The sequence below is a fragment of the Tursiops truncatus genome, chromosome 9, assembly GCF_011762595.2.
Source record: "Tursiops truncatus isolate mTurTru1 chromosome 9, mTurTru1.mat.Y, whole genome shotgun sequence".
Taxonomy (NCBI): domain Eukaryota; kingdom Metazoa; phylum Chordata; class Mammalia; order Artiodactyla; family Delphinidae; genus Tursiops; species Tursiops truncatus.
This window is the reverse complement of record NC_047042.1, coordinates 40,516,822-40,588,910: the sequence shown is the minus strand read 5'-3', so window position 1 is coordinate 40,588,910 and position 72,089 is coordinate 40,516,822. Positions and strand designations below refer to the sequence as shown.

Here is a 72,089-nt window from a genome sequence, read left to right as displayed (position 1 = left end):
TATTAAGAAATGGTATTAGAAATCAACGTCTGGGTACTAGGTATGCTCATTGCTACTCCCCAGCAGCATGTCATTGCTTCCATGCCCTCACAACTGACAGAGAAAGGAAATCTATGTGTGTACGCTAACATGTGCATATACAAAAATCTATAGGTATTTTTGTAAGTTACTATCTGTATCTCTATTAAGCTAAACATGAGTTCAGTTGGACTCAGTTCCAACTGTAATTCATTGCTGCATTGATTACTATAGCCTCTTACCTTGCATATCTGTAACCTCCCACTCCAACAATGAAAAACTTGGATCTACCTGTCTGCCATACATTCACTTAATTGTTCAGTTCCCACATATATGTATATGGTGGTATCAGGATTGGTCATCTGTAGCTCCACATGAAACAACTTTATGAACTATATTATGGTGCTTATGTACATTTTATTTTGCCTTTAGACTTAAAGACTTCATTCATTTCCAAAATTACTTAGGTCAGTATCTTTTTCTCCCAGTACCTTCAGCAAGGTTGTTTCATACGTTTATAATAAAGTTAGATTATTTCGTCTTATTTTGTCTGTGTCAATGCTTGGATCCCACAACCTGCTAAATTATTTTTTAATTTACATACATTTAGGCTCAGACTTTATATTGTAGAGTTCTGTGGGTTTTCACAATGCATAGTGTCATGTGTTCACTATTATAGAATTATACAGAATAGTTTTAACATTCTAAAAATATCCCCTGTGCTTTACCTCTTCAACCCTCTTTTTCTCCCCCTGAAACCCTGACAACCACTGATCTTTATACTTCATATAAAACCTACCTCACTACTATCCATTTAATTTTGCCTTTTTCCAGAATGTCATGAAATTGGAATCATACAGTACGTAGCCTTTTCAGACTGGCTTATTATTATTTTTCCTATATAAACATCCAGCTGTTCCAGAACCATATATTTAAAATGGTATTTATTTAAAAGACTGTTTCTTTCACTATTGAGTTGACTTCATGGTAAATTAATTGACCATATATGAATGAATCTACTTACAAACTTTCTTTTAGGTCTTATTGATCTTACTTGTATATTCTTACGGCAATGATGCACCATCTTAATCACATCAGCTTTACAACTTGAAATCCAAAATTATAAGTCATCCAACTCTGTTGTTCTTTGGCAAGATTATTTTGGTTCTTCTCAGTCCTTCCATTTTTATAAAAATTATAGAATCTGATTGTTGACTTTATCATAAAAGACCTCTGAGCCTTTAATTTGGATTGAATTGAATCTATAGATCAATTTGAAGAGAAAACAATATCTTAAAAATATTGAGCCTTCTAATTTGTGAAAATAGTATCTCTCTGTTTGTCTTCTTTAATTTCGCTCTTAAATATTTTGTAGTTTTTAGTATAGATATCTTCCATGAATTTTACTAGATTTATTCCTAAGTAGTTAATGCTTTTAGATGCAATTGTAAACAGTATTTTAAATTTTTTATTTTCCAATAGTCATTACTAGCCTATATCATTACAACTGATTTTTGTGTCCTGTGAACCTGCTATCTGGTATCTTTTTTTAGATCCATAAGATACTCAACATACAAAAACTTGTTTCTTTACAGTTTTGTTTAAAAGGCAATCTTTTCCATGCCTTATTGCACTGGCTAAGATTTATAGTAAAATGATGATGGAAGTTGATGTGAGCAGACATCCTTGCCTTGTTCCTGATCTTAGTGGAAAGTCATTTATTAACTTATTATGTATGATTCTATAGCAGTTTGCTGAAAATTTTTATAATAAATGGATATTTAATATTGTCAACTAGTTTTTCTACATTTATTTAGATGATCACATGATTTTTTTCTTCTTTACTGTTATGAATTACATTAATTTTCAACATTAACCACTGGCATTATTCTTTTATGTATTCCTATATTGAATTTGCTAATATTTTATAAATTTTACATCTATTATCATGAGGAATATTGGTCTGTAGTTTTCTTTTCTGGTACTGTATTTACCAGGTGTTGATATCAGGGTTATGCAGCTTCATAAAATAAGTTGGGATGTGTTCCCCCCTCTGTTTTTGAAAGCACTTATTTAAGGTTGGTTTCCTCATTTAATGTTTGATATAATTCCCTGGCAAAGCCATTTGAGGTTTCTCTGTGAGAAGGTTTTGATAACAATTTCAATTTCCTTAATACATATGAGACTATATATGAAATGGAGAAGGACGCTGTGGGGTCCTCCTGGAAACAAATCCTTTCCATGCACCCCATTTCTTGTTTGTAGGAAATAGGAGTTCCAAAGGGCAGATTCAAACAGTTGCTTATCAGGGAAGAGAGGGAATGCAGAAACAAAGGACGAGCAGTCAAGAAACAATAGTGAAGGAATATACATAGCAATACCTTTGAGTTCTTCTGTAGGAACTAAGGCCCCCACAGAGGTGGAGAATGGTACCTTCAGGCTGAGCACAAGATGCATGGAGTACTGCCCTATTACCTCACTGCCAACCAACTAGAAGAAAATCTGCATACAGTGAAAGATAACAAAGACTCTGACCCCCTCCCCAAATGATTCTCCATTAAAAACTTTCAAGGTTGGTCAGAATCTTCAGAGTTGGTTTTTGGACATGAGTCCACCTTCTTCCCAGCTTGCCAGCCTCCTGAATAAAGCAAACTTTCCTTTTCCAACCAACACTTGTCTCTCGAGTATTGGCTTTCAAGTGGTGAGCAGCACAACCTGAGTTTAGTAACACACAGATTTCTCTACTCCTTTATGCGTCAATTTGGTTAGTTGAATTTTTCAAGAAATTAATTCCTTTGTTTAAGCTATTGAATTTATTAACATTAAGCAGAGCTTCTCAATTTTAACATTATGGGTATTTTGGGGTGGACAGGTAATAGGAGGATGTTCTGTGTCTTGTAGGATATTTAGTAGTATCCTTAGCCTATATCCGTAAGATGCCAATAATACTTCTCGCCCCAGGCTGTGATAACCAAACTATCTCCAGATATTGCCAAATTTCTCCTCTGGGGAAAAAAAATGTCCCCAGTTGAGAACCACTGGCACAAAGTTATTCATAATATCCCTTTATTATGTCTTGAATGTTTGTAAGATCTGTAATGATGTCACTTGTTTTTTAATGATACTGGTAATTATATAACTATATAAATTATATAAATAAAAAGTCCTAACTACTGGACCACAAGGGAATTCCCTTATCTTCTGTTTCATTAATTTCTGCTTTTCTATGTATTATTTCCTTTCTTCTTCCTAAATTGGGTTTAATTTTGTATTTTATTTCTTAATGTGGAAGCTTAGCTAATTCACTGTATATCTTTCTTCTTTTCTAATATAGACAATTAATGTTATAAATTTCCACTTTATTCGTGTTTTGGATGCATCCCACAAATTTTGATATATTGTGTTCTCACTATAAAGTTCAAAATATTTCTCATTTTTCCTTGTGATTTCTCCTGTGATTCATGGGTGATTTAGAAATGAGTCACTTAATTTCTAAATATTTTGGCATTTTCAAGATATTTTTCAGTTACTGATTTCTAATTTGTGATCATAGAACATATACTCTATGTTTCTGATCTTGTGAAATTTATTGAGACTGTTTAAGATGCTAGCATAGGATTGGTCAATGATTGGTCTTGCTGAATATTCTTTGTGAAATTGAAAGGAATTTGTATTTTTAGTTGATGGGTATTACATTCTATTAACTCCATTAGGTCAAGTTAGTACATAATGTTATTCAAATCTTCCATATTTTTCCTGATTTTCTGTGTATATTCTATTCATTATTTATTGTACATTTATCTATTTCTCCATCTAATTCTGTCAAATATTGCTTTGTGGCTTTAAGGCTCTATTAGTACCTGCATGCATATTTAGAACCATTATATCTTCTTAAACAATGAAGACTTTTACCACTATGAATATGCTTCTGTATCTCTGGAAATACTCTTTGCCTTGAAGTTTTATTTTTCTGATATTATTATGGCGATACTATCATTCTTATGCTTATTGTTTTCATGGTATATTTTCCAATTTACTTTATGTATCTTCAATTTGTAAAGTTTACCTTCAAATGATAAATTACTACTTAAAGAAAAATACAAGAACACTGCAACACTATAATCCTATTTATATTCCCTCCTGTACTTTGTGCCCTTGTTGACATATATTTTACTTCCACATACATTATAACCCAAAATATATTGCTACCATATTCATTTTAGTCAATAATCTTTTAAAGCTATGTATAGCTATAGATAAATGATATATGGGATACATATAAAATAAGTAAAATAGAAAATATTTCTATATGTTTATTCATATATCAGGGCTTCCATCTTATATCATTTCACATTAGCCTGAAGAACTTCTAGAATTTCTGCTAGAGATGTCTGGAGCTGAAGTTGCTCAGCTTTTGTCTGTCTGAAAATAGCTTTATTTTGGCTGAAATATTTGGGGGTTTTTTGCTAGATACAGAATTTAAATTGATATATGTTGTTTATATTTAGACCACTTCAAAAATCCCATTCCATTTTCTATGGCTTCTGTTGTTTTTGAAATAAAAAAAATCACTAGTGATTAATCTTTTTTAATCATTATTCCTCTACATGTAATGTGTATCTTTTCTCTGTGACTGGTTTTAAGATTTTTTTGCTATGATTCTCTAGGTTTGTTTTTCTTTCAATTTTATGCTCTTTAGGATTCACTGAGCTTGCTGAATACATGGATTGATATCATCAGTTGTTTTGGAGATTTCTCAATTTATCTCTCTTCAACTACTTCTTCTGTACCCTCCTTTGTGCTCTTTACTTCCCCAGTCTTGCCTGTCTTTTTGTGCTTCACTAGAACTCTCTCCATCCTGCTGCCCTGCCCCCAGCCTTCAGAGCATTGTTGGGATGCAACTGAAGAAGGCCTGGCATCCTTAAAGGGATTTTTTTCCAGTAATCCTGCCTTACTCCCTGCCTTTCACATACTTTTGATTACTTAGTTCAGGCCTTGGGAAAGAGTTAGAGGGTGGGCTGCAGACTCCCTCTATGATTGGAGTGCCATGAGATTATAATCTATCATTCCAGCCTACACACAGCCATTAAACATTTGGCTGGTCTCCCTTTACCCCTGTTTGTGGTGCCTTCATGTAAGAAAAAAGCTACTTGATGTACCATAAATACCATAAACTGTTCTGTAAGAAATGAAAGCAGCTGTCATTCTCTTCTCTCCTAGGAAGTTCTTATTACCTTTTGGATTTAAGTTTGTTAAAGTTTACTTGTGTCTTCAGATAAGTATTTTTCAACTTTTTTTTCCCCTAGGGGAGGAAAAAGTGTAAGTTTATTCTACATAACCGAATTTTTGTGAAGTGGAGTAAGTCTCTTACTGCTTTGTAAATCTTGATTAGATTCTGTATTTTTACTTTACAACAGTTTCAAAACACCTCCTCAAGAGTTCTCTTTTCAGCAGTAGTGATGATCACTACTAAAGGAGTGAAATACTTCCTTCTTTCTCACCTAACCAGTTAACTATGCTTGTTCTCCCTTGCATTCATGTAGTAAAAAGTACTTCATGCCCTTGTGACTGTTATTATCTCGCCTTGTTTCTCATTCCCCGAGTCTCTGACTCTGGTCATGTTTTCCTTCTTCTCTGCCTGTGCTAGTTGGGCCTCCCGATACTTTGAGAACAGTTCTGACCTTGGTTTATTATTAAGCTCCATTCTTGGAGTGGTACCCGCCACAGATGCATCATTGCTCTGACATTTTGCCTGGATCCTTAACTTGCATTATGTTGGCTCTTTGTTCAGGGTTTCTCACACTGTTTTAAGGATAGCCTCTTTCAGAAACCTTTTGTTTCTTTAATACTAACCATCTCGTCTTAGCCTGAAACTGGAAAGTACTACTTCCAAGCTGGGCTGACCTTTTGGATTTGACCAATTGCCCAGCTAAACACAAAAAACTTGCCTTTCATTCTCTGACTTCACTGATCTCTACAGTTATGACCTCTGAAGAAAAAGAAATCTGTCAGTTCCCCTTCCCTCCAATCACTAGAACTCCAACTTGAATAGTCTCATTGTCTCCCAGGTCACTTAGGAGATTTGTTGTCTCACCTGAGATTGCTCCTCTGATTATTTAATAATTATACTCACGTTATGAAAACAGGAGATAGTAATTGCGATACTAATACCAGGAGAATATATTATTCACCTAGAAAGATTTGAATATTATTCTTCTAGAAAGATTTGAATCCCAAATAATCTTCAATTTGCGAAACATATGGGGATATATTTTGAGTAGAGTGGGTTTCATCTATTCCTTGACTAACAGTGTCTATTACTAATCTAATGACTATGTTGATCTACCAGCCATCTCATCAATCATCACAAAACAAAACATATAATACAAATAATGAAATTTCAAATTATGCATCCCTACTCCTTGACTACACCATTTATATTGTTTAAGCTTAAAAATGCCTTTTTCCAAATTCCACATTTAACTCCTTCCATAGTCTCTTGGGAAACACTGATAACCAAATCTTTCTGATTCTATTTTCCAATTATTTATAGTTATTCAACTTCTCTGTCCCCCAGGCATCAATACTTTTGTCCTGGGTCCTTCTCACACTTCTTATCTGGTCTCTCAGCCTCTAATAACTCTCCCATCCATTCCCCATGCATTTTCAGCAACAATTTCAAAATGATCTTTTAAAAATGCATATATAACCACAATTATTAGCAGTAAGGCACAACCCCTTAATGCACAGGATCTTTCATGACTAATTTTTCTCAGTTTTCATCCTAATTTTATTTTCTATTTTGTCTTCATATGCACACTATGCTCCAGTCATACAGATATTCATAGTTAAATATACCATACTCTTTCATAGCCTGTGCACATGTTCTTTTCTTGCCTGCAACTCCATTTCCAGTCTTACTCAGTTAGCTCCTCCTCAAGTATCTCCTCCTTCAGAAAGTCTTTGTTACTCCCTAAGTCTGAGTAAATCCAGGGCAAATCCTTATCATAGGACTTATCGTATTATATTGTAATTGTACTTAACTCTCTTATCCACTTAGCTTCCGGTAATGTTCATGAATTTGATTCTATCAAAATTAAGAACTTCTGCTCTTTGAAAGACACAGTTAAGAGAACGAGAGAGAGGACAGCCACAGACTGGGGAGAAAAACTCTGCACATCACATATTGGATAAATGCTTGTATCCAGAATGTATTTCTTAAAACCCTCATAACTCGGTAAAAAGGAAACAAAATAATAACAAAAACTGGGCAAGATTTTGAACAGACACTTCACCAAATATGCTATGAGAGTGGCAAAGAAGGACTTGAAAAGATGTTCAACATCAGTAACTATTAGGGAAATGCAAATTAAAACCACAATAAGAGGCAGTGCAGTGGTTAAGAAGCCGCCTACCAATGCAGGGGACATGGGATCGAGCCCTGGTCTGGAAAGATCCCACATGCTGTGGAGCAACTAAGCCCGTGCGCCACAACTACTAAGCCTGCGCTGTAGAGCCTGCGAGCTACAACTACTGAGCCCGTGTGCCACAACTACTGAGCCTGCGTGCCTAGAGCCCATGCTCCACAACAAGAGAAGCCACCACAATGAGAAGCCCTCGCACCACAACGAAGAGTAGCTCCCACTCGCCACAACTAGAGAAAGCCTGTGCGCAGCAATGAAGACCCAATGCAGCCAAAAGTAAAATAAATAAATAAATATATTAAGAAACAAACAAACAAAAAACCCACTACTCATCTATTCGAGAGGCTAAAATTAAAAAGAATGACCATACCAAGTGTTGGCAAAGGTGTGGCTCAATGGAAACTCTCTCTCTTTTTTTTTTGCAGTGTGATTCCATTTATATGAAATGTTCAGAATAGGCAGAACCATAGAGACAAAGTAGCTTGGACTACAGGGCCATGACACACACCCACTGACCAGATACTCCAGAAGCAATTCCAGGCATCCCACCATCCAGCCAGAGCGCAAGCACTGGTCTGAGTGAAGGGTTTGGGGCTGCGAGTCCCAAGACCTGAGGATAGTTCCTTTCTTCACTAGCATTGTGACTCCAGGCAACTCAGCTAGTGGGAATATAAAATGACACAGCCACTTTGGAAAATAGTTTGGCAGCTTCTTAAAACTTTAAATGTAACACCTACCATAGTTATTCTACTTCTAGGTATATACTCCAAAGAAATGCAAGCAACATGTCTTGGAAAAGCCTGTACATAAATTCTCACAGCAGCTTTGCTTGTAACAGCCAGAAAATTTAAACTTAAGCCCAAATATCCATCAACAGGTGAACAGACAAATAAATTATGACATATCCTTATACGGGAAAACTGCTCAGCAATAAAAAGGGATGGACTATGAGTACTTAAAGACATGATGGATGAATCTCAAAATAAGTAGACTGAATGAAAAAAGCCAGATGAAGAAGAGTACATAATGTTTGATTTCATTAATGTAAAATTCTAGAAGACGCAAGCTAATCTATAATGACAGAAAGTATATCAGCGGAAGAGTAGCAAGAATGAGGTTACAAAGGGACACAAAGAAATTTTTCTGGGTGTGAATATGTTCATTATTTTGATCATGGTTTAGGTTTTACAAGTATATTCACATGTCCAAACTTGTAAAATTGTATACTTTAAACATGTACAGTAAATGGTATGCCAGTTATACCCAATAAAACTTTAACAAAAAATTTTTTAAAATCTCCTACACATTCCTTACTTCCCCAAGGAATCTTCATCAATCTTTTAGTCCCAGATAGATAGCATTGTTTATACATACTATCATTCATACACCTTATCATATTTCATTGTTTTTGTTGATTTACCTATCTACCTCACTAGATTTTAAGCAGTGTAAACGGTGATATTATTTTTGAGACTGATTTCTTAAAGATAAGACACACCCTCTCCGAAAACACACATTGGTTCTGTTCAAGGTAGAGCAGTGCCTTGAATGGACATTGTCCTGTACTGATGCCTGTTGACTGAAGAAAAATGCACAACCTAAAAGCTGCAAGTTATGTTTTATTCGGGGACTTTACTGAGGACTATAGCCTGGGAGATAGCCATAGCTCTGAGCAATAGCTCTGAGGAACTGCTCAAAGAGGTAAAGGGGGAGCCAGGATATATAGGAGTTTTTGCTGAAAACAAACAAACAAACAAAAACACCCATGTAGTCACACATCAAAAGATTAATGCTAATCACAAAAAACAGACATCTCAAGTTAATGATTTTAGTGCTTTTCTATGTATGGGAAGATGCAAGAGTCTGGGCTTATTGAATTTATTTCTTAGATATGCATCTGAACTATCTAGGGCCAATACCCTGTTTTTCTCCATCCTGAATTCCCCTCAGGCTGCACCCTCAGGGACAACTGCAGTGGCCGATGGCTTGATGGTGGGGCAACATTCTGTGTTTACCAAAATGGCAGGCAACATTTTTTGTCCACAAGCTTATGTCTATATACTATTTGTTGTTAAGGCTATCATTATTAATTACTAATGACTGAAATTTGAAGACTAATGTGAAAAGAATTTAACATCTTCACAGTGATATTTAAGAATTTTGAAAAGTTGAAATCAGAAGGTTAAACACATATCCTTTGACACACATCTTGTAGATATGCCAGCTCCTATTTGACTCCTCTGTCTTCAATCTAAAACTAACCTGGTCCTCCTATGCGTATCTGTGGAAAATTCATGGAAATTCTCAAGAAACTTTGTTAGGAGTTTCACTCCGGGAAACATAAAAGATAATAATGATAACTGGCCAGGCTGTATCCAGCTGTCGTAATTTAGGAGTCATAGTGGGGAAGAGCTTTAGAAAGCAGTGTTTAGGAATGAGAAAAGGAATATTTCCTGCCATATCAGTAAACAGAGGATGTCACAGTCATCAGCAATTGCAGCCACAGCCTATGGTGAGCTCTCAGGGAACTCAGAAGGAAAGAATACCTGCCATCTAGCAGCCATCAAATTACTGCCACTCCCCACGGTGAGCCCTGAGGAAACTCAGGATATGAAAACCCAGGATACTGGCCTCATATAGCTGAGGTCCATATCAAAGGAATGATTTCAGTGAGCCCAGACTCTTACATCTTCCCATATATAGAAAAGTGCTAAATTCCTTAACTTGACATATCTGGTTTTCTTTAACTAACAATAATCTTTTGAAGTTCAGACTACCTGCCCTTTGTTGCAAAACTCCTATGTATACTGGCTGCCCACGCCTGCCCCTGCCCCACCCTTCCAACCTCCTTGGAGCAGTTCTCTCAGGGTTACTGAGGCGCTGCCTCCCCGGCTTGAAGTCCTAAAAATTCCTGCCGAATAAAACATAACTCTCAACTTTTAGGTTGTGAATGTATTTTTTAGTCGACAGGGAGAGAAAACAAGTATAGTGAAAATTAAAGGAAAGTTTGGGGTTAGCACAAAAGTCTCAAAAGACATTAAGTTGAGAGGTAAATTGTATTCTTTTCTCCCTTATTCTAAAATTTTCTAGCTATATGTAATCCAAAAATCCTAAGAACTCTATTTGTGTTTTATGTTATTGTATGGAACTCTGTTATCTAAAAGAATACATCCTAACCACATATGGCTATTGAGCACCTGAAATGTGGCTACTCACAACTGAATTGTACAAATTTTTAACTTCATATGAAAAACAGAATTTAAAATACCTCATTTTTTATCTTTATATTTATGTTGAGATAATAATGTCTAAGATATACTGGATTATTAAAATTAATTTCACCCATTTCTTTTTACTTCATCTAATATGGCTACTAGAACTTTTTTTTCTCCCATTGTGGAGCACAGGCTCCGGACACACAGGCTCAGCCGCCATGACTCACGGGGCTAGCCGCTCCGCAGCATACGGGATCTTCCCGGACCAGGGCACAAACCTGTCCCCTGCATCGGCAGGCAGACTCTCAACCACTGTGCCACCAGGGGAGCCCTGCTAGAACATTTTAAATTACATATATGGCTTGCATTTGTTGCTCAATTATATTTTTGCTGAACAGCACTGTTTATAGAGAATAAACACTTTCATCCAATGGCTGAACTGATAACTGGCATTTCAGAGGAAGAATTTTCATACCTACAGGTTAGTCCTTTACACTGTAGTCATTCTATTTGAATAAAGGAACAAAAGAAGATTTTAATAGCAAATGTCACTGCGTTCTAAAACAGTTGGGAGGATACTGCTGTGTTTGGGAACACACATAAGTGGGCATTTTGGTTATAAAAAAAAGTCGTCTCAAGGTTAGTCTTGTAACAGAGACGCTGAGATAAAGGTAGAGCCACATGGGCCTGTATAAGTGGAATTTTCCATTTTCATTGCAGCAGCTTGAGAAAAGGGGAGTCTGGGCCCCTGGACTTATAGGAAAGCATTTGGGAAAAATCTCATTGGAGAATCAGAGTGGGCTCCTGGGGAACTGATGGCTGACTGGGCTCAGGAAGAAGGGGGATCACTACAACATGACTCTTGGCAGAAAATGAACTTTGAACTCTAATAAAAATCAGTGTTGTTGCTGTACACCTGAAAGTGACACAACATTGTAAATCAACTATACTCCAATAAAAAAAAATTTTTTTAATGCAAAAAACAAAAATCAATGTTGGATATTCAGTTTTAGGTTGTCCGGGGTTTTTTTGTACTTAAACCATTTTATCTGTTATACATACAGCTTTCTGTTTATGCTGACTTATGGTATGATAGAAAGGAACCATGTTTAAATGTGTGACAAAGGGATGCAGAGAGAGCAACAAAGAATCCATAAGTAGTGATAAGACAGCACAAAGTGATCAAGACTTGAGCCAGGAGCAGAGCACAGAAAATAATGACAGTCAACTACCAGCAAAAAGTTGTAAGCCTTCCTTCTCAAAAATCTTTAGAAAAACTGGGGAGTACATGCCCCTGGAAAAGAGGGTTCATGTTATTTTATTTGCCTACTAATGGAAAGGGTGACTCTGGAAGATGGGAGAACTATGGAGACCCATTGGGTAATTTATATACATGGAATCTCTACTCAGATATTTTCAGGTTTCTCATCTACTTTCAATTCCTATTTCCGATTTAATATTTAATGAGAAAGAACAAATTCATTTAATTACAAACTCTAACTAGATTTTTAAAACATCATTTTGAGCCTGGGGGATACTAGGTGTCAAATTGATAAGATCTCAGTATTTAGGAGCTCTCATAAGACTTTAAATTTTTTTTTTTTTTTTTTTTGCCGTACGCAGGCCTCTCACTGCTGTGGCCTCTCCCATTGCGGAGCACAGGTTCCGGACGCGCAGGCTCAGCGGCCATGGCTCACGGGCCCAGCCGCTCCGCGGCATGTGGGATCTTCCCGGACCGGGGCACGAACCCGCGTCCCCTGCATTGGCAGGCGGATCCCCAACCACTGCACCACCGGGGAAGCCCCAAGACTTTAAATTTTTAATTAATTTGATTTTTATTAATTCACTCTTTAAATTTACTGTATTATATTTTGAATATCACTCATATGATTAGGGCATTGATATTTTTTAAATGACAATCCATAAAACAATGAATCTACTTAGACATCTTCCCACCACTCTGCACCTTGTTGATCACTAAGGCAAATATGAAGAACACTTAAAAAAGCCTGAATCCAGGGTGCCAAAGCTATGCCCCACTTCACAAATAAAAATTAAAAACTCACCCCTTTAAATGTTAAACTGCAATTTAAACAATGCTAATACTTTTTAAAGAGAGGAAATAGAAAAACTGTAAAAAAAAAAAAAAAGATGACTCTTCAGGGTTTTCTGAAATGTGGAGTCACCTAGTATTGATATGCCACAATTGAATACTGCCTCTATATCTAAATCATAATTACTATTTCCCAAAGCCACTTTTCAAAATGAGAAGAAATTATGGCTAGCAAATATAACACCATTGCTGTAATGACCGAGGTCTAAATACAGCCATTTTTGTCTAATTGGTTTTTTTTTTAATACATTTATTTATTTATTTTTGGCTGCATTGGGTCTTCGTTGCTGCACACGGGCTTTCTCTAGTTGCGGTGAGTGGGGGGGTACTGTTCGTTGCGGTGCGTGGGCTTCTCATTGCGGTGGCTTCACTTGTGGACCACGGGATCTAGACGCGCGGGCTTCAGTAGTTGTAGCACGCGAGCTCAGTAGTTGCAGTGCACGGGCTTAGTTGTTCATGGTATGCGAAGTCTTTAAACAGTTTTTAATCTGGTCCTCATAGACAGACTTCCAGGAAATCTGTGACCCCTTTGAAAATGTATACAAAATGTTTTTGTGTCTCCTTTTCTTTCCCCTTGGGAGAGGAAGGTTCATATCATATTTCAGATTATTAAAGAGACCTGTGACCTAAAAATAATTTAACAATCACTGCTTTGGAATGTATTTTAAATGAATGCTAATTTGATGAATCCTGTTACCTCTTAATGAATCCTGTTATCTCTTAAAGAAAACCTATCATGGGGATTCCCTGGCAGTCCAGTGGTTAGAACTCAGTATTTTCATTGCTGGGAGCCCAGGTTTGATCCCTGGTCAGGGAACTAAGATCCTGCAAGCCCTGCAAGCAATGTGCTATGGCAAAAAACAAAACAAAACAAAACAGAACACCTATCATCTCATAAGTGAAGTATTAGACTAAGATTTGAAAACACAAAGAGTAGTAAAATTCTTGATCTATTAGGGAAGAATATCTAGAAAAAACATTAGAAAAGCCTATGAGCCTATTTAAGATCCTATCTCTCTAAGAAACCTAAAAAAAAAAAAAATTATTCTTGCTGCTTTTAGCATTCTCTTCTGTGAAAGCCCATAGCAGTTTTATTCCCATCACAGTCTCTGATATGAAGTTTAAGAATTATTTTTTATATTAGCATATATCTTTCAGTGTTCATGTATTTTAACCTTTTTTTCAGACAAAAATCCATCTTTCTAGTTAAACACATACACTTCCGCCATGGTGGTTAATAGTTTAGGCTTTGAAATCAGAATATCTGAGTTCCAGTTCTGCTATTTACTACCTCTGTGGCCATAAATAAGTCATAGTACCTTGAATCCTCTATTTCCTCTATTTAAAAATGAAGATGTGGGATAATAGTAGAACCTAATACAAAGTGTTTCTATAGAAGTTAAATGAGGTGGGAATTCCCTGGTGATCCAATGGTTAGGACTTGGCACTTTCACTGCTGAGGGCACGGATTCAATCCCTGGTCAGGGAACTAAGATACCACAAGCCGAGTGGCACGGCCAAAAAGAAAAAGGTAAACGAGGTGATGTAAAGAATGCCTGGTACAATAAATTCATTCATCCAGCATAGTTTTCTCAAACTCCTAAAATTATTCTCATTAGAAATTATGATTAAGACAAAGATCCTACAGAAGATTCAGATGAATTAAAGTCACTAACTAGTTTTAATTATTTTTACTTTTTTCCATGTTTGAGATATAATTGACGTATAACATTGTGTAAGTTTAAGGTGTACAACACGTTGATTTGATACTCATTTATTGCAAAAGGATACCAACCACAGCATTCATTAGCTAACACCTGCATCATGTCACATAATTACCATTCCTTTTTTGTGGTGAGAACATTTAAGATCTACTCTTTCAAGTATATGATACTGTATTGTTAATTATAGTCACTATGCTGTACATTAGGTCCCCAGAACTTACTCATCTTGTAACTGGAAGTTTGTACTACATCTCGGTTTTCTCCCACTCCCCAACCCCTGGTAACCACAATCCTAGTCTCTGTTTCTATGAGTCTGCTTTGTAAAATTCCATGTATAACGTGATATAATACAGTATTTTTCTTTCTCTGTCTGACTTCACTTAGCATAACGCCCTCAAATTCCATCCATGTTGCCACAAACAGCAGGACGTCCATCCTTCTCTTTGGCAAATAATATTCCTGTGTGTTTGTGTGTGTGTGTATACATATGTATATACACACATATATATGTATACATACATATGTATACATATACATGTATATATACATATGTGTCTATATATGCCATATATATATGCACCACATCTTGTTTATTGATTCATCCATTGACACTTACGTTGTTTAAATATTTTGGCTATTGTGAGCAATGCTACAACGAACATGGAAGTGCAGATATCTCAAGACCCTGTTTTCCCTTCCTTCATATATATACTGAAGAAGTGGGATTGCTGGATCATATGGTAGTTCTGGTTTTAAGGAAACTCCATAATGTTTTCCAGAGTGGCTGAACGAATTTACATTCCCACGACCAGCATAAAAGGATACCCTTTTCTCCACATCCTTGCCAACAGTTCGCTGTTGAAGAGGTAGGATGATGAAGAGAGCCCAACCAGGCCTTCTGACCTGCTATGCAGTGCCAAGCACCAGATTCCCTTCTGGTGTTTGCATAGGTGGGAGCTTCCCTAGCTGACCCTGGTGAAAAGAGTAGCCTTGAATGATCTTAATTCCAATGGCAAATCTGCTTATATCTTCTAGCTTCCCCTGGTCCCTCTCTAAGCTCATTCTTTGGCTTATCTCTCTCACTTTTTTTCCCCATTCTTTCCCAACCCAAACATTCTATACGCTCTAGATTGACCTGCTGATCATCTCATCAACAAAGAATGTGGATTCTGAGGTTGACACACTTTGACTCAAATTCTAGCTGTGTTGCTCATTATCTGCGTGATGTGGGACACAAGTTGCTTCACCTCACTAAGCCTCAGTTTTCTCATCTGTAAAAAGGGGGGAGATTGTACATATCTCAAAGGGTTGTGGAGCTTCAGTGGGCTCATGTTATGGTTATTTATTGCTGAATAAAAAACCATCCTGGATCTTAGTGGGTTAAAACTGTGAGTTACATTTATTTTGGTCATAAATCTGCAACTTAGGTAAGACTCAACAGGGACATCCTCTGTGTTCCACTTGGTGACAGTTGTGGTAGTCACCCAGCTGGAAAGCTGGGTGCTGTCATCATCTGAAGGCCTGCCCACTCGTGTGTCTAGAGATCAGTGAGGCCTCAGTTGGGTCAGATAGCCAGAACACCTACATGAGGCATCTCCCTGTGGCTACTTGGCTGCCTTACAAGATGGTGGCTAGGTTCCAAGGATGAGCATCCCAAGAGAGAGAAAGCCAGGTGGAAACACTGCCTTTTATGACCTCACAGGAGGTCTAAGAGGGTGACTTCTGCTGTTTTCTGCTCATCAGGAAGGTCACAAAAATCCACTCAGTTTCAAGGGGAGTAAAAACAGATTCCACTGTTTGAGAGGTCTCAAACTCAAAGCAAACTTCTTCTTCTTTTTTAAGCAAACTTCTTTTGAAGTAAATTTTGCAATATGGTTGAGAGCTATTAGGATTTGGGTGATTTACCTTTACAGTAGATTAAAGAGAAAACTGGAATATGTGGCAAGGCTAAGTTTTCAAAAGTTAATTAAACATAGAAAAATCAGTTAGCTTCAGCATCAATGGTGAATATAACCAGAAATCATTACAGAAGAATTATCACCTATTCAACGTTATCCTGGGGGCTTCCCTGGTGGCGCAGTGGTTAAGAATCCACCTGCCAATGCAGGGGACACGGATTTGAGCCCTGGCCGGGGAAGATCCCACATGCCGTGGAGAAATGAAGCCCATGCGCCACAACTACTGAGCCCGCGTGCCTAGAGCCTGTGCTCCGCAACAAGAGAAACCACCACAATGAGAAGCCCGCACACCACACCAAAGAGTAGACCCTGCTCGCTGCAACTAGAGAAAGCCGTGCACAGCAACGAAGAACCAAAGCAGCCAAAAATAAATAAATAAAATAAATAAATTTATTTAAGAAAAAAACAAAGTTATCCTGGACTCTTCAATAAAGCGTATGGCCTTCATATCTTATAGCACAGAGACTGAAACAGAACTCAGGAAATCATTGTTAACCAACCAACTGCAAGCTTTTCAGAAAATTTTCCTTCCAAAATGTGCTTTAGGGCTTCCCTGGTGGTGCAGTGGTTGGGAGTCCGCCTGCCGGTGCGGGGGACGCAGGTTCGTGCCCCGGTCCGGGGGGATCCACCATGCCGTGGAGCGGCTGGGCCCCTGAGCCATGGCCGCTGGGCCTGCGCGTCCGGGGGCCTGTGCTCCGCGGGGGGAGAGGCCACAGCGGTGAGAGGCCCGCGTACCGCAAAAAAAAAAAAAAAAAAAAAAAATGTGCTTTAATGGTGAAAATCAGAGTACAGGGGCAAAAGCATCAAGCATTTAATATCTATTTTTAAAAATACTTCATTGTTACATGGGCAATAAGTTTGTCATTAATATTTACTAGGTAACATAAGGTGTCAGCTCCTGGCTACAACCCATTGAGACTGGCATTATTACCATCTCTGTTTTACAGATAATACAAGTTAGGAATAAAGAAGGTTAAGTATCTTGTCCACTGTTACACACACTCTATATATCCCAGTCAGGCTGGGCTCATCCTCAGGCAATCTGGCTCTAAAGGCTATATTCCTAACCATGCCACTAAACTGCTTCTTACAGGGATCTTTTTGTAGAAAGACTCACTCCTACGTGAATTCCAGTTATTTGGATGAGGACATGCTGCTCAGGCAGAATTTTTAAAGCTAAGTGATAAAGTTAGTTGAGAGAATAATGACTAAGTATTCCCTTGAGAAATTAAAAAAAAATACCTTTTTAAACTGAAAAATAGTACATGTTAAATTATAGAAACATTTGCTAATTAAAAAATGTGTATAGTAGAGAAAATAAAAACAGCCTCAAACTACAAATGACTGTTTATATTTTGTATAGTTCCTTCCATTTATATCTATATGTTCTAAATGTGAATATACTTTACAGCCTTAATAATACTTCATATACTATCTATTGCCTACTGCTTCTATTTAGTGGTATATTATTATCATCACTTCTCATGTAACAAAACATCTTTACAACATAACTTTTACAGGCTTTATAAGATCTCATTGCATGGCTATTCCATATTTAAGTAACCTTGTAATTCTATGAAAGGTAGGGTCATACACGTAGACCGTCAGAATAGATTTGGAAGCTGCTTTTCTTTTTTTTCCCCATGATTCTGATTTGTTTTAGCCATACTATTTATTTTGAAATTTCAAACAGTGTTAGTGAAAGATGCCCACCCCTCTCCTCAACTTTGGAAGGCCTGGGCTAATTATGAGGGGTTAAATGATTTAATTAACGTCCCAACAGAAGACATGGGCTAAAAGAAGAGGTCAGGGAATGATTTAACCAACGTTGCATTGTTGGACATTTAAGTTATTTAAATGAATGCACTTTGTACTGAAATCTTATTAGAGTTCCCATTAGGTTTAGGATAAATTCCAAAAGGTGGGATTGTGGGGCTAAAGGATGTGAAAACTTGAAGTTTTAATACTCTTGCTACATATTGCCTAACTGCTTGCCAGGAAATTTATGAGTTTACATCGTCACCAACATAGTGTGAGAAGGCTCATTGTCTTACACATGTATGTAATAATTTTAGATATTAAATTGTATGTTTTTGACTTGCATTTCTTATTTTTACATATCTTCATATTCTATTGGCCAAACACACCTATCCTGTCAGAACACAGAAATAAATTACTATCACTTTCTTCCTTGGTTACTATGTACCTTGTGGCCGTGATTGTAACAATAGCTTTCATTCATTAAACGTTAAGTTCTCTGCAGGCAGTGAGTCTAGTCCATGTTTGACAATTATTCCCAATATCTCATTTAACCCTCAAAACAACTCTGTATTGTTATTTTCATTTTCTCCATGAGATTATCCACCCTTTGAAATGTTAGGGAGAGTAGCCCCAAGTCTACAGCGATGAGCTGAAACACTGGGATTTGAGCGAGGATCTCCCTAAGCACTGGGGGGAGGAGGGTGACACCACGTGCAAAAACAAAAACAATCAAAACAAAACCGCGGCTGTTTCCTTCTAGTAATAAAGAGGTTCTAAGTTAAAATATATGTGACTTTTCGGCTACCAGACATGTGTCTACCAACCAGTTTATCTCACTTCCCAGCGTCGCGAGTGTCAGGACCACTTGAAGGGCGTGGACGAAGAGGCTGCTCAGCTCAGGGCTGAGGCAGGCAGTACACGTCTTTCCCCTCTGCAAAGGGAAATAGCCGGACAGGGAAAAACGGAGGTGGGACTAGTATTTTCAAATCTTCCAGTGATAGGGCAGCCAAATTTCACCTCTAAGTCTTGGGAGACCAAGGTAACAAAACGGAGAGCGCACAAGCACAGACGCACCTTAGGTAGCTCCCTTCAGAGCTCTAGGAAGACGAAGAAAGAACGCATGCGTGGTGCACGCTTCCGGGCCACACCTCCTCCTCTCCGGGAGTGCTCTGCGCAGGCTCGGGCGCAGGTTGCAGCAGAGAGGGGCCTCAGCTGTTGTGGTTATTGTGCCGCCCCTCCCCCACCCGGACCCAGCGGCGACTCGTCGCTGCAGGCCCGTTGCTCTAGCCCCAGCACCCGGGACTAAGGACTCCGTGACCCTGTCTTCGGGCCTGTCCGCGCCGGAGCAACTCGGGACTGCGTAGCACCCCGCATGCCGGTGAGCGACCCGGGACGCGCAGCCTCCAGGTCCCCTTAGGGAGCGGGGCCGAGCGGGCACCCTGGGAAGAGCCGAGCCGGACGAGGAGGTGGAGGAGGGGAGGCTACGGGGCCGCTGGACACGCGCGGAGACCGGGGAGGCGCTCTGGGCTGGGTTATGGAGGTGTGTCATCACCTCTTATCCGGGCCCAGCTTCCTGCCTAGGGGCTCCGGACTTCGGCTCTAGCCGGGCGCACGGGAGAGATTACAGGTCCCCACACCTTGAGTGGCCAGGTGGCCCCTGGTTTTCCTCTTTTTGAGTTTTCTTGCCCGACTGCCTGTATTTTATCTTTAACCTTTCCAAAGTAGGCAGGCTGTATCCTGGGTTTCGTTGATGTAGCTTATGAAAGGCGCCGACTTCCTTCGTTCGGAAGATCACGACCCATTTAAATTGGGTGGAGTCATGTACTTTTTTTTCCTTTTTTCGTAAGGAGTCTAAAGTTCGGGTTGGTTTTAAGTACATTAAGGGATTTTGATAAAAATATTGAGCACAGGGGCCTAGCACCTCTTTATTATAAACTAAGGAGTCTCCAAGAATAAAAGTTGTTAAACTTAGCAGTGCTCTGGGGAAAATCCAGTAGGGAGGGCAGGGATGCCCAGTACCTGACGAAGTCTGGCACTTGTCCATTAGCCTTGATAAAACAAACACCAGTCCAAGGCCGACTGTATCAAGGCAACTGTTACGTAAGTATAGAAAGCAGGCCCAGACTGAGAGCCACTTGTTCTTGCCTTCTGTGTCTTTTCCCCTCTTAAGGCATTCCAGTGGGAGGCACCCTATACCTCTGTTAACTGAGATCGTAAAAGGGTGCCACTGAGGCCCATTGATCCCAGCTCATCTAATATTTCACATAGGCCCCAAGGTCAAAGTGTGTGGGGACAGTGATGTTAATTCACCCCTGAACCACCTGTGACTGGCAAGTATTGGTTTGGCTTGCATATGATGTCTTCGAGCAAAATCAAGAGAAAACAATGCATTTTTAGGAGTCATAAATCATTCACGTTTTTTAACTTAATGGGCAATGTGTATATAAATTTTTTAAAAATAGTAAAAATCAGCATCTTTATTCATCATTCTGAAGTTTTAAGTTTGTCTACGAGTCGTATAATTTTTTATCCTGCTGTTTACAGTGTGTTTGGGTGACCCTAACACATGGATGGCATGCCACTTTTAAAAAGCAAACTTTTCTTCATAGCATAAGATAAATTGAATTATTTTGAGTGTCAGTTTTCCTCATTCATATCAGTTCGAATTTTTTAAAGAAATATGTCTCTTTATATGAATGTCTTTAACAATCTATTTTTAGGAACTGATAAAAAATATATGGTCAAATTTAGAAAGAGAAGGAATGTATTATTTTTAAATTCAGCTTTCCCGCTTTGTTAATTTGTCCTCAGAATGTCAACTGATTAGAATATATGACTTTTTAAGTCTTTTTAATACTTAAAATTGTGGCTTAAACTGCAGTGTTACTGCATTACCTATCTACAGAGGTTATTTTGATATAGGTACTAGCACTAATTATTTATTTTTATTTGTCTTTAAATTTATATTTAATTTCCCTTCTGTATTTTTGATACTGTCATCCTAAAATTTTGAAATTAATGTTCTAAATTTTGCTGCTTTGTATTGGTGAATTATAGTCAATATTTTAGAATATTAATTTCATAATTTTAACTCCACCAACTGTTGAATGAAAGAAAAATCTGGAGGTTTTTTGAGCTGTTTTTTGTTGCAAGTATTTAAATGTTTAAAGCAAGAAATGTGAGGATGAGAAAGATTGGGGATTTTATTTATCACATAGGGGCATGAATTTTAAAAGGCTGAAAAATACTACTTTGATATTTCCTGGTGATACCTAGTTGTAATCTGCCCAAAGCCACTTTTGCCTTCAGTGCTAATTGATTTAAAGGTAGAATGTGTTTTTGTTTTATTCTAAGAAAAGTGAAGTCCATGTGTTTCTTTTCAGAGAACTCTAAGAAAGTGGAGACTTTTGTCAAATTTTAATGTTGTTTGAAAGCCCATTCTTATCATAACTCTGATATATCATTTCATAATATTTTGTTAGAAAAACACTTTTGGACTCTAGTAAATGGCTCCCTTGTTTCAGACATTATTTTGATTGAGTATAATTCTAATCCAGATAGTGATTTCAACGCTCCCTTGAAGGTTGCTCTAAATTAATTTGATCAGTATAAATATCCTATAATGTTCTTGAGTATACATCTTGACTGAAGTTTACTGTAAAATGTTTTTTTTTCTTAGACATGGGAAAGTCTTTTTCTCATTTGCCTTTACATTCAAATAAAGAAGATGCTTATGATGGAGTCACATCCACTGAAAATATAAGGACTGGATTGGTTAATAGTGAAATACATAATGAAGATGGAAGAAGTGGAGATGTCTCTCAGTTTCCATATGTGGAATTTACAGGAAGAGACAGTGTCACTTGCCCCACTTGTCAAGGAACAGGAAGAATTCCTAGGGGTATGTGTTATTGCATTGTTTTTTCTTTAAAGAATGATTCCAAGTGTTTGCACAAATACTATGAAATCCGTGGGTCTGAGCACAACCCTTTATGTTTTAAAAGACTTAGAATTACAGTTAAAACTTCATATCAGTTATCGTCAGTCAAAAGGACACAAAGAAACAAACATAAAGATTTTAATTAGGGTCCTAAAGCAATAATGAAAACCACTCTTCTACCTCCAGTATCTTTTCTTTACCACCTGCAATTATAGCAGATATACAGCATCTCTTGACTGTAAACTTTTAGTCCTGTTTGGCATCAGTAGAAGTCATGTCACAGTCACCTTGCCATATTGAGTGTTAGGAGCAATTTAAGTAATGTGGTGACCTAATATTTCTGATTTGTTATTTAAAGAATAATAATAAGTTGGTCATGCACTAATTAGTTATTTTTTAAAGGGTCTACATGAAGAGGGATGGTATATGAAGATGAGCCATATAGGAGAAAAAAATCAGTTTGTGGCATGTCATAGGGGAAGTCAGTAGGGAGTAATCTCCACCTGCTGTTTGTAGGCTACTTTAGTAGCAATGGCAATAAGTAGCAATAGTAAAAGTACCTTGTACTATTCTCATTTTCTGCTTGGTTGAATTGATATTTGACCCTGGAGAGACCCCGAGGGTAGGACAAAATGACAATATAAGGCTTTATCTTTGCAGAGGTAGCAGTATTTGAGAATAAAAGGATTATTGTAGTTACAGGTATTAATGCACCAGGCTGGGGGCAGGGAGAGGGCTGGAGTCTCATTTTTGCAATCTGGATACTATGTTTTTGAGGTATAGCTAGTAGGCATTTTTAGCAGCCTGGATGTACATTGTGGATAGTAAGATTGAGGAGGAATTCGAGGGATTTTTTGTCTGAGCAACTGGAAGAATGGAGTAGCCATTTATTAAAATGGAGAAAAGAAGGTTTGAGTGTATGTGTCAGGTGAGAGATCAGGAGCTCAGTTTTAGATATGTAAGTTTGGAGATGCATATTTGACATCTAAATGGATATGTTCAATAGGAAGTTAGTTATAATAAGGGCCTGGAATTCAGATGCAAGGCCTAGGCTGGAGTCATCAGTGTATAGATGATACTTCAGGTGAGTTGGATGACAGCACCAAGGTTGTCAATGTGAATAGAAAACAGAAGAGATTTTAGCACTGAACATTGGGGCATTGCAACATTTTGGGTCAGTGACATGAGAAAGAATTAGCAAAGGACACTAAAAAGAGCAGCTAGAGTAGAAGTAGGAAATCCCTTTGTCTGTGGTGTCTTAGAAGATAAATGAAGAAGATATACTCCTTGGTAGAGGAGAGATTGATCAACTGTGTTAGACCTGATCAAGTAATGTGAGGACTGAGAACTGGCCATGGGATTTGGTGATTTAGGGGCCACCTTTACAAGAGCAGTTTTGGTAGTCTGCAGAAGTATGTGTAGCATGTGTAGAGTAGGATCAGGAGTGCATAGAAGGAGCAAAGTTAGAGTCAGAAAATAGCTTTTTTGAGGAGTTTTGCTGTTTCAGAGGAAAAGGAGAGAAGAGAGGTGGTAGCTAGAGGGGGCTGTACATCAGGAGAAGAATTTTTTAAAGATGGAATGAGTAATATGTTTGTATGCTGATGAGATTTTTCCATAGAGAAAACATTGATAATGCAGGCAACAGAGGACAATTATTAGATCTAGTGCACAAGTGCAGAGGGCTGCTCCTCCAGAGAAGCATGGGCAATTTGCTCCCAGCAGTAGAAGGGAAGGTAGAGTATATGGACACAGAGGCAGGTGGGTGGGTGGGTGGGTAGATGTGGTGGTAGCTTGTGGAAGTTCTCTTTGCCACATCATGAGCTGAGAGTAAGGATAAGGGAGAAGATATTGGAGGTTTGAAGAGAAAGTGGAAGTTATGAAATTGTAGTTTGGGAGAGTCAGATTAAGAGTATGCACTTTTTTGGGGGGGGGGCTGTGCCACACGGCTTGCGGGATCCCTGACCAGGGATCGCATCCAGCCCTACGGCAGTGAAAGTACAGAGTCCTGACCACTGGAACACCAGGGAATTCCCCAGATTGAGAGTATGAACTAGAGAAATATAGGCGGCATTATTAAGGGCCACTTGAGATAGTAATCTAAATGAGACTAGTGAGCATAGTTGTTTGTGTTTCTTTATCTACTTTTAGCTGTGTGGATATAGGCACAGTCGCCAAAGGGTTGGTTTTAACCAGTTGCAGGTTAGACAGATGAATACCACCAAACAAGATAGGATATGTACACACACACACACACTTACACACACATACATATTATATATATTATTTATATGTGGGTATGGTAGGGGGAGTGTAGATGAGGGGGGACTTGTGGAGGGAGCAGGGAGGAATAATGAAAGTATTATGGAAAGCTTTAAAAGAGAACTTGACTGCGGTGCTTTGATAGTTCATACAAATAGCCAAGTTGTGATAAGATTGGAAAATTGGCATTTAAAAGTCCATTTATCCATTAAAGCATATAGATAATGCTCAACCCAAGCAAGAAATACTGAATTTTGAAGTGACTTAATGTGGAGAGGTGTGTGACCTGAAAGAGTCCTGGAAGACTGTGTATAAATAGGGGTTCTTGGAGCATGAGACTTAATATGTGTCAGTTTTGGTTTTCAGGGGAGATAGTGTAGGAACCTCTGCAGTTATAGGGGTTTCAGGACAGCGGTAACAATATGTTTCTTCTGCTCTCATTCAGATAATCAAACTGAAGTCTTAATGGAAAACTGTGGGGAATAGAAAACTGGGTGAAGGAAGGCCTGGTAAATTCAGATCTTCTGAAAGCTGGGACTTTTTAGATTTTTTTTCTCAGTGGAAGAAAGAGTTACTCTTTCTCATTCTTTATAATATTTTTGTTAGTTAGAAATCTAGGTATGAAAAAACACAATATCTGCTTTGGCACTCAGCTGCTACTGGATAATTTTTGAAGATGTTGAGAGCAGTTTACTAAAGGAATGAGATGAGAACCAGGTAGTATTCTGGTCTTTCCAAACCAGACTTTGATGAGGAACCACTAAATTTTTAATTAATCATGTTAATAAATTTCTAAATCTAATTCTTTTACTTTTAGGACAAGAAAACCAACTGGTGGCATTAATTCCATACAGTGATCAGAGATTAAGGCCAAGAAGAACGTAAGTGATTATAAGAAAATGGCAGATTTTTTTGTATTTTTTGCTTTTTATATTATGTATAAGTAAATATTTTAATTAAAACTATTCAAAGGAAAAATGCTATCAGGTTGTTAAGTTATACCATCATATACTTTATGTCATTAAATAAAAAAAGGATTCCTGATTGTGGTAAGTTCTTGAAAAGTACTTGAGAGAAATGGTGTAGAACACAAGCCAAGGAAATTGAGCATAAATGTAATTGGAGTCCCTGAAGAAAATCAAAGGAGGCAAACTGAACAAATAGCAAACATTTAATTCAAGATCACTTCCCTGAAGTAAAGCAATACGTGAATCTACATATTGAAAAGACAAGGACTTGGGCTTCTCTGGTGGCGCAGTGGTTGAGAGTCTGCCTGCCAATGCAGGGGACACGGGTTCGAGCCCTGGTCTGGGAGGATCCCACATGCCGCAGAGCAACTGGGCCCATGAGCCACAGCTACTGAGCCTGCGCGTCTGGGGCCTGTGCTCCGTAACAAGAAAGGCCGCGACAGTGAGAGGCACGCGCACCGCGATGAAGAGTGGCCCCCACTTGCCACATCTAGAGAAAGACCGCGCACAGAAACGAAGACCCAACACAGCAAAAATTAATTAATTAATTAATTAATAAACTCCTACCCCCAACATCTTCAAAAAAAAAAGACAAGGACTTCCCTGGTGGCCCAGTGGCTAAGTCTCTGTGCCCCCCATGCAGGGGGCCCAGGTTTGATCCCTGGTCAGGGAGCTAGATCTCGCATGAGGCAAGAAGATCCTGCGTGCCACAACTAAGACCTGGCACAGCCAAATAAATAAGTAAATATTTTTTTAAAAAGTTTAAAAAAAGAAAAGACATACCATAATTTTGGAAATAATCAACCCTTCTTAATGAAATTACTGGACTTCAAAGGTAAAAACAGAAAATTGAAAAGCCCCTTTGAGCATCCAAGCAAAGGATCGATTAATTTATAAGGGATAGAAAATCAGATTGGCATGTTACTTCTTGACCACAATGCTTTAAACACAAAAGCAGTAGAACAGCATGTCTAAGTCATCATGGAAAGAAAATGAACCCAGGAGTTTATAAACAGTCAGTCTGACCCTTTATTTTATAATATATAGACAGTTACGAATGTGCAAGAAATTAGGGTTAATTTCCTAACCCTAACAAGCAGAGGGAATAGCACCTGAAAGGGCCAGAGGAGTGGTCCAGCCTTCAGATGTATGGCTAAAGTAAACAGCGCTGTGGGAAAGTGGTACAGATGAGGCTAGAGAAAATAACAAGGACCAGATCCTGGCACCTGTAGTAAGCTAAGAAATCTGAGAACTTACAGGAAGCTCCTCAAGAATTTTTAGGAGTTTCAAATTTGTAATAAAAAACAGTAACTCTCAATATGTAGTAAAATTATAATATTTTGGGAAAACTGTGGTTCTTTATAAGTTGGAGTTGTGATGGGGTAGTCAAGAAATTATTAATTGCTTTTGTCTCCATACTTTAGCTATGTCATTTAATCCTCAAAACAAACCTACAGGTTTTAAAATGGAGGAGAAGAGTAAATTACCTAAAATGTTGCAAATATGAAATGGCAGATATAGAATTGTAACTTGAGTCCAAATAAACCACACAACCTTTATAACTTCATCAGTACTGTATACTTTGCAGGATTCTGTTACTGTCCCTAGAGCCATAAGAAAAATTACTACTGATGAGTTTTGTAATGGAGATCTATGTACTTCATCAGTGAACTAGCCAATTTTTCAATTTGGTATGAAATACTAAGTGGAATGTTATTTTATTGTCCCACCAGGTTTAGTAATATTTGTTATGGCTGTAAGCTTTGGGCACAAAGTAATTTTGAATACTGATTCATATAGTCACACCTAGAGCTGACTTACAGGCCCTAGATACCAGAGTGTGGTGGGCTCACCTGCCCATGAGAAATAAAAACACTAAAGTGTAAAAAAATCCAACAATGTTCACATTTTTATCATGATTTTTAAACTTTTTTTATACCTTTATAAGGTGTTTTGGTGTATAATGGGCACTATAAGTGTGTGTTTAAACTACCTATTAGGGGCTTCCCTGGTGGCGCAGTGGTTGAGAGTCCGCCTGCCAATGCAGGGGACACGGGTTCGTGCCCCATTCCGGGAAGATCCCACATGCCGCGGAGCGGCTGGGCCCGTGAGCCATGGCCGCTGAGCCTGCGCGTCCGGAGCCTGTGCTCTGCAACGGGAGAGGCCACAACAGTGAGAGGCCCGCGTACCGCAAAAAATAAAAATAAAAAATAAAAAATAAAATAAACTACCTATTAGGTAATCCAGTAGTGGTCACCACCCTACTCAGGTTGGAAGTCCAGAGTGAGTGAGTGGGAACTTCTCTCTTTGCTCCAGACAGTAGTACAGGTCAAGTAGTAATGATTTAGTGAATTTTTGTTTATTTTATTTTATTTTATTTTGCGGTACGCGGGCTTCTCACTGTTGTGGCCTCTCCCATTGCGGAGCACAGGCTCCGGACGCGTAGGCTCAGCGGCCATGGCTCACCAGCCCAGCCGCTCTGTGGCATGTGGGATCTTCCCGGACTGGGGCACGAACCCGTGTCCCCTGCATCGGCAGGCGGACTCTCAACAACTGCGCCACCAGGGAAGCCCTATTTTGTTTTTTGACAAACCATTTTGCTCTCTTTTCTTAACTTGGACAACTTAAAATACGCAGAAACATTTATAAAACATCTGCAAGAGGTACTTGAAATAACTGTTGTGAGGGATAAGATGAGATCCATCAGGGCATTTAGGTACAGATCTCTCTTTAGGGAAGAGAGGATGGAGGAAAGGATAAAACAAGAATTTTTTGGATGGCTAGAATCTAAGGAAAAGATAAACTAAGTGACGTGCAAGACAGAAAAAGAAGCCAAAAGAAGGGTGCTATGGGCTTTGACAGAGTGCTGTTTATTGGAGAAACCAGGGAAATTCTTTCGTCCCTGAGTGTCCATGGGGAGATTGCTTCCAGGAGCCCTCGCATATACCAAAATCTGCTGATGCTCAAGTCCCTCATATGAAATGGCATAGTACAGTCGACCCTCCACATCTGAGGTTTCAAATCTGTGGATTCAACCAACCATAGAGGGAAATTTTGATCCATGGTTGGTTGAATTCAGGGATTAGAAACCCACAAATACTGGAGGGCCGACTGCAGTGTCTTGAAACTCTAGTTTTGTTGGTAAACCTAAAGATAAGAGGCAGTTTTCATCTATGGAAATAAAGAGTGAGAGATGGAAGAGAAACACTTCCATCTGGGAGGTAGATGAATAGCAAAGTCATGCGAGTTTTTTTTTTTTTCCTTGTCTTATCTCTGCATAATAATATCCCCTTTCTTGATTTTAAAGAAACAGTTTAACAGCATCTTCAAAGCAGACATGATTAATGTAAACAATATTTTTAAAAAGGAGTACAGGGACTTCCCTGGTGGCACAGTGGTTAAGAATCTTCCTGCCAACGCAGGAGACACGGGTTGGAGCCCTGGTCCGGGAAGATCCCACATGCTGTGGAGCAACTAAGCCCGTGCGCCACAACTACTGAGCCTGTGCTCTAGAGCCCGTGAGCCACAACTACTGAGCCCACATGCTGCAACTACTGAAGCCCACGCGCCTAAAGCCTGTGCTCCACAACAAGAGAAGCCACTGCAATGAGGAGCCTGTGCACCACAAAGAAGAGTAGCCCCTGCTCGCCACAGCTAGAGAAAGCCCATGCGCAGCAACGAAGACCCAATGCAGCCAAAAATAAATAAATAAATTTATTTTAAAAATACGTAAAAAGGAGTACATAAATAGTTTCAGATGAGGAAACTCAAAAGAGACTGTCTTAGTGAGACTGATGAGGCATATGGTTATGTCATTACATTTTTAAGGGCTTCATAGGTGGTTCTGATGAGCAGTCACTTTAGGGAATCATATAATGCCAAAACTCATATGTGAAAATTCTGCTTCAGTGAATTCATCAGGGAGTCTTGAAATCTATACTTTTATAAAGCTCCCCAGCTTGATTCTGATGAGCAGCCTGGTTTGGGAATCACCACAGTAAATGTTCTATCTATAATAAGCCTGAAATCCTAGTCTCCAAAAAGGTAAATATGTCTTTTAAGGAGACCATTTTAACACTCAATAGATTCAAAACTAAGTCTGTTCAATACTTTTATAATGTAAAAAGTTGGTAAAAGTCATACATCTTTTCCTGCTGGTATAAAAAGGGAAAAATTCAAAATGAAAATGTCTTCTCTAAATGTTTCATTATGTAATTTTTGATGCATGTATATTTAAATGTTCCATTTTCCTTTTCAGAAAACTGTATGTGATGGCTTCTGTGTTTGTCTGTCTGCTTCTTTCTGGACTGGCTGTGTTTTTCCTTTTCCCTCGCTCTATCGACGTGAAATACATTGGTGTAAAATCGGCATACGTCAGTTATGATGTTCCAAAGCGTACAATATATTTAAATATCACGGTAAGTACATATTTATATTAAAAATATTTGACTTCATTCTTTTTTTTTTTTTTTTTTTTTGCGGTACGCGGGCCTCTCACTGTTGTGGCCTCTCCCGTTGCGGAGCACAGGCTCCGGACACGCAGGCTCAGCGGCCATGGCTCAGCAGCCATGGCTCAGGGGCCTAGCCGCTCCGCGGCATGTGGGATCTTCCCGGACCAGGACACGAACCCGTATCCCCTGCATCGGCAGGCAGACTCTCAACCACTGCACCACCAGGGATGCCCTGACTTCATTCTTTTATCATGTTAAGCAGCACCTTTGTCCTTATTGAGAGAACATTAAAGGTAACACTTACTCAGTTTTCTTTCTGTATGTCTGCTATATTGACCTTTTCTGTCATTTCTGATTCTGCTGAAAATGGCAAATTGGCAAATTCTGTGTATTCAGAATCATTTAGCATTTGAAGATGCCTTTGGGAGGGTAAAATAAACAAAACAATTAATTACTGGGAAAAAAGTAATTACAATCTATTTACTTTTCAGCATTTGACTCTGAATAGCTTCTAGCCAGATGTTAACATAGTTAGTTCAATACATGTTATACATGTAACATTTTCATTTCCTTGTGTTTTGTGAAACACAATTTTTGCCATCTTTAACAGACCATTCCCTTGTTTTAAAAGGTAGAGAACAAGTGAATGATTTCTCTTGCAAATTAGTATGTGTGAAAACCTGTGTTTCTCAGGACAGTGGTTTATAGGACTCTGCAGCCTTCCCACACTTGAAAACAAACAAGCAAACAAACAAACACCTCAGAGAAGGTCTTGTACCTGTTTTACATGTTAACATTTATTTGAAAAAAGCATGGTTTGCAAACCACCGTATTATTAAAAAGGAATATATATGTTGCTTCAGGCTTTAAGGTACATCTGTGTGGCAGTGATTTGTTTGGAAGAGAGATATTGGACTTCAGTTGGTTTTCCTCAAAGAGGTGGTTGGTATGCTTGAGGCTGAGGTAGAGATGCCTGTGGTGCTGGTTGGGAGGAGGGGGATTTACAGGGACAGGAAGTGAAATGGAATGTATGTTAAAGTGGAATTACTACTTAATTATAGGAAAAAAAGAACTCCCATGAATTCATTTATCCTCATGGTGTACCGTCAAACGTTGTCAACCTTTAAAAAAAAACAGAAAAAATTTTAAAACCCTGGGAATTCTCTGGCAGTCCAGTGGTTAGGACTCTACTCTTTCACTACTGAAGGCCCAGGTTCCATCCCTGGTTGGGGAACTAAGATCCCACAAGCTGGGACTTCCCTGGTGGTCCAGTGGGTAAGACTCTGAACTCCTAATGCAGAAGGGGCCCAGGTTTGATCCCTGGTCAGGGAACTAGATCCCTCATGCATGCCACAGCTAAGAAGTCCACATGCTGCCACTAAGAAGCCTGCATGCTGCAACTAAAGATCCCACGTGCCGCAACAAAGACCTGGCACAGCCTAAATAAATAAATATTTTTTAAAAAAGATCCCACAAGCTGCACTGCGCAGCCGGAAAAAAAAACTATATACATGGAAAAAATATATATGCATAAAACATAACACAGTACGCATTGTAAATCATTTCCTATCATTGGGGAATTATTGTTGGGTATTTTTCCACTGTAACAGCCATTTGGAAAAAGGAACAAATTTTCCCTTTTTCTGTGGGGTTTAAAACAGTGGGCGGATATTTTTGGCCAACCTCCAGAGTCTGTTTTACTATTAAATAACTGTAAATTTATAATGAAAAGTAATAAAATTTATGTGCTGGGCCATTTTAGATACCAGAAAGTATATTTAAATGTAAATATCTTACTTTATTTTAAATAATTATTCAGGAATTCCCACTTTTAGGGGTACTAGTACTTCACTAAATTGAGAAAGTGTGAACATTAAATAGGAAATAGGTTTATTATATAGATAAACATTAGGTTTAACTGGATGACAGTGAGAAAAAAGCTGAGATTTCTCACGGGGGGAAGATGGTGGAAGAGTAAAACGCGGAGATCACCTTCCTCCCCCCAGATACATCAGAAATACATCTACACGTGGAACAACTCCTACAGAAAACCCACTGAATGCTGGCAGAAGACCTCAGACCTCCCAAAAGGCAAGAAACTCCCCATGTACCTGGGTAGGGCAAAAGAAAAAAGAATAAACAGAGACAAAAGAATAGTGACGGGACCTGGACCAGTGGGAAGGAGCTGTGAAGGAGGAAACGTTTCCACACACTAGGAAGCCCCTTTGAGGGCGGAGACTGTGGGTGGCGTAGGGGGAAAGCTTTGGAGCCGCGGAGGAGAGCACAGCAACAGGGGTGCAGAGGGCAAAGTGGAGAGATTCCTACACAGAGGATCAGTGCCACCTGGCACTCACCAGCCCAAGAGGCTTGCCTGCTCACCCACCGGGGTGGGCGGGGGCTGGGAGCTGAGGCTCTGGCTTCGGTCAGATTGCAGGGGCAGGACTGGTGGCGTGAACACAGCCGGAAGGGGTTAGTGCACCACGGCTAGCCGGGAGGGAGTCAAGGAAAAAAAGCTGGACCTGCCGAAGAGGCAGGAGACTTTTTCTTCCCTCTTTGTTTCCTGGTGCGCAAAGAGAGGGGATTAAGAGCGCTGCTTAAAGGAGCTCCAGAGACGGGCGCGACCCACGGCTATCAGCGCGGACCCCAGAGATGGGCATGAGACGCTAAGGCCGCTGCTGCTGCCACCAAGAAGCCTGTGTGCGAGCACAGGTCACTCTCCACACCTCCCCTCCCAGGAGCCTGTGCAGCCCGCCACTACCAGGGTCCCAGGATCCAGGGACAACTTCTCCGGGAGAACGCACAGCGCGCCTCAGGCTGGTGCAACGTCATGCTGGCCTCTGCCGCCGCAGGCTCGCCCCACATCCATACCGCTCCCTCCCCCCTGCCTGAGTGAGCCAGAGTCCCCGAATCAGTGGCTCCTTTAACCCCCACTTCTGCAAGCCAGAAGGGAGTGGCAGGATGTATTAAAAGTGATGAAGGAGAAAAACCTACAACCAAGATTACTCTACCCAGCAAGGATCTCATTCAGATTTCATGGAGAAATTAGAACTTTTACAGACAAGGAAAAGCTAAGAGAATTCAGCACCACCAAACCAGGTTTACAACAAATGCTAAAGGAACTTCTCAAGGCAAGAAACACAAGAGAAGGAAAAGACATACAATAACAAACCCAAAACAATTAAGAAAATGGGAATAGGAGCATACATATCGATAATTACCTTAAATGTAAATGGATTAAATGCTCCCACCAAAAGACACAGACTGGCTGAATAGATACAAAAACAAGACCCATATATATGCTGTCTACAAGAGATCCACTTCAGACCTAGGGACACATACAGACTGAAAGTGAGGGGATGGAAAAAGATATTCCATTCAAATGGAAATCCAAAGAAAGCTGGAGTAGCAATTCTCATATCAGACAAAATAGACTTTAAAATAAAGACTATTACAAGAGACAAAGAAGGACACTACATAATGATCAAGGGATTGATCCAAGAAGAAGATATAACAATTGTAAATATTTATGCACCCAACATAGGAGCACCTCAATACATAAGGCAAATACTAACAGCCATAAAAGGGGAAATTGACGGTAACACTTTCGTAGTAGGGGACTTTAACACCCCACTTTCACCAATGGACAGATCATCCAAAATGAAAATAAATAAGGAAACACAAGCTTTAAATGATACATTAAACAAGATGGACTTAATTGATACTTATAGGACATTGCATCCAAAACCAACAGAATACACATTTTTCTCAAGTGCTCATGGAACATTTTCCAGGATAGATTATATCTTGGGTCACAAATCAAACCTTGGTAAATTTAAGAAAATTGAAATGGTATCAAGTATCTTTTCCGACCACAACACTATGAGACTAGATATCAATTACAGGGAACGATCTGTAAAAAATAAAAACACATGGAGGCTAAACAATACACTACTTAATAACGAAGTGATCACTGAAGAAATCAAAAAGGAAATCAAAAAATACCTGGAAACAAATGACAGTTGAGACATGACGACCCAAAACCTATGGGATGCAGCAAAAGCAGTTCTAAGAGGGAAGTTTATAGCAATACAATCGTACCTTAAGAAACAGGAAACATCTCGAATAAACAATCTAACGTTGCACCTAAAGCAGTTAGAGAAAGAAGAAAAACACCCCAAAGTTAGCAGAAGGAAAGAAATCATAAAGATCACATCAGAAATAAATGAAAAAGATATGAAGGAAACAATAGCAAAGATCACTAAAACTAAAAGCTGGTTCTTAGAAAAGATGAACAAAATTGATAAACCATTAGCCAGACTCCTCAAGAGAAAAAGGGAGAAAACTCAATAGAAATGAAAAAGGAGAAGTAACAACTGATACTGCAGAAATACAAAAGATTATGAGAGATTACTACAAGCAACTCTATGCCAATAAAATGGACAACTTGGAAGAAGTGGACAGATTCTTAGAAATGCACAACCTGCCAAGACTGAATCAGGAAGAAATAGAAAATATGAACAGACCAATCACAAGCACTGAAATTGAAACTGTGATTAAAAATCTTCCAACAAACAAAAGCCCAGGACCGGATGGCTTCACAGGTGAATTCTATCAAACATTTAGAGAAGACCTAACACTTATCCTTCTCAAACTCTTCCAAAATATTGCAGAGGGAGGAAAACTCCGAAACTCATTCTATGAGGCCACCATCACCCTGATACCAAAACCAGACAAGGATGTCACAAAGCAAGAAAACTACAGGCCAGTATCACTGATGAATATAGATGCAAAAATCCTCAACAAAATACTAGCAAACAGAATCCAACAGCACATTAAAAGGATCATACACCATCATTAAGTGGGGTTTATTCCAGGAATGCGAGGATTCTTCAATACTTGCAAATCAATCAACATGATACACCATATTAACAAATTGAAGGAGAAAAACCATATGATCATCTCAATAGATTCAGAGAAATTCAATAGATTCAACAAAATTCAATAGATTCAACAAAATTCAACACCCATTTATGATAAAAACCCTGCAGAGAGTAGGCATAGAGGGAACTTTCCTCAACATAATAAAGGCCATATATGACAAACCCACAGCCAACATCATCCTCAATGGTGAAAAACTGAAACCATATCCACTTAGATCAGGAACAAGACAAGGTTGCCCACTCTCACCACTCTTATTCAACATAGTTTTGGAAGTTTTAGCCACAGCAATCAGAGAAGAAAAGGAAATAAAAGGAATCCAAATCGGAAGAGAACAAGTAAAGCTGTCACTGTTTGCAGATGACATGATATACTATACATAGAGAATCCTAAAGCTCCTACCAGAAAACTACCAGAGCTAATCAATGAATTTGGTAAAGTAGCAGGATACAAAATCAATGCAGAGAAATCTCTGGCATTCCTATACACTAATGATGAAAAATCTGAAAGTGAAATCAAGAAAACACTCCCATTTACCACTGAAACTAAAAGAATAAAATATCTAGGAATAAACCTACCTAAGGAGACAAAAGACCTGTATGCATATACCATATTCTTGGATCGGAAGAATAAACATTGTGAAAATGACTCTACTACCCAAAGCAATCTACAGATTCAATGCAATCCCTATCAAACTACCACTGGCATTTTTCACAGAATTAGAACAAAAAATTTCACAATTTGTATGGAAACACAAAAGATCCCAAATAGCCAAAGCAATCTTGAGAACAAAAAATGGAGCTGGAGGAATCAGGCTCCCTAACTTCAGACTATACTACAAAGCTACAGTAATCAAGACAGTATGGTACTGGCACAAAACCAGAAAGATAGATCAATGGAACAGGATAGAAAGCCCAGAGATAAACCCATGCACATATGGTCATCTTATCTTTGATAAAAGAGGCAGGAATGTACAGTGGAGAAATGACAGCCTCTTCAATAAGTGGTGCTGGGAAAACTGGACAGGTGCAGGTAAAAGAATGAGATTATATCACTCCCTAACACCATACACAAAAATAAGCTCAAAATGGATTAAAGACCTAAATGTAAGGCCAGAAACTATCAAACTCTTAGAGGAAAACATAGGCAGAACACTCTATGACATAAATCCCAGCAAGATCCTTTTTGACCCACCTCCTAGAGAAATGGAAATAAAAACAAAAATAAAAAAATGGGACCTAATGAAACTTAAACGCTTTTGCACAGCAAAGGAAACCATAAACAAAACCAAAAGACAACCCTCAATATGGGAGAAAATATTTGCAAATCAAGCAACTGACAAAGGATTAATCTCCAAAATTTACAAGCAGCTCATGCAGCTCCATAACAAAAAAACAAACAACCCAATCCAAAAATGGGCAGAAGACCTAAACAGACATTTCTCCAAAGAAGATATACAGATTGCCAACAAACACATGAAAGAATGCTCAACATCATTAATCATTAGAGAAATGCAAATCAAAACTACAATGAGATATCATCTCACAATGGTCAGAATAGCCATCATCAAAAAATCTAGAAACAATAAATGCTTAAGAGGGTGTGGAGAAAAAAGAACACTCTTGCACTGCTGGTGGGACTGTGAATTGGTTCAGCCACTATGGAGACCAGTATGGAGGTTCCTTAAAAAACTACAAATAGAACTACCATATGACCCAGCAGTCCCACTACTGGGCATATACCCTGAGAAAACCATAATTCAAAAACAGTCATGTACCAAAATGTTTATTGCAGCTCTATTTACGGTAGCCAGGAGATGGAAGCAACCTAAGTATCCATCATCGAATGAATGGATAAAGAAGATGTGGCACATATATACAATGGAATATTACTCAGCCATAAAAAGAAACAAAATTGAGTTATTTGTAGTGAGGTGGATGGACCTAGAGTCTTTCATACAGAGTGAAGTAAGTCAGAAAGAGAAAGACAAATACTGTATGCTAACACATATATATGGAATCTAAGGGGAAAAAAATGTCATGAAGAACCTAGGGGTAAGACAGGAATAAAGACACAGACCTACTAGAGAATGGACTTGAGGTTATGGGGAGGGGTAAGGGTAAGCTGTGACAAAGTGAGAGAGTGGCATGGACATATATACACTACCAAACGTAAAATAGATAGCTAGTGGGAAGCAGCTGCATAGCACAGGGAGATCAGCTCGGTGCTTTGTGACCGCCTAGAGGGGTGGGATAGGAAGGGTGGGAGGGAGGGAGATGCAAGAGGGAAGAGATATGGGAAAATATGTATATGTATAACTGATTCACTTTGTTATAAAGCAGAAACTAACACACCATTGTAAAGCAATTATACTCCAATAAAGATGTTAAAAAAAAAGTGAGATTTCTGTAGGTTTTCTATCAGTATTTTGAGAAATGTAATTATATAGTATTACTTTTGTTTCTTAAAATGAGTAGTATATATTACTATTCCTACTCTTTTTTAGTAATATTTATTGTCTTTCTAATTATGAAAATGTTTAATTATCATTGTAAGACATTTGAAAAATACCATAATGTATATCTTTACTTCTATCCGGGCCTGACTATTAACATGTAGTCTGCCCTCCATATCCACCAGTTCTGCATCCATGGATTCAATCAACCTGATTGAAAATTTTTTTTTTTAATTCAGAAAAATTTGTTTTTTATAAATTAATTTGTGGGGGTTTTTTTTGGCTGTGTTGCGTCCTCATTGCTGTGCGCAGGCTTTCTCTAGTTGCGGCGAGCAGGGGCTATTCTTCGTTATGGTGTATGGGCTTCTCATTGTGGTGGCTTCTCGTTGCAGAGCACGGACTCTAGGCACTCGGGCTTCAGTAGTTGTCGCATGCGGGTTCTAGAGCGCAGGCTCAGTAGTTGTGTTGCACGGGCTTAGTTGCTCCGTGGCATGTGGGATCTTCCCGGGCCAGGGATTGAACCCGTGTCCTCTGCCTTGGCAGGTGGATTCTTAACCGCTGCGCCATCAGGGAAACCCTATCTGTTATTTCTTGATTTAACATTTTTCTTTTTTATTTTGACTGTTTTCTAAAATAATTTGAAACAATTGTTTTAAGTTAGAATTGCAAAAGTTGGCCCCAGCTGTTAAGTATAGAAATGATACAACTGCATTTCTTTCCAACCAGTTTTGAATCTATCCCATTTCTTCTCAAAAGTGACCTGCTAGAAATCTCTACTCATGTAGTTAAAATACTAGTTTTTTTAAATAGAAAGTTTATTTAAAGTTGTGTTTAACATTTTAAAATGTTGTCTTTGTATTTAATCGAATCGGAAGTAGCTTAGTCAGTGAAGATGTACATGTTAACATTTAGAAAATTTTTGATGAAATTTTAGAATTTTTTATTGAATTTTTGCTAAGGCTACAAATACATTTTCTAACATTCATTTTTCTGTATTCTTGTACTATACATTTTCTGGGCCTACTTTTTAAAAGTATGTGTTCATTGTAGGCATTTTATATACATAGTACTCATGCATATGGGCTTCCCAGGTGGTGCAGTGGTTGAGACTCCGCCTGCCGATGCAGGGGACATGGGTTTGTGCCTTGGTCCGGGAAGATCCCACATGCCGCAGAGCGGCTGGGCCCGTGAGCCATGGCCCCTGAGCCTGCGCGTCTGGAGCCTGTGCTCCGCAACAGGAGAGGCCACAACAGTGAGAGGCCTGTGTACCGCAAAAACAAAAAAAAAAAACATAGTACTCATGCATAAAACCATATAATTGGTTCATTGAATGTTCTTGACATTTTTGGTGATACTTTCCTTCCTCCTAATAAATTAAGCATAGCCACAGCTGGAGAGTCATCTTCTGTATTAATTTTGATTCATATTATGCTTATTCTAAGATAACTTGTACATTTTGTGCCTCCTTTCTTTTTCAGAACACACTAAATATAACGAACAATAACTATTATTCTGTTGAAGTTGAAAACATCACTGCACAAGTTCAGTTTTCAAAAACAGTTATTGGAAAGGCACGCTTAAACAACATTACCAATATTGGTCCACTGGATATGAAACAGGTAAGCGTCATTCATGAAATACTTTGGAGGGGTTAAACAAGTCTCAAGTTTGTGTATCATATTAACTTGAGGGAGATGGGGGATTTCTTAAAGAACTAGACTTTGAATTGTATCCCATACATGTGTAAGAAAAAGTCCTAGAATCAAACCCATAAAGGGAGAAATTTCCAAACTCTTTGAAGTTACAAAATGTATCTGAAATACTTGATGTTTTGATCCTGTTCTGTATTGATTTATTTTTATTTTTTGCCTTTCAGATTGATTATACAGTACCTACTGTCATAGCAGAAGAAATGAGTTATATGTTGTAAGTTCTGATTTTTAATTATTTTCTCTCATTAAATTATAAAGAGTAAGTATGTGTAGGTGTGAATATATATATATATATGTTTAATTTCCCATCATCTTAGAAGTGACAAGACCACATTTTGGAATATTCCTTCTGGCCTCTGATCATCTCTCTTCTTCTCTTCTCCCTTTCAACATGTATAATGTTACTGTATATATACGTATACACATAATTTCATTTTCAGAATTAGGATCATATACACCATGGCACTCTTTATTTACTATGTTATGAGAATCATAATCTCACATATTCTAGTATTTGTTTCTGATTTAGTATAGGAGGACTAAAAATGCTAATGATGTTTAGAACTCTATTGCTGGTTTGAAGTTGTAAAGCTTTTAAATTAGGTCTAAATGATTATTAGCTCTTGTTAAGTAAAAAATAGTGATATATTTTTATCATCTTTTGATGTCAGCTTGATATAGAATTTCTGAGTAACTAATAAACTGGCTACTAAAATTTCAAAAGGTAAACAAAAAGTGAAAATAATAAGTAGACAACTCTACAACTGCTGTAGTATGAAGGCATAGAATAAGAAGCCATGAAAATATTAATCATCATTTGAGATACAGAAAATGCTCAACCATTAAATGCTTATTTATTATATCTTCTTAATAGTATATCTGTTAGCTTTAACATAGGAAGAGGAACTGTAATTAAACTATTTTAAATTTATAATGTCAGTTTGTGTTTATTCACATTGTTTTTTCTTTAACAGTGATTTCTGTACACTGACATCCATCAAAGTGCATAACATAGTACTCATGATGCAGTAAGTACAAATTTTTTTTTGAGAGATTCTTTGCTTAAAAACTTTATATGTATAACATTGGCTTAGAGTATACACATATTTATAAATGCTGTCTCATTTGGGTTTTAAGCCTTACAGGAGTGCAGTGAGGTGAAGTAAATAGTATCCCACTTTACACATGAGGAAATGGGAGCTCAGAGGAGTAGTGAAGGATCACACAGCTGCTAAATAGTGAATCTGAACCTTGCAAGAACTTGGGAAAATGGTAGAAATTGGGATAGAGAGAAGGATGAGCTCAACACCCAATTCCTTGCTGCCTGTAGTCGGCAGTAACAGTAGTGAAGACCAGGAATGTTATTGGTTTGCAAATCGGGTGTTATCCTAAGCCATGAAAACACTGTAGGTTATAGGTTGGGTATTTGGGCCATTAGCTAACATTTGATTAACCTTTTCCTCTGATGAGAGAACTGTGTGATTATTTTTAAAAGTGCACTGAACTAAATATATTTTTAATTAAAGATAGGTGTTTTGAAAAAATACATTTTTGTATATAATTATTTTTGGATAGGGCATTCTCAGCCAGCATTCCTGTTGTCTATTGGGGAAATATTCCCTAAAAGGCCCATGTCCACAATATTAAGTTATCATTAATCAAATAATCTCTCCCTGGAGAGAATTTTGATATATAAAGTGTTCTCACTTTAGAAAGCTTTTTTATATATAACTCTTCAGTGTTTCTCCCCATTTATTTTGTTTTTAGAGTTACTGTAACAACAACTTACTTTGGACACTCAGAACAGATATCCCAGGAGAGGTACCAGTACGTTGATTGTGGAAGGAACACAACTTATCAGTTGGGGCAGTCTGAATATCTAAATGTACTTCAGCCACAGCAATGAAAACTGAGAGATGCACCTGGAGAAGAAATACATTTTCCAAACTCTGAAGGATGAGGTACTTACTTCCGGATAGGAGATCTTAAATTGAACAACCTAAAGTTTACACTTCTGTTTTAAAAGTACAGCTAAGAGTATGTGGACTTGTAGGTTATTACAACTCTCTACTCTGTGTTCATGATATTTGTACCAGGATCTTTTACTTGAATCTAAATTTACTGATTGGTTTTCTTTGTTCCTGGTCCCCAAAGGGGAAGACTAAGACTTCTCCTACAGAATAAATAATTATTTAAAATTCATAGCTCTAATCACTACTGAAAACATAATTGATGATTTGTGATGAATATAATTATGTGATGAACATAATTTGAGAAACTTTATTTCTGAATGTTTTTATGGAAAATTACTGTGGGCCTATTCGTGAAGACATTTAAAGAGTAATCTTTCTTTTTTCCTGTTTTATAAATTCCCTTTGCTACTTGGTAGTATTTCAGCTATATGCTATTTTAGCTTTTAGCTAAATGTTTTTATTTTTTCATTTTGAAATCCTACTCATTTGCATGTTTTTGTCAGTCTTACTTCAAGCTGTTGCTTGCATAACACTTAATAAACCAAAATAATCTTTGCAGAATTCTGTACCTAAAATTTTTTAAAACCCCTAAATAATGGGTTTCACATGTCTTTCCATGTTAGTTATAGTTGTGTGAAATTTTTATGTAATCTTCAAACATCATTTAATGTACAGTATTGTAAATAAATTCTGCATGGCTTTTATGTAGCTTTAATAAATGTCAAATAAAGTGATACAGATTTAAAATATAGTAAGTTGCTCATAAAAATTTGTAAAGAAAGGAAAATGATATTCAGAAACCTCTAGAATGTATGTTTCCAATTACATATTAGATCAGGCATAACATAGATTTGAAATAAAATATTTTGATGCTCCACTTTTTTTAATGTTGCTTTTCATACTAAAGAATTATGGATACACTTACTTTTCAGAACTGTTAGGTACCCAAATGATCAATTTTATGAATGTTTTAGAGGAGGAAGTTATTTCTTTGGTAAAATTATCCAAGAAATCCTGTTATTAAATTACGGTGGCTATAGCAAAATAAAACCTATATTATGCTTTTAAAAATTACTTTGCACATCATGGATATCATGCCCCTAGCAGTTACATTTTTAAAGTTTTCTACTTTTGGTTTGGATTTTATTTAAAATTGTTTTCAAGTGTAAATTATTGACTTATTCATTTTGCTATTTTATATTTTTAATACCATTTTGCATTTGGGCTTTTTGCCTTTTTGGTTACCACGTTCTGAGTACCTTTTAAATACCTACCACTGAGCATAGGGGCTGACTGTGATACCAAAAACAGTAAGTGGCTTGAGAGTAGTTTCCTATGTTCCCTAGTGACAGAGATCAGGTTACCCCTCTCCTTACTCCCAAAGTGCCTAACATGGGTCTGAAACATTCTTATTATAAGTCTGACTCTCTCAACTATAGAACATGAGCTTTATTTAATTAGTTAGAGCTAATGAAGCCCTCCTTTCTGCCTTTAAACCTACTCAGGTTTCCCCTTACTTAGCTTTCATATTACTTTCTCTAAGTTTTCCTCAGTGAACATTTAAATGGGTGAAATGCACTAACTTCTTTTTTTTTTAACTACTTAGTCTTCCCTTAATCCATCGCTAACTCATCCATCCTTACTATTAAACTAAAATCACCCCTTTAAATTTATTATGGATTTTGTAGTCCAACCCAATCTTTAATATTTTTTCTGCTATGTTTTTTGACTACTCCCCTTCTCCTTGAAATTGCACTTTTCTAATGTGTGTGTTCTATTTGTATTTTTCATGTCATTCTCATTTCATTTTTTCTCATTCTCCTATCTTTTGATATCTTTTAATGAGTAGTATCCAGACCCTCTTCTGCCTCAAAATTTCTACTCCTGTATCTTCAGCAATCACCTATATTAAGGCTTCCAGCTCTGTTTCTACATACCTGACAGTAACCTGTCTAGTTTCTCATTTAGCTAATGCCTTAGAGATAACAGTATTTCAGTGACTGTGTAAAAATCAAACATTGTTAAAAAATTTTTTATCATGTTTTGTTCTCACCTGCCCTTATGTCCCATTTCTTCAAAATCATTCTTCAGATATGCCTCCTTCAAAAATCAATCCTGATTTATTTTCCTGCTTTGTATCTTTTTTTTTTTTTTTGTGGTACACGGGCCTCTCACTGTTGTGGCCTCTCCCGTTGCGGAGCACAGGCTCCAGACGCGCAGGCTCAGCGGCCATGGCTCACGGGCCTAGCCGCTCCGCGGCATGTGGGATCTTCCCAGACTGGGGTCAAACCCGTGTCCCCTGCATCGGCAGGCGGACTCTCAACCACTGCGCCACCAGGGAAGCCCCCTGCTTTGTATCTTTTAACCTTGGAAAACTATATAGTGTAAATTAAATGGACTTTTCTGTTGATGTGTAGCTTTAATATCCTTTTAGAGTGCATGCAGAGTATCTGCTGAAGAGACAGAAAAGTGAGAGAACATTTGCTTTTACTGACTTAGTTTTGAATTTTTTTATTCATTCTTTAAATTAAAAACTCTTTATTACACCTACTTTCTGTGGAGTTCGAGTGAGAAAAAACTGGAATTTAAAATAAGTTAAGAAAAACCAGCAGTAGAAAAATAAAGATTACCTGTGACTACTTTCAAAGAGGGTTAAGTAACTGCCAGAAGAACCCTAGAGCAAAGCAGGCTGTAAATTAATAAAACTACAAAAGCACATTAAGGTGAAGCAGATTTATAGCCATTAAAAAAAAAAATCTGGAAAGGATGGATGAGGCTTTAACTTTTCTTAGGTCACATTGTCCAATGCAGTTTCTTATGTGGTAATAGGATTTTTTTAAAACGGCTCTCAGACCTTATTCAGAAGATGTGGTAAAGATGTTACAATTTTTTTTTTCTGATAATTCCAAGAATAAATTTCTCGTAAATTGCACCTTAAATAAACTGGTCATTCTAACCAAATCTAATACGTAACCAGCCTACATGTTTTCATATTACATTTATATAGCACTGTGCCCTTTTCAGAATTCTTTCATATATTTTTCTCATATCATTTGCCATCATCCTGTGAGTCAGAAAATGAGGGTAGTAGGATCCTCCTCTTTTAGAAAAGGAAAAAGAGGCATGGAGAAGTTGAGGGACTTGCTGAAGATCTCATATTTAGTAAATAGTTTAATTGAGGCCAGACCTAGTTTTCCTGTCACCCATATCTGTGCTCTGTCATTTAAAACACCCATTGGAAAGCCCTGTTGACTCAGGTTAGTATAACTAAAAATTAGAGAAAACGTTCACGTAGGTAATGGTGACAATCAGAATAATACTGATGGACTAAGATTTGGGGTATCTTGAAACTGGTACCTTAAATGTTTTAAATGGGAAATGTAAAATATTTTGGAGCATGATCTGTAGGTTAATTTTCTGTTAAAATTTAGTACTCTGTGATCATTCCAGTAAAGATAATAGATATGTTTCAGAGTAGACTAATTATAAATAATAGAGATTAGTGGATTGAGATTTGAAACAGTAACAGTTTGAAAATAAGAGCTATCAGGTAAACTGCTTGAGGTTTCTTAATAACCATCTTTACTACATAACATGTAAATGGCTGTGGTTTTGTGTTCATTTTTTCCATGCTTTTTTTGTTTGTTTAAGCCAATGAGGTAATTATTTTCTCTAAGAATTCATGACAAGAAAATAAAATTCACTTCAGATCTTCTGAATTGTAGTTTGGGAATAACACAGTGTGGTGTTCAAATAGATAGGAAATGACTGCCAAAACACAATAAAAGTAACTTAGGAGACTTCAAATGTCAGTCTAATTTGTGGTTCTTAGCCTTATCATTATTGCAATATAATTCTGGATGTTTAATTGGAGGACATGTCCCCAACTTTCCCTCATGCCATTTTGTTTGTTTTTTAAAAGTTTTAAAATAAACAATTCTTTGTATAATGAGTATATCTTATTTAAGAAAACGGTTTGTTAGGTACTTGACCCCAAAGTCACTGCTCAGTATAGCTAATATTTATTGGTTAATTACTATGTCACATACTGTACTGTACTAACCTTTCATGTGCATTATCTTATTATCCCTCAGAAGAGTTCTTTAAGGTAGTTACTGTCATTGCCCCCCCCATTTTAGCTCTGAGGAAATTGAGTTTTAGAGAAGTTAAGGAGTATGTATAAGTTGGAAAGTGGCAGATTAGAGATTCAAAACAGGTCGGACTCAAGCATCATTGTTCTTACAATAAGCATATTTTCTTTCTAGCCTTTGAAAATGTTTTAGTCATAAAAATGTGTTGGATATTGCACTTAATATAGAAGACTGAGGTTTTTGATAGTATTTTCAAGAATACTATTAAGATGCTTTATTATTTTGTAGATCTTTAATATAAAAATGTTTATCATTTTTTTAGCTATTAATACTTATCTGTTAGATGGATTTTGTTCTTTATAAAAGATATAAAAATTTAAATTTACAAATATATATCAGGCTTCCTTGATAAGCAGTATGAATGGAATTTCAAGTTATTAGTTTGTAAGCCAAAGGTTACTCACCAGAATGTCATGATTTTTAGCTCATAACATCTGGAAACAATAACTACTTGGCTCAAATACATCTAAGAAGAATTAATTTTATTTCTGTCTTTTTTGTAATATCAGGTTTTAAATGAGATGTTAAACTATTTTAAGGAAAAAATGTTTGAGAGGGTGGGATAAAAAGACTGTGAAACATTATTTCTTTAAAAAATGTATTTTTACATGAAAACAAGATATATTTGCAATGTGTTCAATCAAAACATTCACTTCTATATCCCAGATCTACATATTTCAAAGTAAAAATGTTCACTTGTCAGCTGAAATTCCTGATTAGAACTAATATTTGTTTATTTTTGTGCTTAGAATGTAAATTTCACAGTGGATTTTTTGTTTTGTTTTGTTTTTTTCTGGCGGTACGCGGGCCTCTCACTGTTGTGGCCTTTCCCATTGTGGAGCACAGGCTCCGGACGCGCAGGCTCAGCTGCCAGGGCTCACAGGCCCAGCCGCTCCGCGGCATGTGGGATCCTCCCAGACCGGGGCACGAACCCGTGTCCCCTGCATCGGCAGGCGGACTCTCAACCACTGCACCACCAGGGAAGCCCCACAGTGGATTTTTTTTAAATTTACCTTTAATTTGGATAAAAGCAAGTGATATATACTACAGGGATAAAAATGGTAATTTTCATTTTTAAAAAAACTACCAATGTGATTATATTTTTAGTTCTTTTTACTCATGTTTAGTAGAGGCTTTAAATTAAAAAATACACTATGGTCTGTATTGACCCAAAAAGTATTCCATAAATTAATTTAACAAATATATGGCAAGCTTTTCATAGCTATAGCTAATTCTTCTAGAAGGAAGTTGTTGCCTTCTGTTTAATTACATTAATTGAAATGTGTTTAAGAGAAATGTTTTCAGCATATTTTGTATACTGAAAAAAAAATAGGGTTAGTATTGGGCCAATGGCCAAGAGGTAACGTTACTACCTTGTAGACTGTTACAGTTGAAATTGTCCCACTTCCCCCAGAATTTTAGAAACTAGAAGTCTGGGAGATGCTGTATCAGCTGTACTCTGGTGATTCTAAATGCTGTAAGTACTGTTCATCTTTTGTTATTGTGTGAGATGGGAAAAAATGCCAGATTGCAAAACATGCATAATTTCATTGTATAATGGTTTGTTTTAGGCATAAAATATCAGCAAGCCTTGTCTTGTGTGTTTTGTCTTAAATTTCCTTATAGAACTAAATTAAGTAAGATTTTGGGAAATGATTTTAAATGCTTTCCAAGTTGACCTGCTTGGTCAGATATTTGAATGATGGCATTGCTGAGTAGACTCTAACCCATGATTCTAATTGTGGAATAAAGAATAATGTAGAGCGTGAGACTATGTTTGGGCACTTACTCTTCATTTATATTAGGTATTACCCTTCATCATAACATACTTACTAAATTTCCAAGTTGAGCAGTTCTGTAATTGTAACAATTGTTGCTGTACCTGTAACAAACAAAACATGCTTATGATAGTAAAATGAATAGAAGCGCCCCCAAATACTATTTTTTTAATTCACTTGTAACTGTTCCTCTTATAATTGTGTATGACAGAATCAAATTTGTAAAAATTTTAGCATGAAAAATAAAATTTGTATCAGTCAAGTGTCTTGGTTATGCTTTTGAAATTCTCTTGACATAAACAAATCAGTGTAAATATTAAAAGTTCTTCAGCTTGAAGCTTTTAAGTTCTTACAGTTGTTAGCCAAACTGCACTTTAACATCATATTTTGTATCTTTTTCTTTCATCTACTTAGCTTCCAACTTGTTGCCTAATTCTATCTATTCTACCTCTCTAGTATCTCTGGAATCTGTCTCATAGTTGAAATGTCTGTTGCTACTACCCCCTAATTTTTTATGGAAAAAAGCCCAAGTCCTTACTGTGGTATTAGGAATCTTTTGTTATCTGGCCACAACCTAAATTCACAATCTTATTTCCTATCTTTGCCCCTCATTTATGTCCCAGGCAAATTGAGATGTTTGCCATTCCTTGGAAATAGTTCTTTCTTTTATGCACACTTTGCTCATTCTGTTCCTTTCTTCCTAGAAAATTATGTAACCATTTCTTTAGTCTCCCAATCTTACTTATTTTCCAACACCCAGCTCAGGTGTCCTTCCCCGCTCTCCTTCTCTTCCTCAAAACTTACTGAAACATTTGGTGACATTTCCACATGTGTACTTCGAAAAGAATTGCCTAATCACAAAGAAGATTTTTGATTTTGTTTTTGAACTTTAGCTTTTCGTTTTGAACTGAACTTAAAACTTGTTTTAAACTTTTGTTTTAATCATTAGTTATTCAAATACATTTTTCTCGCTTAGAGTTAGTATTTTCATTAAGGTTTTAAAAATCTTTTATCAAGTAGAATGATCTGAAGTTAGATGAAATGTGATTAAAAAATATCTTGGTAGAATGATAGGGGTGAAAAAAAGATTTATTATATGCATGTGCTTTACCTTGCCAGTTTCTCAAGAAAGAAAGAAGAATCATTAGCAAATTCATGAGGGTTTTTTCCTGATAGATTTCTGTTCCTTTGATCAGTGGCTTTCAGAATTTCTTTTTAAGTTGTAAAACCTATTTTTTATACAATGTCTTACATAGAACCCCAATGTGTGACAAAATGTAGCCACTTAGGTTTCATTGGGAGAAGACTCGGAGTCCTTCACTACTCATCTTCCCCAATAGCCCCTGAAGCCGTTGGTCTAGAGTGTGATATAGTCACTTCTTTAACTTAGTACAGTTTAACAAAACTGCTTTGGTTTATGATGAAACATATTTTATAAGTGGGCAAATATAAGCTTAAATTTATATTTTATGTTTATAGTTTATAAATAGCTTTGAAAATGACCATAAAGGGAAAAACAAATTAATTCCTATTTTCTAATTAGTTATTTTCCATTCTTACATATACTTCAGATTGTTAGTCTTCAAAGGGAACTTAAAAAAAAAGTTTGAGACTTTGGGCAACGTGTATCATCTTAAAGTGATTTTGTAATGAACAAACATTTTCATTTCATGAATTCCAGATTCTAATAGAATATATTGATAATAACATTTTTGACAAAAATGCCCTCAAGGAGACTAGAACTATGAAGAATTCTAATTCCAAATCTGCTTCAGATATTTAGTTCTTTTTTTTTTAGATTCTGTACTTTATTTTTTTTAAATTTATTTTTGGCTCCATTGGGTGTTCATTGCTGCATGCAAGCTTTCTCTAGTTGTGGCGAGTGAGGGACTACTCTTTGTTGCAGTGTGTGGGCTTCTCATTGCGGTGGCTTCTCTTGTTGCGTAGCACGGGCTCTAGGCATGCAGGCTTCAGTAGTTGTGGCACGCGGGCTCAGTAGTTGTTGCTCGCAGGCTCCAGAGCACAGGCTTGGTAGTTGTGGCACACGGACCTAGTTGTTCCGCGGCACGTGGGATCCTCCCCCACAAGGGCTCGAACCCGCGTCCCCTGCATTGGCAGGCGGACTTGTAACCACTGCGCCATCAGGGAAGCCCCAGATATTTAGTTCTTAAAGTTTAAAGGGTACACTTTCCAAATAAAACTTACTGTTTTGTCTTATTGATAATTTGTAAATAACTATTTCTACTGTTTAGAATAAAAACAAATGGTATCTGTAAAAACCTATGTAAAGTTAAGAATGAGGTTAAAGTCAGATTTTTTTTATAGGGAGTGTTTACTCAAATGTAAACTTTCATATTATATTTAGGATAATGTATTTTATCCCAGAAGTTATTTGTTCGCATATAAATTGTAATATTTTAAAGTTACACCCTTACTTGTTTATATATTAATTTTAATTTTGTCCTTATGGATAAATTTTGTGCTTTTTGAGTTAAGCAATATGGAATTTTCTAAAATTACGTTTTGAATGTTCATGTTGTTTATCACACGTAACTTTAAAAGCATCACCTTCTTCAACCAATATCTTTTCCTTCCTAAAATACTAGCTGACTCTTTTATAAGCCTTTGCCTGGTTTAAAAAAGATAAGAGTGCTTTCAACACCCCTGAACCATGGAATTCCCATTCTTTTTTCCATGCCTTTTATTTTTCCCATAGCACCTGTCACTATGTGAAATACTATACATATTTACTGATTTATTTGTTTATTGTCTGTTTCCCTATAATGAGAACAGGGATTCTTGTCTATTTTATTAACTGCTGCAGCACTCATTCACCTACCACTCAAATTACTTAGAACTCAAATATTTGCCAATGAAAGAAAATCTTGAAATAACATAGATTTTTATAGAATCTAAAAAAAGTTTTAATATTTCCAGGGTCTTTCATTTGTAATAGTCAGTATGAAAGTGTTGTTTAGATATATAGTGTGTGTTTCATCATTGCTATACCATTAGTAATTTCAAGAGTGGCATCTGTGACTTGATTCAAAGAGAGGAGGCCAAAACATTGCTGTTGTGTTAAAAAGTCAGCTCATGCTCTATGCATTCTTCTACTGTATGTCAAACTGACAGCTTAATGTATGAAAAAGATTGTATGGAAGACCACAGTGATTCATTTGAATAGTCTGTATTTTGATACTGTTTGAATTTTAAACAGAAAGCTTATGGTTCTTATGGAAGGAAAAATAATGGGAAAAGTACATTGTGCTATTTATTTACATTAGGGGAAAATTGTGCAGCTCACACACAAAGCCATGCATTTACAGACTTTTTCTTTAATTAGTGGTACTCTGTAATGTTTGTATTTATTGAATATTTATTAAGAAATATGTGTCATATAACAGACTGAAAAGTTATCTCAGGTGCCAACGTGTTTAATGGAGTAAAGTCAATCATCAAAGTAATAGCTAAAATGTTAAGAGCTATTTCTTTCAAGCACTTAATGAGCATTCTTTATGCATTATTTTATGAAATCTTTACAGACTTATGATGTCATACTATTATTGCTATTTTTCATTTTACAATTAAGAAAACTGAAGCTTAGATCAACTGGTGTTTTAATTTTGACTTGAACTTTCAACCAAAAAATAACTTATTAATGTCAGGAAAGCAGTGCATTGCTTTTGATGGCTGTTACTCTGGATTTTAACATAGGTCTGCTTTTATCATTTTAAGATTTATCAAAGGCACATGTATTGTGTTAACAGTATGATAGTCTCCTTTTTATGGAAAATATTTTTATCATATATTTAAAAGTATATCTAAAGACATAAGTATGATACTTAGAATTGCAAGACTAAATATGATGTAGTGGTGGGTACTGAAAGTTTCAATCCAGTAAACTTTGAGCAACAACTATGTATAAGGCACTGCATTTGGTACTAAAGGGGTTAAAAAAAATGAAAGTAATACAGTTACAACTTCAAAAACAGACAGTTTAGTAGCTATGAATAAAGTGGTTCCCACCTTTATCTCTTGGACACTTCATCCTCCTCTGTTCTTCAGTGTTCAATTCAGTACTGTGGTGGAGAATAGAGTTGGAGTACAACTATAGCATTTTGGGGGACTGGGAGAATGGGATACCTAAGGAAGACCATGGGAGTCTAAGCATAGCTTTCCAATTAGTGTACTGCAGATTGGTTACAGGTGTGCCAGCCTTCTAGCAGCGGGTGACCTGGGGCTGCTTGCCCTCTCAAGCTGTGAGCATTCTTGTTAGTTTGTCCTAATGGACTGAACAAACATTTTCTATGAATGCTATGGAGGGAAAATGTTGGGAAGCCCTGTAGTTGAAGGAAATGATGAACAAAATCATTTTTTTTGTTAATCCTGTTAGCTCTGACAGGAAGCATGTGGCATATTTCCCAAACTTTCATTAGAATAGACTATAGTATTATTAATATTTTCCCTTAAGTCAACTCTGGGTTTCAGCTTAGGTCTGCTTTTATCATTTTATGATTTATTAAAGGCAGAGATGTAGCTATTATATAAATAATACATATATAATCTTAGTTGTAAGTAATGTGAAGGTAAAAATGATTTCTGAGGACCACCATCTTATATATCAATTCTGTGTGTAGACACATACTGATTTACAAGGAGTTCAAAATGAATATATAGAATGAGTCACTTAAAACATTCTTTTTGAAACAACATGACTTTAAATGCTGGTAGCTTTGTTCAAATCGTCTTTTCACTTTCCAGTGGTAGAAATACAGTATTCACGGACACTTGCTCTGAGCGGTAAGCATTTTTATTTAGTTTATCTAGAACTGTAGACCAAATCCCAACAGCACGGTGCCACTTTGACTTGATTTACAAACTACCTATTTAAGTTTGTGGACACTTCACTCTCATAGGATTCCAGTTGAGCTGCAGATGTTTAGCCAGGCCAGTTGGCTGTATCCAGAATTAATTGGAATTCTAACTAGGACAAATAACAAATATATTCATCTGTGTTATCCTAATCAAAATCCTGACAAAAATTGTCATGGAACTTGACAAGCTAACTCTAAAACTCAGATGGAATAATAAATGGGCAAGACTAGACAAGAAAATTTTGAAAAATAAGCAGAAAGTGTGTTTGCCATACAAGCTATTAGATCATATATTAGATCATACTTTAAAACTATAGAAATCAAAACAGCCTATTATTGACCCAGAAGTAGAAAAATAGGTTTTAGGAACTGAATACAGATTCATAAAAGTCCTTTACCTCAAAGTCCTTTACCTTTAAAACTGGTAGGTAAAGACATACTATTTAATAAATGGTGTCAGAGTGATTTATTATTCATTTGGGGAAAAAAGGTTAAATTCGTGCCTCACATTGTTCACTAAAATAAACAATGTGAGGGCTTCCCTGGTGGCGCAGTGGTTGAGAGTCCGCCTGCCAATGCAGGGGACACGGGTTCGTGCCCCGGTCCGGGAAGATCCCACATGCCGTGGAGCTGCTGCGCCCGTGAGCCATGGCCGCTGACCCTGCGCGTCGGGAGCCTGTGCTCCGCAACAGGAGAGGCCACAACAGTGAGAGGCCCGCGTATCGCAAAAAAAACAACAACAATGTGAGAGATGAATGATCTAGACCAGGGGTCAGAAAACTCTGATCCATGGCCTGGCTGCCTGTTTTTGTAAATAAAGCTTTTTAAGAACACAGCCTTGCCCATTTCTTTATGAATTGTCTTTCACGCAACAGCAGAGTTGAGTTGTTATGCAACAAGGACCATTTGGACTACAAATCCTAAAATATTTACTCTTTGGTCTTTTAAGAAAAACTTGTCTGACCCCTGATTTAGACGTTAAAGAATCACCATAAAGCAGTATTTAGGGGGTAGAAAAAATAGGATTATGTTTATGGGTATAGCCAAATTAGTTATAGTAGGCTAACTGCTATATCAAATAATCCCAGTATATCAGTTTTTCACAATGAAAGTTTACTTCTCACTTTATGTTCAGTTCCTAAGCAGTTGGTTGTTCTGTTGCAAGCAGTCTCTTAGAAGTGTAGAATCCTGCCATCCCTTAACGCAGTGAAGACCTGCTCTAGATCCTGTAGGGGAGCAGAATTTTACCACCCTAAAATGTCTCTTTGGAATATTAATTGTTTCAAGCTGGTCATTTTCTGAGAACCAGCAGACATGGGAGGGGCTCTGAAAACCAAGTAGGAATTGCCCTTTTTAAAGAAGCATTTGTTTACATTTGTAAGGGAAATCTCCATTTGTAAGGGTGTCTCCCTCTCTGTGCCTGGAAGAGGAAGATCACCAAACTTCTAGAAACTCTTGTCCCAGGAGAAGGCAATGACTTAAATCTGCAAAAAAGCCTTACCCTGTTTACTGTGCTTTTCCTGGTAATCTCCCATAGCTGACTCTCCCTACCCTCAACTTCCTTTTTTATCTTTAGTTGAGGATGGTATTTAAGGTGAAGGCTTTGGCCATTTGGGGGAGTTACTCAGTTTTTTAGGTCTCTCCTATCAATACATGTTATTAAACTTTGATTTTCTCCTGTTAATCTGTCTCATGTCGATTGAATTATTAGACCAGCTAGAAGAACCTGCATAGGTAGAGGAAAATTTCTTCCTCCTCAACACTATTTATAGTTCTTTTTTTTTTGTAATTAAATAGCATCAATTATATAATTAAAACAAGAAATATACTCACACAGTAGGAGTCAGAATTGTTCCAGAGAAAGATATCTGAAGTGCTTAAAAAATAATAATAATAAATTAAAAAGATGTCATTTCAACCATACATATTTTTTAGTCTCAGTGGAACAACATTATTACTAAAACTTAACTTTATAATTGCTAGTGATTATTTTGAGAGCAAATTCAAATGTACTATACAGTCTATGTTAATTTTGCATAGAGATATTTAATATGTCACTTAGGTTCTACAATCAGTTTTATTCAGTGCAATATAGTACATAAAACATACCTATTATAAAATCTATTTTCTAAATGAAGACAGTTTAATGTTTTGTTTCCCATATTAGTGAATTTCATGGAGCAAGTATCTTTCTACACAATTTAAGATTATGGAAATTAAGTTGATATTGTTTAGCCAATCTACATGGAGTAAGCTTGTTGAAACAAATATGTCATTTATGAATTATATACAATGTAATGTAGGTGAATTGTGCTGACACGATAGAGGTGATTATAGTGTTTGGATTTATGTGTGCTCAAAGTACAAAGCAGCTAAAGGACTAATAAGTCAGTTGCCCTTTGTATGAATGGCTTCTTTATGCATTAGTCATCTGTCTATTGGGACTCATGATTCTAATGGCAAAGTTCCTCATAAAGATAATGTTACTCCTTCCTCTGTTGGTGACAACTTGTTGCCTCAGAATATCCATTCTCTTCTTTTTAGAGCTCTGAGTTTTAGGTGGGTCCCTTGCCAACAAGTAAAAGACTATCTTTACCAGCCTGCCTTGTGGCTAGATGTGGCATATGACTAAATCTAGGCCAATAATATGTAAGTGGAAGCACTGTATATGGGACTCATGGTTAGTTTTTGAAGGAAAAGGGCATGCTCTTCTCTCTCATCCTCTTTTCTGTTGCCTTGAACCCAGACTAAATGACAGGAGCTCTAGCAGCTCTTTCAGACTATGAAGTAACCATGAATTAGAAACCAACACTGAAGGTGATGAACAAGAAATAAAGACTTTCTCAACAAACATTGAGGGAATTTGTTGCTGATAGGACCTGCCTTGCAAGTAATGTTAAAATAATTTCTTCAAAGAGAAGATATAGGTCAAAAACTTTTATCTACATAAAGAAAGGAAGAACTTTAGAGATGGAATAAGAGAAACAAAGGTCATTCAACATGGTGCTGGGTTAGGAATGTCTCTTGGGAGTTCATTTGTGAATCCCCATACCCAGGCCCGTCATGCTGCAGACCTTCTGTAAAGGTTTCCCAAGAAGTGAACACCAAAACCTGGAGTAAGAAATATTGGGGCTCAGGCTTCCCTGGTGGTGCAGTGGTTAAGAATCCAATGCAGGAGACACGGGTTTAAGCCCTGGTCCGGGAAGATCCCATGTTCCACAGAGCAACTAAGCCTATGTGCCACAACTACTGAAGCCTGCGCTCTAGAGCCCGCGACCCACAACTACTGAGCCCGTGTGCCACAACTACTGAAGCCTGTGCGCCTAGATCCTGTGCTCCACAACAAGAGAAGCCACCGCAATGAGAAGCCTGCGCACCACAACAAAGATTAGACCCCCGCTCACCGCAACTAGTGAAAGCCCACGGGCAGCAACGAAGACCAAATGCAGCCAAAAATAAATAAATAAACAAACAAGTCAATTAAAAAAAAGATATATTGGGGCTCACGGTTAAAGAACCTGCCAGAGGGAGATCATCTTCAAAGCAATGCCACTTTTCATCATTTCCCAATCCACTTTTGGCATTAATATAATTTCACTGGAAAAGGTAAATGGTAAGTTATACAAATAATATTTTTAAAACAGGAAATAAGCAAAGAAAAAAAAAACTAGAGTTACCACCCTCCTCTTCATCCTTTTATTCTAACTGTACCCCCCTTTACACTATAGCTCCCACTTTATTTTTTTATTATTATTTTTTTTGCGGTACGCGGGCCTCTCACTGCCGTGGCCTCTCCCGCCGCGGAGCACAGGCTCTGGACGCCATGGCCCACGGGCCCAGCAGCTCCGTGGCACGTGGGATCCTCCCAGACCGGGGCCCGAACCTGCGTCCCCCGCACTGGCAGGCAGACTCCCAACCACTGTGTCACCAGGGAAGCCCATATAGCTCCCATTTTAAACAAAGCCTATGAAATGGTACACGGTAGGTCTCTTGAACTTTAGGCATTGATGTACCACTTTCACAATTGTCATCATTCCCACTGTGGAAGTAAAATTTATATTTTATGGCAAGACAAGAAAACTTTAAACATAAAAAATTTTCTCTGCCCTTTGGCCTCCTCTCTCCTGCTTTGCACTGTGTATCTGCATTATGCATCAACCAAACCTCCCATCAGCAGAAATGCCAGTTCAACCATAAAGAGCAACATTCTCCTGGCACCAGCAAAGAGGACTCCTTAAAAGATAACATTCCTTCTTAATCTTACAAGGGGCCACAATGATGCTTAGATCAAATCAGGATTGTAAAACTGTCAATAATACATCATTTAAGGTACAGCCCTCTGTCTCAAAAAACTTATATAACTGTGCCTTGACTTCTAATGGGTAGAAGCTTCTCGGAGCTTTCTGAGATGCTATCCCTGAGTTATAATCCTCAATTTGGCTGCGATAAAATTTTCCACTTCTTTCTTAGATCGAGTGATTAATTTTTCGTTGACACCACTGACCCCAGCCACAGTGTCTAACTACTCAAGCCATCTCCTAAGCAATAATTTCCATAATATCACAGTTTGATTGGGAAATCATATTGTTTTAAAATTATATAATCACTAAATTTAAATATATTTATGTATAGAGAAAAATTAAGTCCTGTGACACTGTTAACAAATGTATCACACTTTGGGAAATTCAGGGATGGAAGTTAGAGTATTGGGCTAGCCGTCAGAAGACCAGAAGTCTAGAACTGGCTCTGCCCCTTAAGGAGCTGTGCTTTTGCAAAGTATATAACCGTCCAAAGCCTCAGTTTCCTTGTCTCTAGAATGAATATAGCATAATTGAGGTCCATGGTATATTTTTCAATAAATGTTAGCAAATGTACCAATAATTTCCTTGTCACCCATTGTGATACCGTGATTTATAATAAGAAAGATATATTTGGTCTTCATTGCATAATTGACACAGAGGTCATAAAACCCTTGACATCTCCTAAGTGATGAGTAATAAAACTGCCTTTTGTTATTCATAACAAGCCCCTTTCACTCACACCAGAATTTATGTTAATGACGTGATTTTTGAAAAGCCCCTAAGGATGGGGCCCAGTTGCCTCTAATCAACTATGCGATTAGAGGGTTGGAATTTTCAACCCCACCCTTGAGACCTTTAGGGAGGGGAGTGGGGCTAGAGATTGAGTTCAATCACCAGTGGCCAGTCATCTAATAAATAATGTCTATGTAATAAAGCCTCCATAAAACCCCCAAAAGACAGGATTGGAAGAGCTTCCAGGTTGGTGAATGCATCCACGTGCTGGGAGGGTGGCGAACCTCAGTTCCACAGGCCAGAGCTCCTGCACTCAGGACCCTTTGAACCTTACGCAGTGAATGAATTTATCAGGCTGTTCATCTGTATCCTTTATAACATCCTCTATAATAAGCTGGTAAACATAAGTAAATGTTTCCCTGAGCTCTGTGAGCCATTTTAGCAAATTACTGAATTCAAGGAAGAGGTCATGAGAATCCCAGTTTTTAGCCAGTGAGTCAGAAGTACAGATGACAAGCTGGACTTCAGTTGGTGTCTAAAGTAGGGGCAGTCTTATGGGACTGAGCCCTTAACCTGTTGGATCTGATTCTGTTGTTACTGAATTAGACAGTCCCTCTCTTGGAGTCCTAGCTGAACCGAAGCCTTCCTGGCTCAGTGAGGGAGTTCTATGCTGCTCAGGTTCACTCTTCCAATAACAAAACTGAGTTTGGTGCAAGCAAAACAGGCTTTTATTCAATGACCAGAGAATGGAGAAGGGAAGCTCATGCTCTAAAAGCACCTCCTCCCTGAAGGGACGAAAGTGGGGGACTTTTAAGGGGTAAGAGGCAGACAGGTCATCAGGGCTCTAGGAAAAGGGTGGAGATTTCCAGGTGAAACAGGAAGGAAGGGAGCAGGGCACAACCTTTAAAAGAAAGATATAGCCATAGTACATGAGAAAGACTGGTTATAACCATGTGGGTCCAAGATGGTGGAAGATTCGACCTCCAGCAGACCTTGAGCCTTATTATATACTGATTGTAAAACATGAGCATATGCTAAATAACACACCCACGGGGCGCCATGACAGTTCTGAGGCCAACCATAAAAGGTCAAAAAGTGGGCGGTGGCCCAGTTCCTGGAAATCCCCGCCCCTTCCCCAAAATAATTGGAATAATCCTCTCACTCATTAGCCTGTGAAATTACCCAGCCCATATAAACTAACCACGCCATATTTTGAAGCCTCTTGCCTTCCGAGATGGCTCACGCTCTGTCTGTGGAGTGTGTTTCTCTCTAAATAAATCCACTTCTTACCTATCACTTCATCTCCAAATTCTTTTGCAACGAAGCAAGAACCTTAAATTCACCAGGAACACAGGGGCATCTGGGGGCATCTGGGGCATTTGCAGTCTTCCAGGCTCCAGGTTTCCTCTGCACAGGGTATTCCTGTGGTCAAATCAGAGCCGGTTCAGGGCAGTTTACCACTATATATCTCTGAAAGCATGTATCTCTCAAAGTATAACTGCAAAGCATCTCTGCCAAACACAGGTACAGCTGAAACAAACACAGAGATGAATCAGGGCATGTCCTTCAGCTCTCAGAGGTTGGCATGGAGACACAGAGATAAATCAAGGCAAGGAAAGTGATGACCTTTAGCCTACTTGGCCCACTATCTTGGATCTAGCCAGTTCAGTTTGGTTTTTTCATGGGCCTTTGTGGCATCCTGTTGATAAAACACGATTAGGCTACAAGGTTAAAAACAGGTCTGTGGCCTGGGCTGCACAGCATGGGTGACACTATCTCCAGGTAGAGTCAGAATTCAGTTAAATCTGTAGGATACTCAGTACGTGTTCACGGAGAATTGGAGCATTGTTTGGTGGTGTTGGAAAGCAAACCACCCACTGATAACTTTCCATCCCGCAACTATTTTGCCTCTTTTCCCTATCTCTGGAAGGAAGCAAAATGGCCTTCACCTAGAAGACTTTAAAAGCTGGGTGCCGGACTTTCCTCGTGGTCCAGTGGGTAAGACTCCGTGCTCCCAATGCAGGGGGCCTGGGTTCAATCCCCGGTCGGGGAACTAGATCCTGCATGCATGCCTCAACTAAAGATCCCGCGTGTGGCAACAAAGATCTGGCACAGCCTAAATAAGTAAATATTTTTAAAAATAAATAAATGAAAGCTGGTTGAGCCCTATTTCTGCTATGCTGCCTGAAGTGGATAATGGCCAGTAACTCACAAGAGACAATCCTAGGAAGAATGAGCTAATTTTATAAACCTGTAATGTGAACTCTCAGACAGAACACTAAAAAGTCTACGTTTTCTGCAGGAGCCTTCAGCACTCCAGGGGAAACTTGATTTGCCTGAATAATAATAAACTATAATGATAATAGCCAAGTGCACCTCACAGGAGTACTAAGCTTTAATGACTCAATATTTGTGGAACCCTTGAGCACCTCCAAAGTTATGTAAGCATAAATGAATAAGTAGGGACACCATATACCATTGTTATTTCTACATTAAATCTCTCTTGGCAATTTCTTATCTTATAATAGCCTGTAAGGTAGGTATTGTATGAGACTAATACATGAACAAAATTATGGAAGAAATAAGTACAAAATAATATATAGTGGTGATTTCCAATGAAATAATTATAATCTCATATTAGTGAAAAAGAATGGAGTCCTTAATAGCACCTCTAAAAAGCCATTCCTAGGTTGTAAAGTAGAAAAATGAAAATCTGGAAGAGACCCTTAAGATTTAAATGTCTAAAAAGAGTTTGAAAAAACACTTGCTATTTTTTTCTTAGGAAGGAGACAGCTAAGATTTTAGTTGTTTTTTTCACTATGAAGAAATTATAATGATGTTCACTCTGTTTAATTTATCTCTTAATAGAAATTGTATATTTTCATACATCTTCCATTCTGCCTTTCCATCTTCCCCTCCATCACCAGCATTATTTATGCAATGTGATAATACTTTTAATGTTCCTAGGTTAAAAAAATATCTTCAGAACCCTGTATATTTTCATCATATTTTCTAAAATGCACCATTGTGATTGTGATATTGTCCCTAATTTCAACTGGGGTAGCTAAAGATAGAATGCGTCGGACCAAACAATGTCTTCAACAAACTTGCGTGTAATACCACAATCTCCACCAATGAAAGATTCATTTCTTCCAGTGAGTTTCATCTATAAAAAATCCTCTGAGAGGATTCTGCTGAAGAGTGCTCTTATTGTCCTTGCTTTTCCCCTTTCACCTAGCTGACATCATTTTCCTCAAGACCAAGGGAGTTTCCAGGGGTGAGAAGGAAAGTAAAAATAATGTTACCTCTTTGATGAGAGTAATTCTGAGTGGGACAACACTGTACCAGGTTTTGAACAGGTTCTTCGTCCTGAGAGAGGGCAGAAGCGACATGGAGAGGTAGGAGGACATTAATACAAAACCCACGTGCTTTATGTTCTGCCTAGGACCAGATGTGATGGCCTATAAGCATCAGTCGTAGGATTATTTTCCACTCACTGAGTATTCTTGCCATTGTTCTGCTTTTTGTTTACAGCATTGACATTTTGTACACAGTTAATATTTTTACATCCTTACACCCTGTTGAACATACTAAATTTTGTCACTCCAGTAGTATTGGGAGTGGACTTGGACAATAGGGGCCTCTACCCCAGCAGGTGCTTCAGCAGTGCCATTTTCCACGTCACTCCGACAGGACCAAGGGCATGTGGCCACCCAGAGACTGTGTTCCGCCTTCTAGACCATACCATGGTAACTGGGACTCTGGATTGTCCGTTCCACAAGCGCTGAGCCCACTCTTCATCCCCGTGGGAGCTCTTTCCTGGAGTCTCTCTTCCTGTTGGTCTGCTTGCAGTGGGTGTCTTCCTCCCTAGACCCTAAGGGTAAAGAAACGCTGTTAGAGATGTCTATGGATCCTGTGGGCATTGCAGACCCCTCAAGTGTGGAGTGATATTGGGGTGGGAAGAGACAGGGAGGAGGAATGGATGGTGGAGTGGGGACAGTTGGAAACAGCTGGACCTGCCATCATCACATTCAGTTGTAGAGCAAAGAAAATTCTGAAAAGTCTCGATTAAAACCTTGTCTCACAGTCCAGTGGTTAAGACTCAGTGCTTCCACTGCAGAGGGCACAGGTTCGATCGGTGGGGTGCAGCCAAAAAAAAAAAAAAACAACCTTGCCTCAGCCTCAGGTTTCTTCCAAGACTTTTAAAGAAGAGCCCTGGAGGTAGGGCTTGGGGGTCATCAAGTGGGCAGAGAATTCCAGGCATAAAGAGAAATCTTATTTCTTTTTCTTTTCTTTTTCTTCCTTCCCTTCCTCCCTTCCTTCTTTTTTTTTTTGTTCAGAATCAAAGGAAATCTTTATTCTTTGATCAAAGAATGGAGAGGTATGACCTCCTACTTTCCCAGTACATGCTCTCCCTGACACGCCGTGGCAGGGCTCCTTTCTACGGGTCTTGTCAGCGGGGGAGAGGGCGGAGTTCTTGCGGGTTGGCGCAGGCGTACTGCTCAGGGCTCCAGCCGGCAGTGCCGGTGCAGCGCGTCTGCGCACAGCCCACCACCGCCATCTTGAACTGTGGGGTCGCGCGCGGCCCTTCTGCGCACAGCCAGCCAAGCTGAGGTGTCAGGCGCAGACGCTCGACCCTGGGAACTTCTGACCCTGACCCCGGTCAGAAGTGCTCGGTGTGTGGACTCTGCATGCGGACCCCTGTGAGAAAATGAAACCGGACTAAGCCCAAAGGAGAAAAAAAAGGTTAGACTTGACTTTATTGCCCACATTCTGTTTTTATTTCCTGGGAATTGTTAATGGACTTTGCCGGTGACAGATCCCTCCTCTGCCTTTTGTCCTGCTTCTCATTCTTGAGGGGCGCTGATGGGCACAGGTTGTTTACTGTAACTGCTTCCTGCTAAGTATGGGTGTTGTCATAACCCGGGGTGGAGAAGCAGGACTTCTCCCCAGCTACTTTTAGGTATGTTTGATGGTCCCAAGGCCTCAGCTCTAACTTTTTGTATCCCTAGTGACCACCTTTTGCCTTACCTTTTGGAGACAAAGGACACTAGACAATTTAATATACCTGGCCCAAATATTAGCGAGAGGATAATGGTCACATGTCAAATTTTCCTAAAAATAAAGGTATCTAGGTCTTTTGCCTGTAGGCAAATGTGACCTGATGTCGAGGCTCTTTGCTCTGGCCCTAATATCCCTGGTTACACTTTGGTTGTGTTCGTTTTTTTTTTTTTTTTGCGGTACGCGGGCCTCTCACTGTTGCGACCTCTCCCGTTGTGGAGCACAGGCTCCGGACGCGCAGGCTCAGCGGCCATGGCTCACGGGCCCAGCCGCTCCGCGGCATGTGGGATCTTCCCGGACCAGGGCAGGAACCCGTGTCCCCTGCATCGGCAGGCGGACTCTCAACCACTGCACCACCAAGGAAGCCCTTTGGTTGTGTTTTGGAAGAGAAGCTTCAGGTCAGAGAGAGGTTCACACTAGTAGTCAAGGGTGTCTCTTGTTCTAGGTTGTTTCTCTGGAGGTTAAGTCTCGGGGAGCTCTTGCCTAGAATGCAACGTCCCCACGGAGTTGCAACCCCCCTTGCGTCACGGTGTTTTTGGCAAGAAAGTAAATTAATTTTGAAACTGTGCTGTGCATTTTACTGTTCCTTTACCACATTAAAAAAAATATTGTAAAGGTATATTTGTTTTTACAAAGGTAGAAAATATTTAACAGTTTGTTGTCTTGTTTATTGTATCTTTTATATTTGGGTGGGCGGGACCTGATTATATAACAAGGCCCTCCCAACTTGCCTGGGTACAATTTTTGATATAGGATTGAGAGAACATTACAGATGAATAAGATGAGTATTTTCAGATGATTCAGTTGAGTATTTCTATAATCAGGTACAGTATGCAGCGATGAGCATAGTGTAGTCAATCTCTACGTTAATCAAGATATAGAATATTTTCATGCTACATAATGAAAAGGGGAGAGAGAATGGAGATCTAATGCATACCATGACGTTTTCTTAAAGTAGTACTGCCACATATATCAAAATGGCTCTCTTTTCCTCATAGTTAGCAAAGCACTGATCTATATATAAAGTGCAAAAAATGATTAAATTTCTAGTAAGTTCACATATGTAAGTGACTAGTATGGAGAAAGTCATAATATAGTATATGAAAAAGTTATTGTGGGACTTTCTCTTAGGCAATAGAATGGAAGAACTTTAGAAATAACCCTTTATTTTATATGTAGAAGTAAGTTGAGACCCAGAGCTTCGGCCAGTGCTCCATGATTAAATAGTGTTGATGCCAGATTCCTAATACAAGGAGCTTTCTGCTATAATCACTCCCAAATGGCTGATCCGTCATTAATACAAATGCCCCAAAAGATACTTGATATTACGTACAGATTATATTTCTGTTAAACTAGTGTAAACTTTCCCCGGTTCCATATCTCTAGATTCCTGGTTTGTTACATTATTGCTAAATGGTTTAACTGGAATTGACTGACTAGTACTAAGCAAATATTCTGCAAACCTAAGGAAAACTATATATAAAGCATTAACTGGTAGGTATAGTCTTTTGTTCTTAATTCAAGGATCGTCAGTAGACAATGAAGGGACCCCCAAATTAGACATTTTACTTGGGAGACAATTTGCAGCAGAAACGTCCATTCAACCCTAAAAATATGTTTGCTTTAGATCTTTGATTAGTCTCACATTCCCACTACTCAATATTTCACAAAAACATTGGACTAGATGATTCTGTATATACTTGGCAGCAGGCTGATTCAGTTTTTTAAAACATGAACAATCAAAAGGAAGCTTATTATTATTATGAAAAATATATTAACAATTAAATTTTAAAGGAAAATATGTTTATATTTTGAAGGTAACATTGCTGTTTGGTCCTTGCATCAGGACAAAAGGTTGATTGTGTGAGGAGCAAAGATTTCAACCTTATATTGAGTTCATTTGGATGGGAGAGGAGAATACGTCTTTTTAAAAAATAGAGATATAACTTACACAAACTAAAGTGCTCAGATCTTAAATATATAGCTTGATAAAATTGTATGTGTTGATTCACTCGTGTAACCACTACCCTAATCAAGATATAAAACATTCTAGACCTCCCTGAAGATTCCCTCGTGTCCCTACCCAGACAGTAATCCCCACCACACACATACCAGTATCCTGATTTTATCACCATATTAGTTTCTTTTTGAACTTCCTGTAAATAGGCTCATACGTCATGTACTCTTTTGTGTCTGGCTTATTTCACTCAGCATTAAGTTTGTCAGATTCATACATGTTGTGTGTATCAGTAATAAGTCTTTTTTTATTACTGTGCAGGAATTGGTAGGTCAAGGATTATAATTATGTATGGCATTTGTAGGAAAAGGCAAATATTTTCCCAAATTGGTGATAACAGTAAAACTTCTATTTGCTCCACACCCTCACACATCCTTTTTTGGTCTTTTTCATTTTAGCTATTCTGGTGGTTATGGAGTGGTTTTATCTTGCAGTCCTCTGAAAACTAATACTTTGAGGATCTTTTTATATATTTATTGTCTATTTTGATATTCTCTTTTAGGAAGTTTTGTTTAAATCTTACCCATTAACAATTGAATGTTCTTTTTCTCATTTAATAGGAATTCTTTGTATGTTTTGTTGATACATATGTATTGAGGTTATTTTCTCTCAGTTTTATCTTACCTTCATTCCCTTGAAAATTTAGTTTACTGAACAGTTATTAATTTTAACAAATGTCAGTATTTTTATGGCTACTGCATGGATGTATTTTATTTTTATTTATGTAGAGGCTTCGTTGTTTAGCTTTCACATAAGTCTATGACCAATATCTGAGTAATTTTGTATGTGGTATAAAATACAGGTCCAGGTTCTTTTAAAGATAAATATGTGTAGTCCAATTGATCCAGTGCCATTATTGAGAAGATTGTCATCTATGAAACTGCGGTTGAGACACATGCAAGGACCAGTTACAGACATAGCATTTCCTTTGGAGGAGACTGAACCTGTCAAAAAAAATAAAAAGAAAAGAAAGAAAGAAAAAGAAAGAGAAACAGGGACATTCTGAAAAATGTCTCCTTATTTGGTATTAGGGACATTTTGGTTTTGGATTAAGAGATAAATTCTGAAAAATGTATATTAATATTCTAAAATAAAAAGTTTATTTAAAAATGTATGCAGATTTCCAGTTTCAACTCTGACATGCAAGGAAATTAGAAGTCATCACTCATAAGAAAAATCATGAAAAATAATCTGAAAATCAATGACTTATCTTGGGCTTATTGGAGAACTGAGGTTACCGGGCAAACCACCATGCAAAATCTGGAGAGATAAGCAAATATAAAGAATCATAGATAAAATAGATTTTCTGCTTACAGGAGCAGGAGCTGCTGTAGCTAGAGACTGGTAGGGACACTTAAATGTCACTTTGATGAACTGTGGGTGCAGACCTAAACTAGTGTGAGAAGGAGAGAATTCTGAGGTCCACAGTCTTACAGAGGGTCCCCACACTTTTCCTGGGTTTTACTTACGTTTTATCTCTACATTCACTGAACTTGTCTTCTCCTCCGGTCAGTGTGCTGTTAAAATTATTCGATAAGTTATTAATTCAGATACTATATTTTGCTGTTCCATTGTCCTAAAATGTCCATTAGGATTTTTGTTTGTTTGTTTGTTTGTTTGCGGTACGTGGGCCTCTCACTGTTGTGGCCTCTCCCGTTGCGGAGCACAGGCTCCTGACGCACAGGCTCCTGACGCGCAGGCTTAGCGGCCATGGCTCACGGGCGCAGCCGCTCCGTGGCATGTGGGATCTTCCCGAACCGGGACATGAACCCGTGTCCCCTGCATCGGCAGGTGGACTCTCAACCACTGCGCCACCAGGGAAGCCCAGGATATTTTTTATAGATTTTAAACCTCTGCAAAAATCATTCATGTTTCATTCGTTTCCTTATTATTTCCCACTAACTTTAATATATATAAGTATTAACATCTTTCATGGAGTATAATTGCTTTACAATGGTCTGTTAGTTTCTGCTTTATAACAAAGTGAATCAGCTATGCATATACATATATCCCCATATCTCCTCCCTCTTGCATCTCCCTCCCACCCTCCCTACCCCACCCTTCTAGGTGGTCACAAAGCATCGAGCTGATCTCCCTGTGCTATGTGGCTGCTTCCCACTAGCTATCTGTTTTACATTTGGTAGTGTATATATGTCCATTGCCACTCTCTCACTTCATCCCAGCTTACCCTTCCCCCTCCCCATGTCCTCAAGTCCATTCTCTAGTTCTGCAACTTTATTCCTGTCCTGCCCCTGGGTTCTTCAGAACCACTTTTCTTTTAGATTCCATATATATGTGTTAGCATACGGTATTTGTTTTTCTCTTTCTGACTTACTTCACTCTGTATGACAGTCTCTAGGTCCATCCACCTCACTACAGATAACTCAATTTCATTTCCTTTTATGGCTGAGTAATATTCCATTGTATATATGTGCCACATCTTCTTTATCTATTCATCTGTCGATAGACACTTAGGTTGCTTCCATCTCCTGGCTATTGTAAATAAAGCTGCAAAGAACATTGTGGTACACGACTCTTTTTGAATTATGGTTTTCTCAGGGTACATGCCCAGTAGTGGGATTGCTGGGTCATATGGTAGTTCTATTTTTAGTTTTTTAAGGAACCTCCATACTGTCCTCCATAGTGGCTGTATCAATTTACATTCCCACCAGCAGTGTAAGAGTGTTCCCTTTTCTCCACACCCTCTCGAGCATTTGTTTCTAGATTTTATGATGATGGCCATTCTGACTGGTGTGAGGTGATATCTCATTGTAGTTTTGATTTGTATTTCTCTAATGATTAATGTTGTGGAACATTCTTTCATGTGTTTGTGGGCAATCTGTATATCTTCTTTGGAGAAATGTCTATTTAAGTCTTCTGCCTATTTTTGGATTGGGTTGTTTGCTTTTTGATATTGAGCTGCATGAGCTGCTTGTAAATTTTGGAAATTAATCCTTTTTCAGTTGCTTGATCTGCAAATATTTTCTCCCATTCTGAGGATTCTCTTTTCACCTTGTTTATGGTTTCCTTTGCTGTGCAAAAACTTTTGAGTTTCATTAGGTCAGATTTGTTTATTTTTGTTTTTATTTCCATTTCTCTAGGAGGTGGGTCAAAAAGGATCTTGCTGTGATTTATGTCATAGAGTGTTCTGCCTATGGTTTCCTCTAAGAGTTTGATGGTGTCTGGCCTTACATTTAGGTCTTTAATCCATTTTGAGGTTATTTTTGTGTATGGTGTCAGGGAGTGTTCTAATTTCATTCTTTTACATGTAGCTGTCCAGTTTTCCCAGCACCATTTCTTGAAGAGGCTGTCTTTTCTCCACTGTATAGTCTTGCCTCCTTTATTAAAGATAAGGTGACCATATGTGCGTGGGTTTATCTCTGGGCTTTCTATCCTGTTCTGTTGATCTGTATTTCTGTTTTTGTGCCGGGACCATACTGTCTTGATTACTGTAGCCTTGTAGTATAGTCTGAAGTCGGGAAGCTTGATTCCTCCAGCTCTGTTTTTTGTTCTCAAGATTGCTTTGGCTATTTGGGGTCTTTTGTGTTTCCATACAAATTGTGATATTTTTTGTTTAGTTCTGTGAAAAATGCCAGTGGTAGTTTGATAGGGATTGCGCTGAATCTGTAGATTGCTTTGGGTAGTATATTCATTTTCACAATGTTGCTTCTTCCAAACCAAGGACATGATATATCTCTCTGTTTCTTGTATCATCTTTAATTTCATTCATCAGTGTCTTACAGTTTTCTGCATACAGGTCTTTTGTCTCCGTAGGTAGGTTTATTCCTAGGTATTTTGTTCTTTTTGTTGCAATGGTAAATGGGAGTGTTTCCTTAATTTCTCTTTCAGATTTGTCATCATTAGTGTATAGGAATGCAAGGATTTCTGTGCATTTATTTTGTATCCTGCTACTTTACCAAATTCATTGATTAGCTCTAGTAGTTTTCTGGTAGCATCTTTAGGATTCTCTATGTATAGTATCATGTCATCTGCAAACAGTGACAGCTTTACTTCTTCTTTTCCGATTTGGATTCCTTTTATTTCTTTTTCTTCTCTGATTGCTGTGGCTAAAACTTCCAAAACAATGTTAAATAATAGTGGTGAGAGTGGGCAACCTTGTCTTGTTCCTGACCTTAGTAGGAGGTTTAGTAGAAACCTTAGTAGAAACGGTTTCAATTTTTTACCATTGAGAAAGATGTTGGCTGTGGGTTTGTCATATATGGCTTTTATTGTGTTAGGTAAGTCCCTCTATGCCTACTTCCTGGAGGGTTTTTATCATAAAGGGGTGTTGAATTTATTGAAAGCTTTTCTGCATCTATTGAGATTATCATATGGTTTTTCTTCTTCAGTTTGTTAATATGGTGTATCACATTGATTGATTTGTGTATATTGAAGAATCCTTGCATTCCTGGGATAAACCCCACTTGATCATGGTGTATGATCCTTTAACATGCTGTTTGATTCTGTTTGCCAGTGTTTTGTTGAGGATTTTTCATCTATGTTCATCAGTGATATTGGCCTGTAGTTTTATTATTTGTGACATCTTTTTTTTTGTTTGTTTTTCGGTACGCGGGCCTCTCACTGTTGTGGCCTCTCCCGTTGCGGAGCACAGGCTCCAGACGCGCAGGCTCAGTGGCCATGGCTCACGGGCCCTGCTGCTCCGTGGCATGTGGGAATTTCCCGGACCGGGGCATGAACCCGTGTCCCCTGCATCAGCAGGCGGACTCTCAACCACTGCACCACCAGGGAAGCCCCTATTTGTGACATCTTTGTCTGGCTTTGGTTTCAGGGTGATGGTCGCCTTGTAGAATGAGTTTGGGAGTGTTCCTCCCTCTGCTATATTTTGGAGGAGTTTGAGAAGGATGGGTGTTAGCTCTTCTCTAAATGTTTGATAGAATTCGCCTGTGAAGCCATCTGGTCCTGGGCTTTTGTTTGTTGGAAGATTTTTAGTCCCAGTTTCAATTTCAGTGCTTGTGATTGGTCTGTTTATATTTTCTACTTCTTCTGGTTCATTCTGGGAAGGTTGTGCATTTCTAAGAACTTGTCCATTTCTTCCAGGTTGTCCATTTTATTGGCATATAGTTTCTTGTAGTAATCTCTCATGGCCCTTTGTATTTCTGCTGTATCAATTGTTACTTGTCCTTTTTCATTCCTAGTTCTATTGATTTGAGTCTTCTCCCTTTTTTTCTTGATGAGTCTGGCTAATGGTTTATCAATTTTGTTTATCTTCTCAAAGAACCAGCTTTTAGTTTTATTGATCTTTGCTATTGTTACCTTCATTTCTTTTTCATTTATTTCTGATTTGTTCTTTATGATTTCTTTCCTTCTGCTAACTTTGGGGTTTTTGTTCTTCCTCTATTTCTTTTGGTGTAAGGTTAGGTTCTTTATTTGAGATGTTTCTTGTTTCTTAAGGTAGGCTTGTATTGCTATAAACTTCCCTGTTTGGACTGCTTTTGCTGCATCCCGTAGGTTTTGGGTCATCGTGTTTTCATTGTCATTTGTTTCTAGATATTTTTTGATTTCCTGTTCGATTTCTTCAGTGATCTCTTGGTTATTAAGTAGTGTATTGTTTAGCCTCCATGTGTTTGTATTTTTTACTGATTTTTTCCTGTAATTGATATCCAGTCCCATAGCATTGTGGTCAGAAAAGATACTTGATACGATTTCAACTTTCGTAAATTTACTAAGGCTTGATTTGTGACCCAAGATATGATCTATCCTGGAGAATGTTCCATGAGCACTTGAGAATAAAGTGTATTCTGTTGTTTTTGGATGGAATGTCCTATAAATATCAATTAAGTCCATCTTGTTTAATGTATCATTTAAAGCTTGTGTTTCCTTATTTATTTTCATTTTGGATGACCTGTCCATTGGTGAAAGTGGGGTGTTAAAGTCCCCTACTATGAATGTGTTACTGTCGATTTCCCCTTTTTTGGCTGTTAGCATTTGTTTTATGTATTGAGGTGCTTCTCTGTTGGGTGCATAAATATTTACAATTTTTATATCTTCTTCTTGGATTGATTCCTTGATCATTATGTAGTGTCCTTCTTTGTCTCTTGTAATAGCCTTTATTTTAAAGTCTCTTTTGTCTGATATGAGAATTGCTACTCCAGCTTTCTTTTGATTTCCATTTGCATGGAATATCTTTTTCCATCCCCTCACTTTCAGTCTGTATGTGTCCCTAGGTCTGAAGTGGGTCTCTTTTAGACAGCATATATATGGTTCTTGTTTATGTATCTATTCAGCCAGTCTATGTCTTTTGGTTGTAGCATATAATCCATTTATATTTAAGGTAATTATCGATACGTATGTTCCTATTCCCATTTTCTTAATTGTTTTGAGTTTGTTATTGTAGGTCTTTCCTTCTCTTGTGTTTCCTGCCTAGAGAAGTTCCTCTAGCATTTGTTGTAGAGCTGGTTTGGTGGTGCTGAATTCTCTTAACTTTTGCTTTTATGTAAAGGTTTAATTTCTCTGTCGAATCTGAACGAGATCCTTGCTGCGTAGAGTAATCTTGGTTGTAGGTTTTTCCCTTTCATCACTTAAAATGCGTCCTGCCACTCCCTTCTGGCTTGCAGAGTTTTGCTGAAAGATCAGCTGTTAACCTTATGGGGATTCCCTTGTGTGTTGTTTGTTGTTTTTGCTTTGCTGCTTTTAATATTTTGTCTTTGTGTTTAATTTTTTATAGTTTGATTAATATGCGTCTTGGCATGTTTCTCCTTGGATTTATCCTGTATGGGTCTCTCTGTGCTTCCGGGACTTGATTAACTATTTCCTTTCCCATATTAGGGAAGTTTTCAACTATAATCTCTTCAAATATTTTCTCAGTCCCTTTCTTTTTCTCTTCTTCTTCTGGGACCCCTATAATTCGAATGTTGGTGCGTTTAATGGTGTCCCAGAGGTCTCTGAGACTGTCCTCAATTCTTTTCATTCTTTTTTGTTTATTCTGCTCTGTGGTAATTATTTCCACTATTTTATCTTCCAAGTCACTTGTCCATTCTTCTGCCTCAGTTATTCTACTATTGATTCCTTCTAGACAATTTTTAATTTCATTTTTTGTGTTGTTCCTCATTGTTTGTTTGCTCTTTAGTTCTTCTAGGTTCTTGTTAAACATTTCTTGTATTTTCTCCATTCTATTTCCAAGATTTTGGATCATCTTTCCTATCATTATTCTGAATTCCTTTTTAGGTAGACTGCCTATTTTCTCTTCATTTGTTTGGTCTGGTGGGTTTTTACCTTGCTCCTTCATGTGCCGTGTGTATCTGTCTTCTCATTTTGCTTAACTTACTGCGTTTGGGATCTCCTTTTCACAGGCTGCAGGTTCGTAGTTCCCGTTGTTTTTGGTATCTGTCCCCAGTGGCTAAGGTTGGTTCAGTGGGTTGTGTAGGCTTCCTGGTGTAGGGGACTGGTGCCTGTGTTTTGGTGGATGAGGCTGGATGTTGTGTTTCTGGTGGGCAGGTCCGCATCCAGTGGTGTGTTTTGGGGTGTGTGTGACCTTATTATTATTTTAGGCAGCTTTTCTGCTAGTGGGTGGGGTTGTGTTCCTGTCTTGCTAGTTGTTTGGCATGGGGTGTCCAGCACTGTAGTTTGCTGGTCGTTGAGCGGAGCTGGGTCTTGGCATTGAGATGGAGGTCTCTGGGAGATTTTTGCCGTTTGATATTACGTGGAGCTGGGAGGTCTCTGGTGGTCCAATGTCCTGAACTCGGCTCTCCCACCTCAGAGGTATAGGCCTGATGCCTGGCCAGAGCACCACGACCCTGTCATCCACATGGCTCAGAATAAAAGGGAGAAAAAAAGAAAGAAAGAAAGAGAAAATAAATAAATAGAATAAAATAAAGGTATTAAATTAAAAAATAATAATTAAAAATTAAAAAAAATTTTAAAGTAATTTTAAAAAAAGAAAAAAAGAATGAAGAGAGGAACCAAACCAAAAAACAAATCCACCAGTGATACCAAGCACTAATAACTGTATTAAAAAAAACCCAAAAAAACGGATGGACAGAACCCTAGGAAAAATGGTAAAAGCAAAGCTATACGGACAAAATCACATGCAGAAGCCAACACATACACACTCACAAAAAGAGAAAAGGAAAAAAATATATATATCATTGCTCCCAAAGTCCACTGTCTCAATTTGGGATGATTCTTTTTGTATTCAGTTATTCCACAGATGCAGGGTACATCAAGTTGATTCTGGAGATTTAATCCGCTGCTCCTGAGGCTGCTGGGAGAGATTTCCCTTTCTCTTCTTTGTTCGTACAGCTCCTGG

At 38.0% G+C, this 72,089-nt stretch overlaps 1 protein-coding gene and 1 non-coding gene across 2 annotated transcripts; both read left to right on the top strand.

Annotated features, from left to right (window-relative positions):
• The first annotated feature begins 19,379 nt into the window (after positions 1-19,379).
• Positions 19,380-47,100, top strand: TMEM106B (transmembrane protein 106B). The gene is made up of 8 exons (XM_019928031.2): positions 19,380-19,591; positions 21,893-22,114; positions 25,230-25,293; positions 29,639-29,798; positions 38,703-38,843; positions 39,101-39,150; positions 39,911-39,964; positions 40,704-47,100. The coding sequence occupies exons 2-8, from the start codon at positions 21,895-21,897 to the stop codon at positions 40,840-40,842; spliced, it is 828 nt and encodes a 275-aa protein (XP_019783590.1). The 5' UTR covers positions 19,380-19,591; positions 21,893-21,894; the 3' UTR covers positions 40,843-47,100.
• TRNAR-CCU (transfer RNA arginine (anticodon CCU)) lies at positions 31,089-31,163 on the top strand. Its single transcript has one exon. It is a non-coding gene; the product is annotated as a tRNA-Arg (tRNA).
• Positions 47,101-72,089: the final 24,989 nt, after the last annotated feature.

Excerpts from the sequence above, each read along its gene's own strand:
- TMEM106B (XM_019928031.2), top strand. The coding sequence starts at position 21,895 with ATGGGAAAGTCTTTTTCTCATTTGCCTTTACATTCAAATAAAGAAGAT. Across the intron at positions 39,151-39,910 it reads GAAGAAATGAGTTATATGTT|TGATTTCTGTACACTGACAT; the intron begins GTAAGTTCTGAT and ends TTTCTTTAACAG. Across the intron at positions 39,965-40,703 it reads AACATAGTACTCATGATGCA|AGTTACTGTAACAACAACTT; the intron begins GTAAGTACAAAT and ends TTTTGTTTTTAG.